Source organism: Diadema antillarum, unplaced genomic scaffold, assembly GCF_040938485.1.
Source record: "Diadema antillarum isolate AM-2024a unplaced genomic scaffold, OU_Dant_1.0 seq00001494_RagTag, whole genome shotgun sequence".
Classification (NCBI taxonomy): Eukaryota; Metazoa; Echinodermata; class Echinoidea; order Diadematoida; family Diadematidae; genus Diadema; species Diadema antillarum.
This window is the reverse complement of record NW_027272231.1, coordinates 1-56,565: the sequence shown is the minus strand read 5'-3', so window position 1 is coordinate 56,565 and position 56,565 is coordinate 1. Positions and strand designations below refer to the sequence as shown.

General features: G+C 39.1%; 3 protein-coding genes across 3 annotated transcripts; 2 read left to right on the top strand and 1 right to left on the bottom strand.

Annotated features, from left to right (window-relative positions):
- Positions 1-203: 203 nt before the first annotated feature.
- Positions 204-28,753, bottom strand: LOC139710021 (membrane-bound transcription factor site-1 protease-like). The gene is made up of 22 exons (XM_071621972.1): positions 28,285-28,753; positions 25,473-25,624; positions 22,297-22,465; positions 21,125-21,216; positions 18,921-19,038; positions 18,179-18,399; positions 17,590-17,706; positions 17,148-17,215; positions 15,903-16,005; positions 14,667-14,818; positions 10,808-10,972; positions 10,307-10,403; positions 9,551-9,643; positions 7,724-7,861; positions 6,059-6,231; positions 5,247-5,362; positions 4,607-4,763; positions 3,792-3,916; positions 3,013-3,231; positions 2,021-2,149; positions 1,067-1,193; positions 204-558 (listed from the first exon to the last, which is right to left on the bottom strand). The coding sequence occupies exons 1-22, from the start codon at positions 28,538-28,540 to the stop codon at positions 204-206; spliced, it is 3,342 nt and encodes a 1,113-aa protein (XP_071478073.1). The 5' UTR covers positions 28,541-28,753.
- A 7,791-nt stretch (positions 28,754-36,544) lies between these two features.
- LOC139710020 (ER membrane protein complex subunit 4-like) lies at positions 36,545-43,974 on the top strand. The gene is made up of 5 exons (XM_071621971.1): positions 36,545-36,785; positions 39,949-40,066; positions 40,641-40,794; positions 42,531-42,691; positions 43,524-43,974. The coding sequence occupies exons 1-5, from the start codon at positions 36,709-36,711 to the stop codon at positions 43,557-43,559; spliced, it is 546 nt and encodes a 181-aa protein (XP_071478072.1). The 5' UTR covers positions 36,545-36,708; the 3' UTR covers positions 43,560-43,974.
- Positions 43,975-48,970: 4,996 nt separating this feature from the next.
- Positions 48,971-55,326, top strand: LOC139710019 (protein arginine N-methyltransferase 7-like; the record flags this gene model as incomplete). Its single annotated transcript, XM_071621970.1, has 7 exons — positions 48,971-49,108; positions 50,184-50,333; positions 51,045-51,153; positions 52,018-52,130; positions 53,108-53,423; positions 54,702-54,817; positions 55,237-55,326. Coding segments are annotated over exons 1-7 (1,032 nt in total), but the record flags the coding sequence as incomplete, so codon positions are not given.
- Between the last annotated feature and the right edge of the window lie 1,239 nt (positions 55,327-56,565).

Here is a 56,565-nt window from a genome sequence, read left to right as displayed (position 1 = left end):
TGAGCACACTAATAGACTTTATTCCATTCCAGACTATTACACCTTGAAGATTAAAATCACTCTGAATAACAGAGAGCCTCAGTTTGCAAAACTGGAGGCCAGCTTCCGTCTCGGTTGGGGAGACACATCGAAGACATCCATTCATCCTTTCGCTGTCATGGATTTCAGAGAGTCTGTGGGGGCCGTGACCACATTCACCACGCTCACACGGCTGGCACCTTGCTGTGGAAGTGGGACGATAGCGTCGACGAGGCCGAGTGGTACGTCCTCTTTAAACGGTGGTGATGCTTCCGCCGCCGCGGTCTCGTCCTCCTCTGGTGAACCTGGTAGGCGAAGAAGGCGAGGACCAGCACCACGCCCAGGACGCCAAAGAGGGGGACAGTGCCGAGCTGGTCGAGGGCGGAGGCGGAGAGGGCCGGATTGACCCCTCCCGGCCCGGGGAGGGCGGCGTCTTCACGGATGTCCCGGGCCGCCGGTAGCCCGTTGGGGCGGTTTTGGACAACGGGAAGGAAGAGAGCTTCCGGTACTGACAGCAGCTTCTGATGCTTGTAGAGATTACTGCAGAGAACGATAAAAAACGGATGCTGTTAACATCATTGCAGACTTGGCAAAAATTCAGAAAAAAACACCCTTTTTTGTGTGTGTATCGAGAAAGAAACTATGTTTATTTCCATCCAATTTCAATTTCATTTTAGAGCAATGGAATTGAGTGTTTCACTTAATTCATTGCTCTCATCTGGTGGGAGGGGGGGGGGAGGGGTTATGACAGTGCTCAAAAGTATTCCTTGCTGAGGAAAGTTGAGAGTTGAGAGTTGAGATGGGTCTTCATAGAATTTCACTTGCCTTCATGAACAGTTTTCAGGACACATCAATCACATGCACACAGGATGACCTTTTTAGTACACAGGACTATCAACTACCCCATAAAATGTAAATTATAAATACGCCTGTACACTAAACAAACAGGTTCATCGTAAATAATGGATGTGAACATGATGGAAATGGGTACATCTGAATATCAATAACAGAGTGTATCCTTGTGATCAGCCACGACATGTTAACTTACCTCGGCGCAGAGAAGTTGAGTGATTCTCCAATGGCCCAGGCCAGCTGGGGGCAGGCGGGGAGTGGGCGGGGCTTTGGTTCCCCAAGATGGGCCTCCAGCACCTTGGAGTAGCGATGGAGGTGGTTGCCTGCAAAGCAAGACGAGACAGTAATGATTGACTTGTGCTCAAAGTACATCATAGGAAAAACTGCTCATGGTTTAATCATGTCTAATTTGTCCTTTCCTCACCAAGAATACAATGGTAAGGGACAAAGCGGGATGATACATTTAAAGAGTGGTACACTTTTAACTGCCGTCTCGGGGCAGTTCAGAACTGACTGTAGGATCTCTTTTCTTGTTCAACTGGTCCATTTTTTATTGGACCTCCTCCCCCCCCCCCCCCCCCCCCCCCCCCAAATCAGTTCTCTCCAAGATCAACATGTGTGATGTACAGTACAAAATATGTGATTGTTTCCTTTTCCTTGTGCAAATCTAAGAACAATGCTCAATTCTCTTTAGGAAAATTTGAGGATATGAGAATTAATAATGGCCTAAGTACTAACAGGACATGGAGATGTACCCTGGTACATGTAGGCATAGGAGAGTGGGGTGTATCGTACTGTGAAAGTCGTGTGACATGGTGGATGGCATGGAAAGAAATAAACCCTGTCTGAGATCACGGGAAAAATGAAAATAAATTCAGTTCAAAATAAATCTCTACATTAAGATCGGCACTTGAGTTAACACCATCGGTTTTTACTACAAAAAAAAAAAAAAAAATTGTGCAGTACCCCCTTTGAAAGCATTGACACAATGTGTATGTGGCTCTACTCAGCAGGATCTCACTGAAATCTATTTCAATCTAATGGCAAATCAATGACACAATTCTACATTAGGCAAACTGCACAAATAATATGTCTACTGAATAGCCACTAGGAACAGGCGTATGTGGAAATATCTGCCGCCAATGCTTACCTTCCATTCGCGTTGGCAAGGAATCCACCGGTGGAAGTGAGGTAGCTATGCTTTCATGTTCAGAGAACATGGGGGAGAGGTTGCTGTAGGCGGTGTACTGAAGGAGTGTTTCCAGCAACCAGTAACAGTCTGGGGATGGGAATGGAAGTGTGTCACAAAGAAGAGAATTTCAAGTGAGACAGGAATCACGATGGAAAACTAACAACTTCAGCTGCACACCTCTTTTCTTCCATTTCTGGGAGCCATGCACAATCTCTTCTTGCAGCGCACTGTCCAGTTTCAATACAGAAACTGTGGTGACGCTGACTCTGGAATTGGACAAAGTGGCTGACACAGTCACGATCATGTACATTAATTGAAGCCAATCAAATCATCCAGAAATTTGCTCCAGATTGCACATTCTGACACCAACAGGACACAAACTAAAAGTATGTGGGAGTATTTACTTGCATTTGTGTTTTTGAAAAGTATTCACGGCAGCTTTTTGACTGTGAATGTTTTGTCCAGCATTTCTTGTCTAAACACTGCTATCATGGGTGGTTTACAATGCTCTCTATCATGTTTGCAGCAGAATAATAAAAGCGGGTCTGACCATCCTTTTTTAAGGCAGTTTCTCGAAGTTACTCATAGACTTCAATGCAACCTAATCATTGCCATTTGCAACAAAAATTGTTTCATTTTACATCAGAGCACTACTATTTTGACATTCACATGATGTCTTTTTACTGAATCAGGCTACTGTGAAAAGACTTGAGATTGAGTCTCAGCCCATGCACTTTGAAAATTAACCATGCATCAAGAACGCAAATGCTGAGAACAAAGGCCTCAAACACATCTCACTTCAGCATCTGCACGACATTCTCAATGTACATGAAGCATACTCTTAAATGATGGAATTGTAGAAATTGCTACAGAAGTGTCTATTGAAGACGTCCCTCTTGGTTGCTAAGCAACACATCCATTCACTAGGCATGGTAGTGGAATCAACTGACCTGTCTGCATGTGGCTGGTGTCCAGGCAGTTGGAGTCGCCAAAGAGGACGATGCGCCCCGCACTCTTGCTGTGCTGGAACATGCCCAGGATGGGGACGTCGGAGGCGGTCTTGGTCTCCCCCTTGAGCACCTCGTAGCCCTGGTCCTTCAGCGAGGCCTGGATCAGGAGCCCGCCCTCGGTGGGGAACTTGACGATACTGCTACCTGACGTGTACTGACCTGCAGCGTTCACGATTAACCAAAAGGAATGAATTTACATCCACAATTTTGCCTTTTCACTACTATACAATGGACCACACAGGAACACTGATGTTGTGGCTGATGTAATGTTAAATTGTGACTGTGTTCATTTGTGTGTGCTTGTTAGGACATGGCAGCAAGCTGTAGGTGTAGTATATATTTCACTCCAAATTGTCAACTGTTTTGCAACTAAGCACTGTAAAGCTGTTTTACTGATAATCACATCAATTTCATGGAATCTCTGCTGTGAATGTTACACAAGACAAAGAATTTGTCAGGACATGCTCTATTCTATTTAATGGCCTAACTGATTACCAATAAAGACATCTATGTGACTGTGGAAACCATACATTCTGAGAAGCAGCCAAGAAAAGAACACTTGGTACTACAGTTGTATGTACAGCTTATGAATACTTGGTGCTTTAGAGAGAACAGAAGTATTCTGTAAGTATAGAATTTATTATATGGTTCCATGGTTGCCTCAACATAGTTCTATATGTTGAATTTCAATAGGTCTTAACCTGAGCTTGCACACTTACTCTTTCTTCCTCCGATTGAGAACTCTCCTTCATACACCCCATCACCAAATGCCATCCCCCATGGGGCGAGGACTTCATTGAGGGCTGGTATGTTGCTGCCTCCTGTGTCTGGCATCCACCATTGTCTGAATAGGGGAGGGCAAGGTATTGGATGTCATGCTAAAAGATGGGCAAGAGCTTACACCTCATCTTCCTTAAGGCCACTACACACTACACAACTTTGCCACAATTTATCCGTTGTACGACCTTAACCCGATGAGGATGGTTTGATTTTGCTACAACACGCATTTCCCATAGATGCTTGCCTGAGTATACTCGGGACTCATCCTCAACAGGTGAAGACTGGAAGTGTCATATCACCAGCCTTGCCAGGTTTTAGTCATGTGTCTGGGTCTTAATGCCAGTCGCAGAGACTTGACATGTTGAATTTTCATGACTGGTCGTGGGCTTCAGCCAATCATGGTACAGTATAATGCACTGCGGCCAGAAGGGTTGTAAGCCTACAATATGTAGCTGTAGAGTCTGATCATATCATGTGTGATGTCGAGTCATGCAACTTGTCGTATGACCCTGCTCACCTCTCTAAGCAAGTGACTGGTCTGATCATGTAATGTGCGGTGGGCAGAATCACAAAAGCATTTTCCTCCATGACCGTACGACCACAAGTGAGTTATTATTTTTTTTTTTCATAAGACCTTTTGAAGTTTGTTAACCTTGTGAGCACTTTGTCACACGACAAATATCTATAGGAGTACAAACTCACATGACCAGGCTCGAGCGCTGCGCAGCAGGAATGCAAATTGCCCCAAACTTACCTTGTGTTCTCATCGTAGAACTTGACTTTCTTCATGACAGTGGTGTTGTACCAGTCGGCAAAGATCATGACCGAGAGGCCGTTGTCGATGTCCCGCTTCAACTTGCTGATCTCCTCGGGGAAGAATTCCTCCTCTGGGTCCACCACCAGAAGGGTTCCTGGAAGATATAAGATTTTTTTTTCTTTAAGCACACATTTCTAGAACTGCAAAAATGAATATATTCACACATTTTGCCCACATGTAACTATGTACAAAAACAGACATGCCCAAATTTGTTGCTTTTTGTATGCAATATTACTTTTGTGCATCTTTGTTTTCAAGGCAGGGACACTGTTATTTGAAGTTTTCTTCACATTTGTTAGTCCTGTAGAATGTATGTATGCGCATTTGTAATGCGGACCAGTTACTGCCAAAGCCGTTTTACTGCCATGGCAGCGGTGAGCTGATTGAGGAGCTCGCTCAATTGTTGTTACAGTCCGTGAAATAAAAAACATGTAAAATCAAAAATATAACATAAATTAATGTGAAAATGTTGCCCTAGCATGTTAGTGATTTTAATTGTGAGGTAAACTCTATTTCTCACATTCACATCCTTTAGGATTACATCACAATTTGGGATCTAGTGTCTACATAGGCTTACCATATTGCTTCGCATCAAAACATGTGAATGGAGCACCAAGAACTTCAACGTAGAAACCAGCTGCCCTCAGACGTTCATACATGTCCTTGAAGTTAGTGTGGATGTGGTCACCATTCCTATGGGGGGAGATATTAACAAGTTAACTATAAAGAGACTTAGCAAGAAGGGTATGCTAAAACCTAGAAATATCAGAGAAGAAAAAAAGATGAGAAATATGATTTCTCTAAAGTTTCTCTGATTCACTCAATATCCTTTGTCTTGAAGGTTATGTAACATAGCATCACAGACATCTGTTTAGCAGACGGAAGATGTGAAGATGTGGTTCAAAAAATTAGATTTCTTGCTAACCATTTGGCAGTATCATACATGTGATATCAAGATCACATGACCAAGATAACTTTCTGATATTTGACATTATGATTATTTCTGTATTATTTGTAACATGTGGTTATAAATTTCACCAATTTGTCATATTCTTGTTGGAGCAGTCAATGATATGAGATGATTTGATGATACATATGAATTGTCCTAACTTACATAGCATAGTTAGAAATAAAAACTGTTTGCAAATTTCGTTGCAAAAGTCAAAATTAATGAAAAAAAAAATTTCTCCATGAAATATATTCATCTATAAAGGTAGGAAATTACCATTTTACATTCACCTCCTCACACAAAAGGAGAAAAAAGTGGTAAAGAAACCAAATGAAAGAATCTTTATGAAGTCTATGTAGGACAAGGACAAGTGTGTTACAGCAGCACCAACACAAAGTCATTAGTTCCTCATGTATGAATGCTGCAGATGGGACCCTCACCAGTCCAAAGGGTCATTCTTCATCCTGAGGTTGTCCCTGGGGAAGTAACCTGGTGGGTAGCGCAGGTTGTGGTACTGGTCCCACAGGATGCGCTGGCTGCGGGCTGGGGTGGGAATGACCTTGACTCGGATGGGGAGCTTCAGTGTGCTCTGCCTTGGAGACTCTTCTCCATTCTGCAAGGATACAAAATATGTAAAACATGAGCAAAACAAACTCCTATATTTACAATTACATCGGTATTATAAGGCCTTTCACTTCACAACCCTGAACTTGCATAGATAGAGGAAGGCGCAGAAACATACAAGGAAAAGTACAAATTACGCGATGCGTAATATATGTCCCCACCGGAAGTAGCATTTAGTAGCAAAATGTACAATATAGGTCAAAAATCAAGGTCAAAGGTCAAAGAAGTCAAAGGTCAAAATTCTGTGTCGAAGTTTTGAAGCCCTCACCTAGTGCCATCACATACAGCAAACAGAATCGAAATCGGGTTAGAAATGGCTAAGGAGTAGCATTTTGTAGCCAATGTACCATATCGGTCAAAAATCAAGGTCAAAGGTCAAAGAAGTCAAAGGTCAAAATTCTGTGAAGAAGTTTTGAAGCCCTCACCTAGTGCCATCACATAAAGCAAACGGAATCAAAATCGGGTTAGAAATGGCGAAGGAGTAGCATTTTGTAGCCAATGTACAATATAGGTAAAAAATCAAGGTCAAAGGTCAAAGGTCAAAGGTCAAAGGTCAAACTTCTGTGTAGAAGTTTTGAAGCCCTCACCTAGTGCCATCACATAAAGCAAACGGAATCAAAATCGGGTTAGAAATGACGAAGGAGTAGCATTTTGAAGTAAAATGTACAATATAGGTCAAAGGTCAAGGTCAAAGGTCACAACTGAAATTCTGTGTAGAAGTTTCAAAGCTCCCATGTAGTGCTATCATATAGAGCAAACAGAATCAAAATTGGCTTATAAATGACAGAGAAGTAGCAAATTGAACATTTTGATCACACACGGACGCACAGACAGACGGACGGACGGACGAACACACACACGTACGGAGCCCGTTTCATAGTCCCCTGCTCGAACTCGATCGGAGGGGACAAAAAATCAGACTTGGGTGCATACACACTTGCGATAAACCAGAAGGTGAGGCAATATTCCTTACATGATTCAAATTTTGAGAATGAACATGTCAGACTAGTATTGTGTTGTAATAGTTCAGCACATTATAATCTACTTGAAGGGACAGCAGCTGATTCAATGAAATATATTCCCTTGGTGTTGTAAATCACAGCAGAAGCTTCTAGCTGAATTTGCTGGGCAGATTTAGCTCCTAAACTGAACATACATATGTATGGGGAAATGTGTGTGTATTTTGGATTAATTCAACGTAGCTATTAGGAAGCACTTTTATGTTTGTGTGTAAGCAATCACATGATCAACTTCTTCAAGTCCCCTCCGATGGATTAGACCATGAGGATAAAATGCATTGCCTAGGGGCAAAAACTGCTGCTGCCAGGGGACTTGAACCAGGGACATGATGATGTGAGATTCTATGGTCTCATTCATAGAGTCACAATGGCTCTGGAAGGGTTATGGAAAAGTTTCAATTCAGTAGGAAAAGTTTTAATCAAAGATGAAAATGGACAGGTGAACACTGTCAATGCACTGACCTCTGGTGGCGACTCGACGGTCAAGATGATTTGACCTTGCGCGATGCCTTCCCATGATGCAGCAGACGGAGCGGCAGTGATGGACACTGCCATGTAGCCGGACCATGGCCAGAGGACAGAGGAGTAGGAAATGGCGACCTGGACGTGAGGACATGAAGCGGTGACAAGTGAAACACGTGAGATGCATGGATTGTATTAGACAGAGTGAGGCTTCTAAACCTGGAATAAAAGATTTGTGTTTTGCACACATTCATGCTGGGGTAGGGAGGGTGGGGAAAAGAGAGTAAAGTCATCTTAAATTACGCAATAACAACAAAAGTCTTTATTCTGTCACACATACAACCTGCATACTTACACTGATACATTCTTTAGGTATTTTACCTGATGTCACTTATTTGATAGATAATACAGTGGAAACTGTGGAAACTCGATATAACGAGATGGTCGGGACCGAGTCATTTTCCTCGTTATAGCCGATATCTCGTTATATCAGTAGGCATAAAAGAAGGCATAACATAAAGACATTAATTTGCACATGTGGGACTACCCATCATATTTCAATCAATACTAATAACTAGATATTGTGTGTGAGGGAATTACTCACCTTTATGGGTAAGAAGATGTTTTTCGTCAAGGAAATCCAATATCATGAATGTGTTTCTTATTAATTGTAGATGTTTGAATTTGTAAATTTATATAGCTTGCGATTGTATCAAGATCGTCTGTGGATTGGTATGTGGTTATCGTATGGGTGTGTGTTGTGTGGAAAGCTTGAATATGGTCTGTACAATGCTGTGTGTGTATGTGACACATTCTGTATGTACATTATGACTGCGTGTGTGTGAAGATGGGGAATTCCCTACGTAGAAGGCCAATCACAGCATCAGATTGCCTCACACCTGCTAAACGTCATGATGATGTCATGTATACATAAGGCAATCCCACCACATTTTCTGCATGTATCAGTGTGCGCGCACACACACACTTACACGTTCAACATGCAGTGCTAGCTGGAGTGCCCTGAAGAAAATGATTATGACTGTGTGTACAAGACAGTTTTGGGCGCATCAAGCTTTACAATCTCGGAAGATGATAGCACAGGCGAAGTAAAGCTTTACGGAAGGCATTTTGCTTTACCTCGCTATAGCAGGTTTGATTGACTATGTTTTTCTTTGTTTGGAAGTCACAAAATTTATCTCGTTATAGCAGTTATTTCGTTATAGCCGATTTCGCTATAAGAGTAGCATTTTACATAGACTTGTGTGGAAGGAAAATTGGGACCGGGAAAATTTCCTCGCTACAACCGATATCTCGTTATAGCAGTGTTCGTTATACCGAGTTTCCCCTGTACTGTATATGCCCTATATTTTGCGAGTCTCATTTTTCACTAATCGGGAATTCCAAACATTTTTCCCGAGTGGTTAAATTTGCAATCTTGGAGTAGATCTACAGTTATGAATGCAGAAATGTTAGCATGCAGGCCACATTCATGTTGGGATCAGGGTTGATATTTTCATGTTTTTGAATTTACAAATAGCATCCAACATGCGAAATTTACATAAAACAAAACATTGCAAAATATACGGTGAAAAAATATCTTAATCAGTAAATGTATTGCTGCTTTTGTTTAGCATGACCAGTGGCCACTTTGATTGATCTGCAGAAACAATCTATAATTGCAATCTTTCGCTTCTGCATCACACTGTAAGACACTTCCTAGAATCCATTTCTCACAAGTACTGATAGACTTATAGAAAGAAAGACTGGTCTCAAAACTTGTCAGAGTTTAACATTAAGACAGTCATCACAGTGGACTTGATTTCTCACCTCAATTTGGGCGCCGTGCTGGGGCGCAAAAGGCTGCCACACTGGTTTCTCGGCGATCTTTCCCGTCACTCCCATACCATTCAGTATGGTCACCTTGATAGAATCAAACACATAAAATTACAATACAAGGTTCTCAGAAGTATCAAAGCAACACTGAGGTTAAAGACGAGCACAAATTCACATAAAACTGAGCCATAAACTCTTTAGAGTTGATCCCCACATGCTGTTATATGGTGGCTTGGTTACATCATTATTACTAAAGACAAAAGAAATATTTTTCCCTTTGTTTAACAAATAAGGGAACAGATTGGGCAAGTAGGTTTGAGCTTAGTTATCAAATCTATCCAAATTTATGATGTTAAATGTGGACACATGCATGTTTGTATTTATCCCACAATTAAGGATATGTGTCCATTTCTATTCTTCTACCTCTCTGTTTGTGTGTGTGTGTGTGTGTGTGTGTGTGTGTGTGTGTGTGTGTGTGTGTGTGTGTGTGTGTGTGTGTGTTGTTTTTTTTTGTGGCATAAAGAACAAAAAATATGACAAGGAAAACATCATTCATTATAATTTGTTCTATGATAACTCACATATTGGGAAATGACCCCCCCCCAACGAAAACAAACAAACAAACAAACAAACAAACAAACAACCAACCATTTCCATGACATTTTCTATGACCTTTTCTATGAATTCTGACAACATAACAGGAGTTTGCAATGCTTAACAATAATGTTATTGAACTGTCAACAAACTCACATTAACTATTACAGGTATGCCTCCGTGGTAGATTGGCTGTGTGCAGTAAGGCCAGAAATATGGACACTCCGTCAGATCCACATAGCTGGGACTAAAACTGCAATTAAAAAATAAAGAAGAAAATATCACAAAATGAATAAGAAACATACATTCTCCGCTCATTGTGCAGAGAAGCTGATTGGAGAACAGCAAAAGATTATTCTAATTGGCATGGACACTCAATATACACACCCTACATATAAGTGCATTGTACTTTTTATGTGGTAAACTTACCGTTTGCAAATGAAAATGGGTACTATGGCTATTTGTAGAACAACAGTTACTCATCCTTACATACATATTTGTACTCAATTTTATTTCAACGACAATAAGACAAAGATAAAGTACCAGTAAGATTTTTTTTTTTTTTTGCAACGGACAAAACTATGTTAACAATATCTACACAGGAACATTAAGCGTTCCATTTTTTTACCAGTGTATAGGCTATAAGCTATAACTAACCTGGCTTGTGGTTTGTAGGTGCTGAGAATCTGGTAGGCCTTGATCAGATCCAGTTTGCCATGTCCCTGCTCAAACATGTTGGCAGCCGGAAGTCTGCGGGCTGAAGCCATCAGGGCCTGCTTCATGCTGGCCGGATTCAACACCCACTGGCGTTCCTGGACAGAACTGGGGTGAACAGTTTCTCGCAATTCATACCTTTTTCCATTTAATACACTGTGCTTTGACACGCAAAGTTAGGAAAAGAGGGGTTGTGAACCTCTTTTCTACTCTTGACAATAACTTTACATACTAAACTTTGTTATTTTCCACAGTATCATTGACATCTTCTACAAGACAAGTTTTACCAAGCTTCTAAAAAAGTGGTTTTACATTAACTGTGAATCACTGGACATTCAGCAAAGGAGGAGACTGCATGCAAAACATAGTAACAATTCTGTCAAAATTTGAAGTTAATCTAAATCAGCTGCAATGTGAACAAAATGCTTCTGCGTCAAGGCCGATGAAAGTTGATTTCATGGTTCTCGTCAGGCATAATTCAGATTTTGATGAGGATTTTAGATCAACTTTCATCTTTCATCTGACAATGATTTTATGTTCTCACGTGGCATATTTGGAATTTTAATGAGGGATTTTTTCAACATTCATCTTTCACATACAAACCAAACAGGTATTGTTTTCCGACTAGTATCACAAGAAAAATGTTTCTTATTGGTTCAAATCACATCGCTAAAAACTATATTCTGTCCTTGTTTGTAATATTTTCTGGTAACCTGGATTATCTCATGAATAAAACACTATGAAAAAAATGAGAGACATGAGAGACTTATGCAAAATACACTGTGTGTATTGTTGTAATATTTTATCATTGCCACGTAGAAACATGTAACAGTATTTTTAAAGTAAGAGTCTGAGTTATTCTTTACTGGCATTGATTTTCTCAATGAATGTATAACTCTATGATTAACCCTATTTCTGTCACATACGCTGTAGCCAGACTGCTCAAACATTTTGCAGTGCGCAGACACAAGATTGTTGATGGCCATTTCTGATTATTATTATTGACATTAATGTGTCATGTTATACATCATTTAAAAGCTTATGGTCTAAACTTTCATATTATATAATAAACTGAGTGAGGGCGCCCTTAAATTCTAAGTAGGACGCCCTCTTATGTCACATAATTATCATTGCAGACTTACTTCTACATGTTACCACCTCATTTTTTCACACAACATGCTCTTGCATCACAAAAAGGTCTCACAGATGTTGTAGAGAATTTATGCAGCTTTCAGATGATATGATTTTTTTCATCAATAGCATCAGTACTTTTCATTTTATAAACAAAAGTCTGTGGCGACTATAACCTAGATTTCACACATTTTGTGTAATTTCTGATTTTGTGAATGATGTTGGCCTGAAAGTAGATAAAGCGTGTTTGTATCTTGTCAAGCTGAAAATGCAAATTGAATTGTGCTTTTTATTTTAAATTTAGATTAATCTTGTCCAATGATATTGCCATAATGATGAGATAATCTAAGGCTAAAAATTGTAATTGAAAATATTCAGACTTTGGAGTGTCCATTCCAGTTGATCATATGCTAGTCTACGACTTTCTGCACTCTCCTCATTGAAACAGAATTGAACTATCACAGCAGTCAATTTCTTTATGATAAACCTGCATTGAACGGAATTTTCGCATAGTGATGGTTTCCTATGTAAGAATGATAAACAGTCAAACATACCCCAACATCAAGACTGTTCAGTTCAGTTCTGTACAGCTTCAGGCGGCCAGCAGGAGGCTCCTGCAACCCTATTGCTCCTTACACCTGCCCCGCTGGCCCCGGCTAACTAGAGACCCATTTATATTGCACTGCTGTTAGTGCTGAGTAAACAGTAACAACTGCTGCACTGAATGTGCAGTGTTCATCTATTCTACAGATCATTTATGAGGCCGATATTACTGCAACTATACCCCTTCACAGAATTTAAAGATGTTAAAATCCCTATCCTGAATGTTTTCACTTCATATTTTACTATTTTGACTCAGATAAAATAGATGAAAATTGACCCATGTGTACGGTCTTTTCATCACACACGGCAATCTCTATCACAGTCCCACATATGCAGATTCATGTAAGTTCTCTACACAAGAAACCTATGGCAAAACTGCACACAATACATCGCAGTCTGAAAAAGTGTTTTTTTTTTATGCGGGTTTTTCGAATGGGGGAAATTTGATGCAGGGATTTCGTCAGTGTTGAGTGTTTAACTTTTTTTGGGCGGGCGTAAAATTTGATGCGGGCGGTGACGGGAACCATGACATCAACTTTCATCAGCCCAAGTGATGAAGAATCAAATTATCAGCAAAACAAACTACAATATCATAATCACAATTTTCTTATGACCTGGGATTATCAACCACAAAGCATGATAAATTGTGAAAATGACATGGAAGTTGGTGCAATGGTGAAATGGTTTGCACTCTATGCTTTTAGTGTGAAAGCCCCAGGATCATGTCCTGAAAAGTCACTTGCATCCCCTTGGGAAAATCAACATCATTGCTCAAACCATTAAACATGACTGCAGTTGAATTCAGTTACCTTTGAACTGGAAAGTGCCAACTTGGCTGCAGAAGTTGAGTATGCGCATGGTAGGTGTGAGTTTGATTCAACTGATGGGGGGGGGGGGGGGGGAGTAATAATCTGCTGTATAGATGTTTGTGTATCTCGAATGTACCCAAAATGCTTAACACAGAGCAAGACTGTCATTGTTGACACATCATCACTAATTAAAAACTAGGAGTTAGTGAACTAGATATATCGCTACGGCTACTGATATGCCTCCGCCATAATGCATGGTTCTCCTAATAGGTCTATAGTACAATGTCTTGACAATGTGTCATGACAGTTTCACACAATTGGCAAAATATTAAAATGACAGGTTTGACACAAATGTGCTGAATGTTCACTTTCCTAGAACTAGGTTCAATTGGATGAATGATTAAAATGTCAGAGTGCAGGTATTTGGGGAACTGATGATTTTTACTTGACTTTTGACCCTTTTATAAGTTTATGCATTGAGTAATTTTCAAGGTATTGAGAAAAAGTATAATTTCAGTATCAAATGGGAAAATAGCATTATCTAAACCTGGCCTTTGACCTTTGACCTCACAGTCCCAAAGAGAATCACTGTTAGGTTGAACATGCATAAATATGTAAGTTTCATGATGATACCTTGAGTTACTTTCGAAATATGGAGGAAAAAGTGCAATTTAGCACTTTCACTAGACCTTTTACCTTTTGTCCTTTGACCTTTTGGCAAGAAACTTCCCCAAAAATATATATTGGGTAATACATGCCATACATCAAGTTTAAAAAAAAAAAACCTTCAGGCATATTGCATTTTAAGGAAAGTAGTGATATTTTGAGGAGTTGACCTTGACCTTTGACCCCCCTGACCTTTGACCCATGACCCCCAACTTCCCTAGATAATCACTGCCCATCGGTACAAGCATATATACGAAGTTCCATGAAGATACCTTGAACCATTTGCGAGATATGGAGAAAAACATGAAATTTCATTTTTTTTTTCACAAAATAATCTGTGACCTTTGACCTTTGACCCGAAAATCCACACAAAGTATCATACCCCAAGGATATACCCTCATACCAAGTTTGATGTAAAACCACCACACGGTTCTTGAGATATCGACAAAAACAAAACGGGACGGACGGACGTACGTACGGACGTACAGATGGACGACCCAAAAACATAATGCCTCCGGCCACTTCGTTGGGGAGGCATAAAAATACAAGACAATCAATTGACCCCCACAGCCTACAGCTTGGAACCAACTCACCTTGCTAGCAACGTGACTGCCCCAGCAACTACAGGAGAAGCTACCGAGGTGCCAGACAGGGTGCGGCAGCCGTTCTTGAGACCCGACCCCCTCACGGCTGACCCGTAGGTCACAATGTCTGGCTTTAGCCTCCCATAGCCTCCTGGCAATTCCTGAATAATGAAATAATATATAAATAAACATTTTTTTAAAAGGAATTTTAAGTTGACAATCATAGGCAAGAATTCAACTGCACACACCTGACACAATGTGAGCTGATATGAAATGAAAGAGGCAAAGCTATGTTTGTCCGCATGCACAGCTCCAACTAGTTGAGCTGCCAACCCTCAACCATAAGAAGCAAATTTTGCACACACACACACACACACACACACACACACACCAAAAAGAGAAAAAAAAAACATCCGCAAAACAGGAAATTTCATCAAGCTCACATGATGCATTATGAACAAATGTTCACTCCACAGGAACTTGGGGGGGGGGGGGGAATCTATTTTTGTCCTTTCCTGCAAAAAAAAAATATAGAATCAATTTTATCTTAAAAGTAACAGTCAATAGGTAGGAATTACTGATAGTAACCTGGTGATCTCAGCAAACTGCAAAGTGGCAAAATGATGTATCCTGAAATGCTTGATGTTTTAAAAGAAATGTGTCCTGAAACTATACACAAAGAAATAGATATGATTTGCGCACATCACAGGGAGTGTTTGCTGTTCACATCTTGGAAAAGAAATACCTACAATTTTTGTACATGAAAGAACTGGGTCCCACCAACAGTGTTACAAATAGCATTCAAGGGCGGATCTAGCTTTTGCTAAGGGGGGGGGGGGGGGGGGGGGGGTGACCTAATAATGATGAAAAGCAAAAGAAATTGAAAAAAAAATACTTCTATGCTACTTCTCTCCCCAAACCCCCCTTACCCCCTCCCCAAAGATCCACCACTGAAAGATGGGCAAATGGTGCTCTTCCAACATTATGCTTACCAAGGGCAACACTGCAAATCACATTAAGAAGGAACATCTTCAAAGTAATACATAAAATATATTGCCTTAGTACTTGCAGAAAATTTTCACTTCAATTGAAAAGAAGTATAAAGCGCATACGTTATGCCAAACTGATTCGCATGGAGCTCCAATATGAAAGGCAGATGATGAAAAAAAAAAAAAAGAGAGAGAGAGATAACCAGTCATGAATGTTGAAATAGACCAAACTTTAATCGCATGTTTGCATACGTACCCAGGTTGTCATTCCTCTGGATGAGAACTTGGCGATGGAGTCCTCAAAGTTGATGCCACCCACTCCAATGACATCCATCTGATCTGCTGGATTATTCAGGGTTCTGCAACAGATGAGATGCACACAGAAAGTCTTCATATCATTCACCTTTCTCATTTGAAGAGCATGCCTACCTTACATGCCTAAGCAAAAATGTCAAAGTAACATTGTTACCGACCATGCCTCTCATACATGGTATTTAAGCCATACAATTTTATCCACATTGAGGCAAACACAATGATCAACGTTGACTACACAGAATCTATTAACTTATAATATAGCATTTACTTGATGCTGCAAGAGCCATATTTGCCCAAGTCTAATAAATGAATTACCCATGCACCATATTCATTACTACATGTATGTACGAGTAGTCAGACTCTGCATCAACAAGTATGGAAATGTCATTGACTTTGAAACTTTACCCATTTGATTCTCATCACATGCTTACTGCTGCTTAGATTTATCAAGACTTGTAGAAAGCTACTAAAATGCCCTACCATGCTGTAGCCATAGATCATGAATGCTGCACGAATTTTAATAAAAATCCTGACATGCTATCTTTCACATGGTTTGATGCAACAATTCTCCTTCAGGACTGTGTATAAATATTGAAATTTAAGAATCCATTTTTTGTAAGTCCCATACTGTGAGCATTGCAGAAGGTTACAGAATCTCAACAAACTGCAAGAAAAAGATTGAAAAATCTGTTTTAGAGATGCCAAACTTATTCTCAGGGTTGAAAAGACACATTGTTAGTGGAAAAACAGTATTCTTAACTTTCCTACACAAGACATGTGCAGTGGCACAATTTGGGGAAAAACAGTATAGCCATAAATCATGCCAGATTTTTGGCAAATAATAGTATAAAATACTGCACAAAAAGTAATACTGTAAAACAAGGAATGTTCGCCTGCATTTTAATTTTGCGAATTTCGCGCGTGCCAACATTCGCGAAATTAAAATGCATGCGAAAGTTCTTGTCTACACAATATGCATTGGACGCCAGTGGTAATTCGCGAAAATTTCATGCCGCAAGAAAGGTCATCGGTTCCAATTCGCGAAACTTTCATGCCGCAAATATATCGTGTTTTACAGTAGTTGGTATCTCTCTTAATTCTCTAGCAGTAGATAACAATCCTCAGATAAATGCATGCACAGAAAAGAAGTATGGGTAGAAGAGGAACAACATCAAACTCTGCTCACCCATACAATGGCCCATCATTGCCAATGGCAGAAACCATGATGACCTTGTTGGCGGTCAGTTCCCAGACCTGTGATTTAAAGCAAAAACAGAATGATCACTGTCAGGTGATGGATGGAAACAGGCCCAAGGCAGGAATCGTTACAATAGATACACAATAAAGTAAGGACAAACCTAACTTAATGGCCACCTGTCTATCGCATATCATACCTGGTGTATGATTTTTAAAAAAAGAATCAGTTGCAATTCAAACTCCCTCAAAATCTTCATCCAAATACAATCACTTATGATTCTTTTACAACAAGTAACTTCTTGAAGCATCTTCAACATGGTGTGTACATGAAAATGTTAATGTTTCAATAATTTGTGAAAGTAAAATTTCAGACACACATACTGTGAGATGTCTACCTACAGGTTTGTCATGAGAAATGACCCAACACTCACCTTATCAACAAATGGATGGTCCATGAAGTCAGGTCCACCGATGCTCAGGTTCAGAACATTGATTTTCTTCAAAATTGCGTAGTTGAATGCATCCAAGAACCAGGATGTATATGAAACCTGAATAAAAAGTTGAAGAACACGGCAAAAAGAAAGAAAAAAATAAATGAGGCAATTTCCATCTCAACTTCTTCTTTTACATGTCTACATGAGCACAGAGTGGTTGAGTGGCTTCATTAAGCTTTCGGATATTTCACAAACTTTCCTCAAAGACATTAAACCTGACAGTAAGCTCTCACTAACAAACTGTCAAGTCAGCCTTCGCAATATGCTGTTCCAGTCAAAGCAAGTCCACCTTCTGATATTGTCTTCTGGTCTTTCCTTTGTCTGCCTCTCCATCCCCCGCCCCTCCTTGAACAGTTCCCTCACTGGAACGGCATACTGAGAAAAGCTGGGGACCACGGGGAGTGGAGGAAACTGGCTGTAAAATCTACAGTTGTGCCGCCCCAACACACACACACACACACACACACACAAACACCAATAGTCAGCCAGACTAAGAGATAGGTGACAGGTGATAAGTCAGTCTTACCTGGTTGTTGGTGAACACTCTGAAGATGTAGAGGTCGGCGTCGGGGGCAAAGCCAAGGCACTCCTTGTGGCTGGCGATGACCCCCGCCACGAACGTCCCATGACCCAGGCCATCGTCCAGCGTCTTCTCGTTGGTCCAGTTTGTCCGCTCTTTGATCTTCTTGAAGTGCGGGTGATTTTCGCTCAGTCCCGTATCAAATACGGCCACCTTCACTTCAGCACCTGAAGGGGCAGAAAAATATGTTGACTGCCAGTTGCACGACATACACAAATATGTTGCCTGCCCATTGCACGACATATACAAATATCTTGACTATACATTACCTTTCTCAACATAAAAAGGCCCAGTATCTCTTTAATACAGTGTAGCTCATTTAACCCATTAGTAACTGAACCGTCCGTCTTATTACTCCTGAAACCATCAAAACCACCAATCCCTTTTTTAATAGTTTTATGTTTTTTCATTTTTTTGTTTATTGTTCATATAGAATATATAATTATGTAATTTGAAGGCGGTTAAGGTCAACAAAAATGTATCAGAATTATTTCTGTGATACACCATTCTCTTGGTAAAGTCATAATAGGCTTTCAAATAAGCCTAACTTATAATAGACACAAATAAACATGCAGTGAGTGAAAATTGTCAAAATGAGAGCAATAATGCTGTCCCTTCGAGGGAACCATAGGCCATTATGTACAGAATCTTCAGTTGCTAAAGGGTTAAGTAGAAGTCACAGCCTTACCATAGAAGCCCATATCCCACAAGAGGTCAGCTTCCAAGGCGCTGGTGATCTGCCTTGGTACGGCCCTGAGAAGACGTCGACTTGTGTGGCGACCAGTTGAGTGCCAAAAGTTTCCATTCTGCAGGGTAAAAAACATGGATGCACATTTCCTAATACATCTTGTGGCTTGTTTTGAACCCAGCCTGTGTGGTAGAGACACCTTGTCACACAATATCTTTATGGCATTATTTGGTACTTTTGGTGCAAAGGAACTTTAGTTATCCTGGGTGCTGATTAAAAACTGTGAAGAAAAAATGCCAAAAAATTAACATTTTGCATGATGGAAATGTACACATATCAGTACTACAGGGTCTTCTGTCAGTTAACTCTAACCAATGTGATACAAATACTTTTTCTCCCATAACCGCATTCACATAATGAATCACATCAAGGGAGTGAGTTAGGGATACCATAGCATGTTACCCTGCCCAGGTACTCATTCAATATTTCAAAAAGAGAAAACATACAAACAAAGAAACCAACCAAAAAAGCAAGTAGGAATGCCAAGGGAGAAATATACTGTTAGTGTTGACATAGCAAAGAGATAGAAAAATGCATTTCTTTTTTTTTTTGACAAGGAAGTGTGGATTTGATGTATCAAGAGTACCCTGACATAGTGAAAAGGGGCAATGACAAACAATGTTGTTATTACTATAGTATGACTATCATTGTGATACACACAGAAGACTATTGTGTGTATCACATGGAATTCTAGAAGAGAGAGTTAGATTTTCACATCTAGAATTAAATGTGTATCACACAATACTTGTCAGAGTGTATAAAAAAACCCAATTAACTACATTCTATGCTCAAGCTTAGATGTTGCTGCTTGATATTTTAATCATTCTTTTTATCAACCCTTCACATAATGACTTGCTAATGACAATGTACACAGCTGCTCAGGGGCACATCAACCAGGCACAGCCTGTGGATACTGCAAAATGCCATACTTGCAAAGAGTTCACAAATAGCACCATTCAGACTGGCAGAGTGATTATGAGTCAGAGTGTTGTGGTAATCAGCTAAAGCCGACAGCAACTGACTGCACACCAGCACTGCGCCAGGACTGAGCACTACGAGCACTACATGTGGCACTGTGCGACTGAATACCATGTGACTAAGTACTGTGATTAACAGACACCTTGAGATCATCGGCATAGTGTGTCTTGTGTACAATCATTCACCTTCATGTTACATAAAAACAAGATCAACTTTTGAAAAAGAAATATGTCACAAGCAATAAGTAACTTTGTGTTTTGGCAGCCAAAACAAACAACTGGGGCAAAATCTTCACTAGTTAAAAGCTCTTATTTCAGTGCTTTGATTAAAATTACTGATTTTTATGTCAAATCTTGCTTTTTTTTTAACCCTAACCAGGCCGGGCTTTTTTGGGTGTTCTGTGGCCGGGAGGGGTTGATTCAAACCCCCCCTCCCGAGATCTCGGCCGTCGATCGCGCAAATGCCATGAAATTTGGCACATGCATTACCTGTGGCGTAATCTACCAAGCTATACAAACAGAAATGGAAATTTTCATCATCATATTTGATTATGCTAATATATGCATAAAATCATACATTTTGCTCTAAATCAGAAATTAAAGCTCCTAGAATCCTAATTTTTGGTGAAAACATTCTTTGTAGCATTCCTAACAATGTACTTGAAAAAAAAAATTGGTATCAAAATCAATTTCTTATGTATTTTATTGTTTTATGAATTTCTTATGTATTTCGTTGTTTTTTCGACATTTTGTTTCATCCTTTTTTTTCCGCAAAATTTATGACAGAACCTATTTCAAGCATAATTATGCTAAAATTAATTAGTTTCAGCCTATGAAAATGAAAATAATCATATCTTTATGAATAAGAAGAGAAAACTCAATTTGCATAGACTTTATACACAAAATCACGTTTTTGAGCAATTTTCTGTCTGACAGGCATGTATAAAACGTTATGCAGCGTCGTAACGGTATGTGCGATTTTTTGCGAAAATGGTGTCAAAAGATGCGCGAGACTTGAAAGTTAAAAGTTAGCGAACGGCGCGGTCAAAAAATTTCGCGTGGCGGAGTAGTCGCAAAAAATGTCGAGGGGGGGGGGGTTGATTCAAACACCCCCCCCCACTGGCCTTTTTAGGGTTAAATTGCTGCACTTCTGGAAATCAGACTCACCACTCCCAAGCTGGTTCTAGATATTTTTCTCGATGACGTCCAGTTACGGCTGACATAAACATCATTATTCTCATTGGGATTTACTTCCACCTCTGCATTGTGTGTGTCACCAGTTTCATCACCTGGTTCTGTGGGATCACAATGTCATGCACAAAGATATATTACCAGCATGGAATTCAGTGACTTCAACTGCAACTTTCTTTTACCTTTTCATTCCTTCTTTCCTTCCTTCATTCATACATACATTCCTACATACATACATACATACATACATACATACATACATACATACATTCATTCATTCATTCATTCAATCATTCACCTTCTTACACTCAATCTGCTTGCCTTGAATGACCAAGTCCATCTCACTGTTCTGTCCCCTTCTCATATTACCGGTACTCAAGTCAATCATCTATCTTATCTGTTCATCTCCATACTGATTGTCAGACGAACAATAGCCACATTCCCACACACCACAAATTAACATTTTTGGACAATCAATTTTGCAAATGCGACGCAAAAAAAACCATTAACTCTTGTGTGTCAACACAAAATGACAATTTGATAAATGGCCTCGTTATTCAGTGACTGAAATAACTGGCAACAACACCAATGTGCGGGTTTATGGTGTAATAGCGACACTCATTACGTGGCTTATACTGTGGGTACAATGTGTGTGCATGTACAGTGTATGTCGTACGCAAATGGCCTAATGGCACCACTATGACTTAACATGTTTGCAAAGACTGTAACTGTTAAAGGGAAAATTTACCCAAAATATGTGTGTTCATTGAATGCAAAACTATGAATGGTACACATCAGTGAACTTCAATAAAATCAGACAATCCCTGCACAGTTATGAATTTTTAAAGCTTTGTTTTAAAGAATGCCTAAGCCCTCATGACCGGACAGAAGACTAGAACAATTTTCATGTTACACTGCTTGGGCAACGTCATGAAGACAGTATTAAAAAATTCCATAACATTTCATTTTTTAATAAGAATCGCCAATCCTACCATCAGTGACTTACAGTAAAAGTTTTGTTACTAACAGTATGCGGAGGAAATCAAATTCCACTACTGGTAATAGTGCAAACATACTGTACAAGTACAGTAACTGCTTCTAATGTTTTGGCAAGCCTGGGGCTACTGGACCAGACAGAGAGTGGGCACTTTTGTTATCCTGGTGTGGTTGGTTGTTTGGGTTTTTTTTTCTTTTCTTCAAAGGGCACATACCTTGCACCTGCTTGATGGAGCGAGTGACCCGCCTTTGTGGGGTGACCTGCTTCACAGCTGGATGGTCAGACAGGGCAGCGAGATCAGCCTTCTTTGCTCCAGATATCTGGAAGGTTTGGGTGGAGAAAGCAGTCGGAAACTAAAGGAACCAAAATTTGACGAAGTAAAAACACAATTTGCACAATAAACAAGCAAGCTAATACACTGTAATAATGCAACTGAAAGAAAAAAAAAAATGCCGATCCAAAAGCACACATGCATCCATGACAAGCACACACAAAAATATATCACAACCATGCCCAACACACTAACAGGACTAAACTATATACAAAAATTACAATTGAACACGATGTAAACAAGCACATTCACACACTACATACCACTGGTATGATTCAAAACCTAGCACAATATTGTACATGTATGCATGCTGCACAATCTCACTCAAAGAGCACACAAATATTCCCTGCATGACCCAAATGTTTGTGACACAATACTTCCTTAACATCACAATCATATGATCACTTTTTCTTTCTCCCTCTCTCCTACTATGATCACTTCTAACAGAGTGTGTAAAATCTAAACTGTGGTATTCATTAAAGGACAAGTTCACCTTCATACACATGTGGATTGAGTGAATGCAGCATTATAAGTAGAACATATCAGTGAACGTTTTGGAGAGAAATCGGACAATCCGTTGAAAAGTTAGGAATTTTTGAAGTGTCTGCTCAGTCACTGCTGGATGAGAAGACTACAGTTGATGATGTCACATGCGTACATCAGTATAAGGAAAATATAAAGGGAATTTCACAAAATGTTACTTTTTGAAAAAAGTGCACATTTCCTCGACTTGTCAGTGACGTATGTTAAGGGTACTATCATTCTCCCTGCCTTCTGAAAGAGGGAAGTCAAGCATTCTCTTATTATGCGAGAAAAGTGAAAATATGTTGAATTTTCTTTATATTTTTTTTATATCGTTGTACTCATGTGACATCATCAGCTGTAGTAGTCTTCTCATCCAGCAGTGACTGAGCAGAAACTTCAAAAATTCATAACTTTTCAACAGATTGTCCGATTTTCCTCAAACTCTAACTGATGTGTCCTACTAATATTGCTGCATTCACTCAAACCACATGTCTAGGAAGGTGATCTTGTCCTTTAAAGTATGGATGTTACTCAGTTGACTAGCTACATGTAGATACAACAAAGTGAATAAACAGAACAATGCACTATACAAGTACATTATGCTAAGTTATGGGATTTGTTTTTTGTTTGTTTTTTAAAACTTGCAGTTTACTAAATAACTGCAGGAGTGTTGTGATGTGATGACATCATAATCCTAGCTCATTCGTGTGAATGTTTTGTGACCTACATGACTGTGAAAACACTGAAATATTTCATTTTCTTTCATGTTACAACAATATGTGAAATTTCAATAAAAGTTCTTCAAATCCGTTTGACAGGATTTCACTTCATTCGTCTAAGTCAATTTGGAGATACAGTACATTGTACTGTGACACTACACATTATGTGATTGATACTTAGCCCTTTAGACTAGAATGCTCTATTTACATTTGCTTCACTGTATGTTATGTTGTTATGCAAAAGAAATGTAAGTGAAGAGTTCTAATACTTGTATGTACTTCATATGACACATCGTTTTCGCAATGTTTTTGCTGAGTACAGGTACAATATAGACAAACATGTACTGGTCAGCACATGGCTTCAACTGATGCTGACATCTAGTACCAAGCAAAGCCTTTTGAGTGCACAATTTCACTTATGTACTTGATTGGGTTGTGCCTGTTATTTGCCTGACAATATCTTCAAAAGTCACACACAGACAGGTCAGTGAAACAGCAAACTGGAAAAAAAACAAAAAAACAACCTGACACCAAAGTTGCCAATTTAGAGAGTGGCACAATAAAAATCAGATTTAAAGCAGTAAATGGCTTACTTCAGAAAAAAGAAAGACAAAATAATGTTAATGCCTAAAATAACTATTTTCTCTTCATGGTAGTTTAGATCAGTTGAGGAATCTTTTTGCTGCATTCCAGTGATGAGAGATCCAAATTTTCATCTGCTTCAGGTAACACACAGAAGTAGGACAGGAAATTGAGGATTTGGGGCACATGTGCTATTCATATGAAAGATTCACACACTATCAGCATACATTTTGCTTCATCCTTCCTGGTACAATCTATGGTACAATCTTGTACATTGTCTTTGAGGTACGATACTGTGTACAGAAACCATAACATTCACAAATCACCATCAACTTATTGTGCTAGTTATGATTACATTTCTCAATGTTAAAATGCCTAACAATAATAATGATAATGACAAGACGACAATGACAGGGATACCATTACAATTATCATTCTTACCATTGCTGTTGTTGTTGTTGTTGTTTGTTATTATTATTATCATTGCCTTTATTATTATCATTATTAGTATTATTATCATTATTATCATTAGTATTATTATCATTATTATTATTATTATTATTAGCATCATTACTATTATCATTTTCATTATTATTATTATCATTATTATTATTATTATTATTATTATTATTATTATTATTATTATTATTATTATCATCATCATTTGGCCATATAACTGTCACTAACATACATAAAAGACGTGTACACTCCTGCTTACATTACAAATGATTTTGCTACCAACTATAATCACACTGACAATTCTAACGATAATCATAATCATCATCATCACTATAAATTTTGTCTAATATTATGATTACTACAACCACTACTATCAGTGTCATTAGTATCATTATCGTCATTATCATCACTGCGATCATGAGTAGCAGCATAATCAATATTATCATTTCATGATCATCATCATTATAGCAACATAGAAGACCACCACTACTAATGTACAAGTAAATGTACAGCTTTGTACATGTATCACTGTCATTAGTATCAAATTATTATCATCAAGCATCATCAGACATCATCATTGCTATCATGAGCCGCATCATCATCAATACTATAATATCTATGATCATCATCATTACAGCAACATAGCAGAAGAATGAAGCATCAAGTACATGTATAGTAATACTTATATAAATCATGCACACAGCTTCTCACCTTGACAACATCAAAGTCACTGGGATAGTGAGCTGCGGGGTTGTCTCGCGAGACAATCTGCCAGGAGCTGGCATTGCTGCTTTTCATCGCTGCACAGAGGTATTTATGCCGCGCCTTGGCCGTATAGTATTTGTTGAATACAATGATGAACTCTGCCAGATGAAGGAAGAGAAATCGAGAGGGTACAATATTGTACTAAGATGAACGGAAAGCACTTTCAGTTTCAAGAAATGCCACGTCATGTGATGTGAGGTTACTTCAATCTCTCCCGCTTCCTATTTTCACTTCTCTGTTTCTGTATTCATCACTCTCTTTCTCTTAAAGGGACTGTACAGTACTGGCTGAGGTAGGGATTCATGTTTTGAACATTCCTAAGTGAGATAATGAAAAGCCGCCTATGAAATATGAAAGAGCATGTAATTTTAAGAAGGATTCAACGTTTATTTGATGAAAATTGGTTTTCAAATGGCCGTGATATCCAAAAAAATGCTAATAATAAAAGGCGACATGCTTTATTAGGATATCCTTGTTTCACCTTGTTTTTGGATATCTCAGCCATTTCAAAACCGATTTTCATCGAATAAACTTTTGATACCCCTTAGAACTGCATGCTCTTTGACATCTCATAAGAGTAATTTCTGAATGTCTCGCAAAATGTTAAAAGCTAAATCTTCACCTCGACAAGAACTGTACACACCCTTTAAACTGCATATTGTAGCCCACTGAATATCCTCCCTGAAAGCTGTACATGCAAGGTGCTACGCACTTGCTCCTGATTGCCCATGGCAAGTGAAAATCAAAGTTGGGCAAATGTTTTGGAACAATGAGAATAAAATGCTTGCCTGAATTGGTAAAGGAAAAAGTTTCGAAGCCACCTTTTTTTCACTTTTCCCTCCTTCAAACTTAACCATGCAGAAACCCAAAGATAATGACTGTTTAGTGATACAATGCACTTTAATTTCATTTCAGCTACTTTCCAACACCTACATGTATGTCAGGAAGCCCTACTGAAATGCAAGTCAACACTCCATCGAACCAAGTTTGTTACTCCAATGTGTTTAAGCGTGTGAATCAACATGTGCTATTAAATTCAAATGATTGTGTTTCATCGAGCCCTTAAAGGGATCGTATAGTTTTGGTTGAGACCTAATTTCAGGTTTCTAACATTTTTTGGTGAGATAATGAGAAACCTCTAATGAAACATGAAAGAGCATGTACATGTAATTCTATGAGGAATTCAACATTTATTTGATGAAAATTGGTTTTGAAATGCCTGAGATATCCCAAAAAGAGCGATTCTAATAAAGTGTGGGACCTACACTTTATTGCGATCGCTTTGTTTTACTTTGTTTTGGGATGTTTCAGTCATTCCAAACCCGATTTTCATCAAATAAACTTTGAATTCCTCTTAAAATGGTATGCTCTGTACTATATCATAAGTGGTTTCTTGGTATCTCGCAAAAAGTTAAAAGCCCAATTCTCATCTCCACCAATACTGTACCATCCCTATAACTTTATCTATATAATTTTCTTATATTTTTGGACTGTTTTTCTTTTATTAAAGGCAAGTAAAATACATGTTTGGGCAAGTGCTCTGCGACAATTGTAAAATCTGCTTAGTAGTAAATAAAGAAAAAGAAGAAGTTATGTACAGTGTAGCACCCTCATACTACTAATCAATAACTTTTTAAAAGAGCACATCTTCAAACATGGGCCTTCAAATGTTCTCTGCTCATTCGTGGAGGAATATTCAGCAACTCCTTGACCTTTGCATTCATAAATTGATATTCTAGTACACTTGTATGACACAATATTTGAGGTCTACAAATGTCAGGTTTGATAAGATAGTGCCCCTATGCCGTATGTACATCAAACATGCAAATACTTCAACTCTGCAAAGGTACACAATCTGACTCACTCCAAGTATGTGAAGCTCAAAGATTTATTTGATGTAACTTTGAGACTTTGATCCTCATGTAAAACAAAACAAAAAACAAACCAAAAAGAGAAGCTCCAAATCTTGTAATTATTTCGAATGGTAGTTACAGTGTAAATCTCCAGCTGTAGTATTCTCTTACAGTATGACAGCAGATCACCTACTCGACTCGAATCATATATTTCCACAGAGTTACAAAAACTCTGCAGTGTGTAGATATTTGAGCTTTTTTATGGAGCAATTTTTCCACTTTTTTTTAAATCAAATATGCGCTACATTGTATTCATGAGACGCCAGGTACAGACACAAACATACAAAATTGATGCAGTTTTGTACATTACCCTGTAGTAAGCAGAAAGGAGGGTCACATCAATGACACAAATGCAGCCATAAACAAAATATTATTACATGCCTTCCTATGCCACAGAGCTTGGTGTGTGTGTGTGTGTGTGTGTGGGTGTCAGGGGGGGGGGGGGGTGGGAGGCAGTGGTCAAACACATAGAAATCTATCCTGCAGGCAAAAGCAGGATGCAACGCAACTCTCGAAATATTAATTTTCAAGTACTGTGACCTTTACTCTGCATTTGTGTTATTTTTAGTTGAAGACACATAAACACATATTTCTCATTGCAAAGGAATCATCATGGAATGGATCAAACCAAAGTCCAGATGTATATTATGGCTATGTGCTGCTTTCTAGTGACTAACTATTCAGTATCAAGTAGAAACTGTGCAAATTTTTGTTCTGATTCAAGTATACAATGGAGAATATAATGCTGTGCAAAGCAATAAATGTGATATACTCATCTTGCACACACACCAAACGATATGGAAAGGACTGTATATGTTAAGAATTAAACAGAAATGCTGTCTTACCATCTTGGACTCGTTCTGTGGTGTAATGAGTATAAACTTTTAAGTTCCTTGAGGCATGTGGCGGTTCTCCTGGACATGTGGCCGAGGACAAGTGTAGACTGGAGTCCAGACTGAAGGGCGAATATTGCACGGATCTATCGAGCTGAAAGCTGACTTCGACAAGAGCTGTCAGTAAAAACACCACGTAGAAGAGTCTCCGACAGTTAGCGTCCATCCCGGTCCCCCGTGATGAGGAACCATGGCGACGAGGGTGCATGGTGAACTCTCGGAGCAGCTGCGGAAGAGTCCTGCGTCACAAAAAATGTCTGCTCACGGAAGTTCTTCCACACGTGCAATGGCTGGAAAGTGCGATGCTCCACAGTAGATGATGGCTATGCACCATGTTGCGAGTTATCATCTCAGCAGCCTTCCATGGTTCTTTGAGGTCAGTTGGGGAGAACTTTTCACTGTTGCATGCACAAAGCAGCTCTTTCAGTGAGCCTGAAACTAAAGAATACACAACAGCATTACCAGTAAATAAGTTTCATCTCATAAACATCACAAACAGTCAAATGCAACTACAAACTGTACTACGTACCATAAACCGCAAAGGTAACATCTACTGTCACACATTCCATTTTTTTTTTTTTTCTCACAGGATACTAATAGGACATATAGACCTAAACACATCTACAGCTGTAAATATAAATGTATTCACATTCCTTTTATGACACTGTCACAGAGAGAGAAAAAAAAAAGTTCTTTCGGTCAAGTAATACTTTAGGCCAAGTAAAAAAAGAAAGTAGTTTCTCGTCCAGGTTTTTTGAGCAAGGCGATGAGGGAGGTCCTTACTATTTGATATCTTACTATTTTTTCAAGGATTGTCAAAATGAAAGTAACATGTGTTTCTCGTCCGGTAATTCTGAGAAAGGTAACGAGAGAGGGCTTTACTATTTTCTATATCCAATTTATGAAATGAAATATCACTCAGGTATGCGGTAGCTGTGTTATGAGAGACCAGGTCCCAAGTGTATGTCTTGCCAGCACTCTGTGCATTTTCAAACAAATAGATATAGATATGTACCATACTGGAAATGAAACTTCATGCATGCAGTTCTGAATACATTTGCTTTTCCTTTCCACTACAGATGTCAAGGGAAAATGACCATCTTAATACTGGTATTTAGTGTTGTAATGGCATTTCTGATACCAGTGTACTTGCAATTCTGATGTATTGTGCTATTAATTGAAACAGGTATAAAACACTCTATCAACAAATGTACGACTGAAATAAATTCCATGATATTCAAAACACTGCTTTATTTATCATTGGTGTTTGTGACTTTTTGTGTCCACACATGCTGCGCTGTAGGCCTATCTGCATCTCTTCACAGTACAATTGTAGCACATTCAACTGGAAACTGGCCGGTACATGGATGTCAAAATGATACTGATATGGCATTATAGCATTAAACATTTAAAGATGTTTCTTCATGTTCTAAAAAGACATTTGATAATCACTCATCATTTGGATGATGAATGATTCAATCACACTACAGGTGATACGACTCACGGCCGTGCATGAATTTACATCGTAAAGAAAAGTATCCCGCAGAAATACGAGACAAACCAGAATCCGTGGAAAAGTTATTCATTTGTAGATACACCCATTTAATAATTCTACATTTGCTGGAAAAGCGCATTCATATTCTCTTCAAAATAGAATACAAACTAGTATATCGCCGTCAGATGCAACGTTTGTACAGAGCAGAGTGTATGGGCCTCTACACATTCGAATGTGTTCATGCGTGTGTGCAGACAGCTGATAGACCAGGGGGATGGGGACCCTGACAGCTACAGACACGCATATGCGGCCGGCACAGCCACTGCACTGGCACCGTACCTTCCCACACTGCACACACATGCACATAGTCACAATGACATGAAAATGTATACGTACAAACTCGATACAATCCTCACAAGCATTTGCACAGTACAATTCATCTGCTTAAGATATGAGAAACGGGGAAAAATACGAACAATGCGCGAAATATGCGTGGAATATCAGCGATTGTTCGAAAAAAAAGTTGCCGCTATCGCATTCACGACGTACCGAGTGCGCTGTACATACATCACACAGCCCAGGCCCGCCGCGCGCCCATCCAACTACAGTTCGACTGCTTTGTGGGTCATTCCTTCTTGCCGAGCTCGCAGTGTGAAATGCATGCGTTATATTAATTACATACGCACTACAGAAGCTACAGCTGTACTAAGTAGAGGACGCAAGGCATATTTTAATAGCAATGAGAAATCACGATTGGCGGCCGAAAAAATAGTAAATATCAAAAAAAGTCGATGCGGCAACTGAAATTCGATGCGGGCGGGGAGCGGGCTGGGACGAGAATTATGAATTTCTTGGTATTTTCAGCGCCACTTTGAAAATAGTAAATAGTAAAAAAATCGATGCGGCGGCCAAAATCGATGCGCGCGAGGACGAGAAACTGGTTTCTTTTTTTACTTGGCCTTATGCTTACTGTACATTCTATCTAGACTAGAAACCTTCTCAGACTTGGCAATTTCATCATTGAGGCCTACTTAAAATTAGTATAATACAAATGTATCTAAAAAAGTATCATGCGGCTGACATCTGATACACACAGAATGTACAGTGTACAGTACAGTAGTGGATGGGGGGAGGGGGGTGGGGTTTAACCCCCACCCCAAGCAAAACCCTAGATCTGCCCCTGCAATACATAGTGTGTGTACAAGTAAAGATCATTATTCAGTCTTAATGATTATCCTGGTTTAATATTGTGTCAACAAATACACTTTCACATGCTTCATTTATATAATGTTGTTGAGACCTCTTTGGGCGATTTGGCACTACAGTATAGGGGGCAGTGTGGGTACTATGACTACAAATAAGATGTAGTATGCATGTACAATTTGTATGAGCCCATGAGGGCATGAGACTGAGGACAATTGTTGAATTTATGCCCCACTTACAACCAATCAGAATCAAGGATTCATCAAATGAGGCAGACATCTGCACAAGTAATAAAAGAAAGTAGTATTCTCGGCACTAACGTACATGTGCCTTTGTATCCATGTACTGATGTACTGTACATGTTGGATAACTCAAATTCCACTCAACCAAATTGCACTGAAGTCACAAGTTATGCTTATTTCCAATCACTCATGTAAATTTGAATTAAACTGGTCTTCAGAAAGTGTGGATATCGACTTTGACTGTCGTGCCATCGCTCAAAACATTTCGCCTTTCATGAGCGATTGCGGCTTGTGCTGCCTACTTACACAATATGAAACTGAAGTTAGTCTAATCTTATGCTGAATATTATAATAATAATAATGATAGTCAGTTACTATGCGACAATCTTTCAAGTAACCTCAAGCAACAAAAAAAAAATAGAAAAAAAATCATTATTATTGTATACATGGTACATGATTGACAGTGCATGGTAAGTTGAAGAAGCGGGATGAGTAAATATAGTTCCTACACATATCACATATTATAAAGACCATGCACATATTGTATACAGACAGACAGAGACACACATACATAGACATGCACACTTATTTGACTCAGTCATCGTCAACTTGCTACATGTACAATCACTGCACACTATTTTTTAGCTCCGCGTCAAGTCACCGTTCATAAAATGTTACAAATTAGCGATTTCAGTTTCGTATTGTGCAGGCACGATCACTCGCGAAGACTTACTGTAAGAAGAGCGAGTTGTTGTGAGTGACAATGTGAAAGTCAACGTTAATATTGACACTCCTCGATGATTGATTTGGTTCAAATTCATGTGAATCAGTAATTGGAAAAAAACTAATAGCTTTATCCTGTGATTTTGGTGCAATATGGTTGGGTGGAATTTTGAGATATCTACATGGATATCAAGTGCACATTTAGTACTGTGCTCTCTTAACAAGACTTTACTTGAGTCTCTGTTTCTGCTAGAAAATCTGTCACTGTTACCCGAGTTACCCAAGTGCCAGTTTTAAAACAACTTCAAAAGATCTCGAGGTCATCAAGCAGTTCGCATTCTTGGGGGGGGGGGGGGGGGGGGGGGTGGTGCTGCAAACTGGACCCCCCTACCACAATAAACCGGGTCCTCTTGCAGTCTTGGTGGTTGCAAATTTTCTGCATAAAATTGTTTAGGGGGCCTATTTACATGTACATGTACGTGTGACAAGGGTAATTGTCCATCATACAAAATTGTGATGCAGTGTTAAGAGGCCTTTGGTACTTCTTCCAATTAAAAAAAAAACAAATAAATAAATAATAATAATTTCTGTTGCCTGTTTTACCAAAATACTACTAAATACCCTTGAAAAGGCCTCAATTAACCTGCCGCAAACTGGGTCCGCTACTCTACATCGTTACAACGCAAACGTTGTCGTTATCCTCTCCATTTCAAAGCCAGCATATCCATAACCCCGTCGCGGGGCGCTGTAACGGTACGTATTTGGTCCTTATTGGGATCGCTGCTGCGGTTAGCACATCCACAGACAAGGTACAGTTGTACATTGTAATACATGTAATGATTTGACTCGTTTTGAATAAGATTTCACAACAAAGTAAAAAAACTGCCTGGACCGACTGTTGACCATGGTTGACATCATACATACATACCTGGTTAACATACCTGGTTGTGGGCATTAAAGTTATACAGAACTTATTTGCCCCTCTGCTGCTCCATTGTCTGGGTACGGTAACTAGCAAACTTTTGTTTTCTGTGCTGTGCGGTTTTAGTGAGAACATGGGCATGAGAATTGTTGTTCGGGGTTGTATTTGTCCTTTTTTGACTTCCATGCTTTCTCCAAGCTGGATTTGAAAGAGTTGAGTGATGTACTGTTTACCACATAATCCGGGAGATTATTCCATTCCGTGACGATACGCTGTGAGAAGACATTTGACCGTTTTTTAGTTATGCATCTGTTCTTCGTTACCTTGAACTTGTGCCCTCTAGTCCTGTTGTCAGTTCTCAAGTTGAAAAACTTGCTTAGTCTAAGGCCAAGTAAAAAAAGATAGTAGTTTCTCGTCCGGGTTTTTTGAGCAAGGCGATGAGGGAGGTCCTTACTATTTGATATCTTACTATTATTTCGAGGATTGTCAAAATGAAAGTAATATGTGTTTCTCATCCGGTAATTCTGAGAAAGGTAACGAGAGAGGGCTTTACTATTTTCTTATATCCAATTTATGAAATGAAATATCACTCTGGTAGCTGTGTTATGAGGGACCAGGTCCCAAGTGTACAGTATGTCTTGCCTGCACTCTGTGCATTTTCAAACAAATAGATTATGTACCATACTTGAAATGAAACTTCATGCATGCAGAAATACATTTGCTTTTTCTTTCCACTACAGATGTCAAGGGAAAATGACCATCTTAATACTGGTAGTATTAGTGTTGTAATGGCATTTCTCAGGGGCGGATCCAGGAATTCTGTGAAGAGGAGGCGTGACTAATATTTCTCCTGGTGCCACTTCCGGGTTTCATTTCATATTTTTTCTTTTTATTTTCTTTGTTTTTAACGAAAATTAAAGGGGGGCGTGCGCCGGTTGCGCCCCTCTCTGGATCCGCCACTGTTTCTGATACCAGTGTTATACTTGCAATTCTGATGTATTGTGCTACTCAGAAACAGGTACAAAACATGTCTTTCAACAAAGAATGTACGACTGAAATAAATTCTATGATATTCAAAACACTGCTTTATTCATCATTGGTGTTTGTGACTTTTTGTGTCCACACAGCTGGTATGTATCTGCATTTCTTCACAGTACAATTGTAGCACATTTAACTGGAAACTGTTGTACAATTGCGGATGGATGTCAAAATGATACTGATATGGCATTATAGCATTAAACGTTTAAAGATGTTTCTTCATGTTCTAAAAAGACATTTGAAAATCACTCATCATTTGGATGATGAATGATTGTATACCACACTACAGATGATACGACTCACGGCCGTGTCCGTGAATTTACATCGTAAAGAAAAGTATCCCGCAGAAATACGAGACAAACCAGAATCCGTGGAAAAGTTATTTATTTTGCAGATACACCCATTTGATAATTCTACATTTGCTGGAAAAGCGCATTCACTTTCTCTTCAAAATAGAACAATAAATCGCCGTCAGCGATGCAACGTTACAGAGCAGAGTGTACGGGCTTCTACACATTCGAATGTGTTCATGCGTGCGTGCAGACAGCTGACAGACAAGTCCCGTTGCATAAAACTTTTTTAGCAACCTTAAAAAATTCAGGTTGGGATTTGCCCAACCTGAATTTTTTAAGGTTGTTAATCTAAGTACGTAAAATCCGTTGCATAAAAACTCTGGTTGGGAGCTTCCTACCGGAATTTTGTGATTTCAACCGGAAAAAAATCCAGTTGGAGTTTTATGCAACAGGCCCCTGGGGATGGTACCGGTGACCGACCCTGGACAGCTACATGCATATGTTAAATACAGACACGCACACTTTGCCAATACGGTGCGGCACGGCCACTGCACCGGCACCGTACCTTCCGACACTGCACACACATGCACATACAATTGTAGTCACAATGACATGAAAATGTATACAAACTCGATACAATCCTCACAAGCATTTGTACAGTACAATTCATCCGCTTGAAATATGAGAAACGGGGAAAAATACGAACAATGCGCGAAATATGCGTGGAATATCAGCGATTGATCGCAAAAAAAATGTTGCCGCTATCGCGTTCACGACGTACCGAGTGCGCTGTTCATCAGAGCTAGCCCAGGCCGGCGCCGCCCGCGCCCGCGCCCATCCAACTACAGTTCGACTGCTTTGTGGGTCATTCCTTCTTGCCGAGCTCGTAGTGTGAAATGCATGCGTTACAGTTACGCGTTATACATACACACTACAGAAGCTACAGCTGTACTACAGCTAAGTAGAGGACGCAAGGCGTAATTAGAAATGACATCACGATTGGTAGGTGACAGTATTGTCGATCTTTTTTTCGGCGGCCGAAAAAATAGTAAATATCAAAAAAATTGATGAGGCAACTGAAAATCGAGGCGGGCGGGCAGCGGGCCGGGACGAGAATTATGAATTTCTTGGTATTTTCAGCGCCATTTTGAAAATAGTAAATAGTAAAAAAATTGATGCGGCGGCCAAAATCGATGCGCGCGAGGACGAGAAACTGGTTTCTTTTTTTACTTGGCCTAATGTCTTCCAGCCCATTCATAATCTTGAACGTTTGGATAAGATCTGTTCTATGTCTGCGGTAACTTAATGATGGTAATTTCAGTTCTGCTAGTCTCTCCGGATATGTGAGATTTCTGAGTTTGGGTATTGACTTGGTTGCTCGTCTTTGGACTTTCTCTAACTTCTGAGTATCCCTTTTCAAGCAAGGGTGCCATATAGATTTATTAATATATGGCACCCATAATATAAATATATTAATTTTAAAAAAAATCACATGGAAAACATAGCACCATCCATTTAGTCATTACTTTTCTGTCTTTTTATCGTCGAAAATGGCCCAAGCATAATAATTCATGGAGTCAAATGTATGAGGATGACACTAAACTATTAACAGCAATAGTAGATCTATGCACACAGCACTGCAAATCCGCACAGGTACCAGGTGCAAGTTGCAGTTGAAACAAGTTGAAGTTGCTAGTTGAGGTTCGATTCCATCCACACACACTCTCACAAACGCCCATTCGTATACATGTACATGTATGTGTAGTACACTTGCCCACACTTGTACGTTTGTACATTGTATGTTCATGTACAAAATGGATGGTCTAGAGTAATTCATCACGATGCGCATGATACTGTACACATTCAGGCACCTTGGATATATTATTTCACAGGTATGATCAGAAAATCATGAGAGTTTGCTATATCTGAAACTAAAGGCAAAGCTATAAATGTATCTCAAGGCATCCATATGTAAATATTTTCCATAAATGCGATTAATGTGGCCATACTACTCTCACCTGTTGTCAACAAAAGACCGTCCTTATCTCGCTTCTTCGTGCTCTCGACGGCTCAGATGGCTCATACCAGTGTGTGTACCCGTGTAATACACACGCACACTTCACAAGACACGCAGTGGCAGCGCAGACCACAACACTGTACACACACCGGAAATCGTAATGGGCATAGCGCCATCTAGTGGTGATCCATATTACACGTACGAGAACGAACAGCTACAGGCAGCTACTAGCATGCCTTTTATGCATGCAGCAGATTGCATGCTAGTCTAGTCCCATCATATTGTAATTGCTGTGAGTGTGCGGCAGTCACAAAAAAATCTGTGACTTTGATGGAAAGTTTCACATCTTTTGCGTGATCATCCCAACCGCCACTGATCTAAAATTCAATTTGAAACCGTTGTTGAGTCAACAAGTGGAATCCATCCTGATTTATATCCTGGAGATGGCAAATCAACAGAATATCATGTTAAATCGTGGAGTAGGGAGGCGACACAAATGGGCCATCGACTTCACAGCAAGGTAAATCCAGGCATGACCCGTATTAGCAACGATCAGATGTGTTGTATGAAACTGAACTTGTAATGTATTCACTGTGAGCTATGGCAAGGATCATTTGCAGGATTATGTTTTTAGTGAAATGAGTATATAAAGGTAACCGTAGTCACAAATGCTAGTATCATCCATATCACCAAGTTAAGACTGCAAGAGACGTACATGTACCGGTATGGACATGATGGAGGTGTATCCTATAGTATTACCGAACGATTTTTATTTAATTTCTCCAGACGGGCAACATTATGCTTCAATTTAGCTAAAGATCTCCCAGAAGATAATTAAAATTCTGATAAATTTAGCTGTATCAGTATTATTTGAAAACTAAGCCACGCACTTAACACAATCTGTATTTCAAATAACCCTTCCACAAAAACCGTGTCTTTTTACCAACGCAAATCGTATTGTATTTACCGAACATTCCCCCTCTGAATGGGGAAATTTAGGCATTGCATTTTCGGTCAATGTTATAAACGCAGAATAACAAACATAAACTTTTCAGCGATTATTACTAAAATTTTCTGTTTTTTGCTGCAGTTTAGCAATTTTCTGCGCCGGCCTCCCTTGTGAGATAACAGCGCGTGCGTAGTGCAATGGATGCGCGCGTATTCGAGTTGTTTTAATGGGCTTCCATTGAAAATGTACGCGTTCGGTAATAGGATACTGTTCGGTAATAGGATACCTGCCTATACATGTAGCTAGACCCTATTTCTGATTTGAACCGAGTAGAGTAAATTACCAATCAAATAAAATACCAATAATAATAGATCTAGTTTTAGATACCGACTGGTATGGTATAGGTAATTTACCATACCTGGCAATATTAATAGTGGCAATGGCACCAGCGCTGATACCAGTCCAATCACTTCTGGGCCCTGCTCTGCTTTTAGTTTTTCTAATTTCTAGTTTCCACAGTTAGTTTCCACCAATGCCCCAATGCAATGAATGGCATTGCCTTTTGTTTGTGTTTTGAATTTCACTTCTTGTACGTATGTACCAAGGAAGTTATAGGGGAGAGATGGAGTTCCAACTTCAAACTGCCACTGCCGCTGGCTGATTTATTCAAACAGTTTTCAGTTTTCAATGGATGTAAACTTTATAAAAGAATTCCACACAGCAGTTGTGAATTGTGGTAGTAGTACCAGGTCCTGTACATACATTGTATGTGCATGCATGCGCCTTGATGATCAGGGTTTGATGCACTCATCTTTGTTTAATAATGTTAGCAATTTGAAGATTCATTTTGAATGCCAACACCACAGACAGTGTTGGCTGTGTTTTATTTTTTGCTTGTACATACTGTAGAGTACGGTAACATGCCCAAGCCAAGTTTGGCACACTTAAGGGTTTTCACTTTTCAGGCGCGTGCTATCGTTCCAAATTTATTAGATGAAGTCCTGAGCATATTATATTTTGGAACATTGTGTGTCAAATGACATTCTAAATGCATATTTAAGATATAAAATTGATACATGAAATTTTGCAAAAAGATCGTTTTTTATGCACGTTACCTTCTTTGGGGCCATGTTTGGTACAGTGCGTCCTTGATTGGTACGTACACACATGATTTGTACGCGCTGTAATACAACTTCATTCATTTGCATGCTTTAACATTATCACCCATAAGAATCGTGCAGCTGTACCAATCATGGCACAGGGCTGTCTGGAGGCAAAGCTGATAGTATAATGTATCTCTGTGAGCTCACTAGTCATTTGTAATCTTGCTGCTGTTGACTGAACATCACCACCAACTTCACTTTAAGTACAAACGATGACTATTCACCATTCAGTGCGCGAAAAATGGTAAATAGCGGTCCAAAATGAGGACCGCATCTTAACTCGCCTGCTAATTTCCAGCTTGAAATCTAGTGTGGCAAGAGGTTATGAAAAGCAAAAACTTTTTATGAAACTTTATAATTGGTCTTTGCTGCCCTGTTTACTGTTAATTTGAAGATTTAACAGGCTACATCTTTCAAACATGATTTTTATACAAGGCTATGAATTATTAATAGCTTCAGCATGTCAAAGAATACTAGGCTGTACAGTGTACCAATCATGGTGCTGTACCAGTCATGGGCTAGTTACTCTAACTTATTTACTTATTAAAGCAAGCACAAGCTGCCCATGATTTCAGCTAAAATGCTGTCCCAAATTCTACCACCAACTGCTTTGTGATCTACAATGCATATTTTAGACACCCATTTCCTTTTGCGCTCGGTCAAATTTGGTCACTAGAGGTCGAAGCTACATGTACAACGTAGGTCAGTAGGTGAGGGTTTTTTGAATGAAGTGATATTGTACTAATGATAAAGCAAATAAAATTAAAGTAAATCTCATTCACAAATATAGGTACCGGTATGTGCAAAAAAAGCTGTATACTGTGACAGTACAATGTATTTGAAACTATCCTCACTGGAAAGCCAATTTTGTCATTTTTCTTATCACTTCTGACAAACAAAACTCATATTGTGTATTAAATGATAGTAGATTTTACAGTTCTTTATTCATTTGTTGTTAGGGTAGTGTGAAAACATGTAAAGCTGACTAAACTTCATTTCTATTTGCTCATCATGGACAATTCAGCGCCATGTTCTTGAATGCATTCAGAAATCACAGTTCTTTTATGGAAAGAAATGTCAGCACAAGACAGCTTCATGAGTCACATTAAAACAACCTTTTGAAATTCCTGTAGTTTAACTTTAGTTGGATTGTGTTCCATTAAATGCCATCACTATTGAAAAATGTTCACAACAGAGAAAATGATTGGCAACTTTGTTTGTCGCCAACATTGCAATAGAATGTAGTGTTTACCTGAACGGGCATATCACTTCCAGTCAACTTTCTAGAAACAAGACCTAGACAGAATTTGTATTTGATTCAAGTGATTGATACAATGTTCTCTTCAAAATGAATTTCAAAATTTGTTTTTTGGTTTTGCTCAGGTGGTTAATTTGAAAGCCTAGATGTATACAGTGAGATTGGTTTCATTCAAGAAGTATTTGCAGGCAGCTTGTCTGTTTACCGAATCAGATGTCAGTACCACATGACTTTCATCGTTTTGTTTCGTGTTTTGTTTTCTCTGTTGCAATCATTTTCATCATGAATGCCACTTCTAATGTTTGTCATGCAGGCCAAGAAGTGAAAGGCAGTTACCCGCCATTGCTGACCTTCCTGCACCAGTAGGGTACTTTGAGCGTTCTGTGCCTGATAGTGCACAACATGACAGGGACTCAAGTTTGGTAGTCAAGGTGAGGTACAGTAGTCCCATGGCATCACATGACATTCAAATCCAGATTGTAACAAGCATGTTATAAAGATATGCCCACAACCAAACCACCTGTAATTTCAAGCTCTCCATGGTTTTCTTTCTTTCTTTCTTTCATTTTAAGTTCAGAATCAAAATGGCAGTACAAGTTGTACATGAGGTTCTACATACTACAGTATGGATGCAAAAGTTAAACTATGTTACTTGCTTCTTTCACATTTCCCATTTTAAAACAGCGCATGTATGTGATAACAGGGGCGGATTCAGGAATTCCGTAAAGGGATGGCACAAAGCAAGGGAGTGAATTTCAAGTTTTATTAGCTGACAAGCACAAAAAACAAAACAAAACAAAACTTCTTGTGACGTGACATTAGCAAATGTACTGTATTGTCTTGTACTGAGTCAAATTTGCTTGTGGGTGTTATTTACTTGCATGCAGGTGTGTATGTGTGTGTGTCAAATGGAGTTACTGTATAAGAGTTTGAATTTTATTTTCTCTGAACTGGCAATTCCTAATGGTGTTGTTGTCTTTTTTGTGGTCCTCCTGTCTTCAATAGAAATGCTGGGACATAGCTCTGGCTCCATTAAAGCAGCTACCGATGAATCTTTTCCTGATGTACATGGCGGGTAGCTCCATCTCCATCTTTCCCATCATGATGGTGGGCATGATGCTGTGGCGACCCATCCAGGCTCTGATGTCCCTCAAAGCAAGTGGGTTCAATGAGTGCACACCAAGGTCCGAATTCACAAAGGTAGTACAAATGAAACCATGGTTTAAACCATAGACAAAAACCATGGAGCCCCAAGTGTCGCACGGAATATTTCATTATGAAATTGGTCATTTCGTCGACGAAAAAATGACCGTTTCATTTACAAATTTATCATGTTGTGGATGAAATGTTTATTTTAGTTACAAAATGTTGACATTTCATTACAAAATAATCATTTCATTGACAAAATGACTGTATTCGCAACAAAATATTCCGTGCGACATTTAGCGCTCCATGGTTTTTGTCCAAACTATGGTTTCATTTGAACCACCTTCGTGAATTTGGGCCCAAGAGTTTGGCTTTGCTTCATGTCTCATGTAGATTGGCATGTTCTCACTCTTTCTTATATTTCCTTCTCTCTTATGAATATGTGGGACATTATAAGCATAATTTACCATTCACAGATGAAACAAATAGCCAGCTTTGGTGCTTCATAATAGTTCTAAGATGTGAGTTAGTGATAGAAACAACCAATGTAAAAATTTGAATTAGTATAATTAATGTTAAGTATTGCCAAATGTACAAAATGTGAACAATGATTATAATAAAAATGTCTCTAGACTTAAACATCAACAATTACGGTTCAATGAGAAAAATAGTGATATCTCCTTATATTTCAGGCTTTATTGCAAAATTTTTATTTGGTAGGAGGTTTTGTGATACCACTGATCTACACATATGCATGAAATGTGATATCTCAAACATTTTTTAAATCACTGTGCTCCCAATATTAAACTGTACCTGTAAAGACTCGGTTGCAGTAGCATGGGGATACAACAGAGTGGGAAACCTGGCCTGACTGGGATAAACAGTCAACCTTGCCTAAGTGAAATCTTTTCAGACTGAAGAAATAGCTTCGACTTGGAGAAAATTCAACTTATGAGAGATTAAAATCGATAGAATGTAAAGAGAAGAGGACTTGAAAAGACCTTTGACTTAGGCAATTATTCAATTTATGTTAGGTCAACTTTTGAAAGTAAGGTTGACTGTACTTGAGAATCCCCGTAATCAATTGTGTACAACGTAATCACTGATCTCTATGTATGATATTAAGTACACACACAGCTGACAAATTTCGCCTGGAAAACATGCGCTTCAATGCTTGGCACTATTCTTGGCTATTCTTGTTTTTTTAGTATACCCCAGTAGGCAGCGTATAAAGATCAATGCACTCAAACCACCTACGTTTTTTCAGCCTCCTGGGTCTTTCTTGAAAAGCTGCTGCTGTGTCACATATCGTTGCTGGGGTGACAAGACCTCGTATCTGAAATTTTGGTGAAAATGACTTCTTTGGATTAATGGTCAGATAATCAATTAAGTGATGTCCTGTCCAAATCCTAGATGTCTTATGTCCAAAATGAAGCCAACCTGGCATGTCAAAGGAAAGGCTTTCCCATTTGATGCAGTGCTTTGGCTGCCATGTTTTTTTTTTTTTGCTCTCCTGAACATTTGATATTTTGCAGATAAGAGGTCTTGTCGTCCCAGCAATGATATATATATTGCATCTTTATACCATTATATGTAATATTATCTGTCCCATAAACTTTTGCTGCAGAAGTGGATAATGTTCTTTCTGTGACAGAATTGGCAGAAGCACTTGGTTTCACACAGACATTGTTTTTTTATCCCTCCCTCCCCCCCCCCCCCCCCCACCCCACCCCACCATGCTGAATTTAGCATACAAGATGCTGGAAGGTAGTCCTCAAGCTCTCATTCAGAAGATAGTTTACTTCATAGCCAACCTGCTCGGTATAGCCCTGGCCCTCTACAAGTGTTCATCCATGGGGCTGCTACCTACGCACTCATCAGACTGGCTGTCGTTTCTGGAGCCACAACAGGTGAGTTTGTTCAGCTTTGACCTATTCATTGGAATGTATTTGGGAAGTGAGTTTCAGTAGATGCAGTAATGGATTTAGTATACAGGCTTAACACCCATGTAATGACAATTTTGCATTCATTTTGTAGTTTAATTTATCAGAAGTAAACTTTTTAACTTATAAGGACTCTCTCTCTCCTTCCCTGCCCCAATGTTTCCTGCTTTCTTTTCAAGCAATGATCATTTATTCTGTCTATGTGTAGTTGACTAAACTCCTGCTTGTGCATATTTATTTGCATCCTATTTTGATTACTTGCCTGAGTGATTAGGTAACAGATTTGAACCATACAAACTGGTTGAGTTGAGGTTGTCTTCTCTTTAAAAGGTGATACAAAGTACTTATTTGAATTTGAAGACTTTTTAAAACATTTTTTTTAAAATCCATCATCAGATGGAGCAAAATAGAACCTTTCCACTGATACCACCCTTGATTCATTACAAGGAATATTAGGGAAGTTATGATAAGAATATCTCATATCTTCTTGATATTTCTTGGTTATTTTGATAGCAGCTTTAATCACAAATGTCTCAAATTAACAAGAATTGAGATCCTGAATCATTCTCATCACCATTATCCCTGTCATTATATTTCTGAACATAATTTTGGTTTGCAAGCGGTGATTGATTTCCAGCAGATGTCCCAATGTCTCGAAACAATTCAAACCCTTCAAAAAACTTTTTGATTTCAAGCTTTGTAATTTCCTTTATCATCTGTTAAATAATTACCCTTCAGGTCATACTCAGTATATTGCTTGTATGTTCTCTATTGGCCTTTCTGTTTTTCTCACCTACAGAGAGTGGAGTATTCAGGAGGTGGAATGGTTCTGTGATGGGAAAGGAGAGTGAAAGCTTGGAGCCAGAAAATGAACACAAATATTATAGACCCTGCTGTGCAATCAATGGAGAGTTTGAGGAGAAAGTATACTACATACTGTTGCCAATGTGAATCCTACTTGTGGGCAGGAATGGTACTGAAACACACGTGCAACCTGAGATAGGCTGTGTTACAACTGTCAAGGGATAATCAACTACACTTTGCTGCTGTTTGGACGGTCCATCCCCAGCCACTAGACCACTTTGGGGGATACCGTGTACTTTGAGTGTGATCTCTCAGTGGAAAGGTTATGAGTAACAAATTCTTTTATTCTTGATTAAAAGCAGGCATGGGATCCTCCAAAATTGAAACAGGATCTTTCCTATATTTTCACATCAACTGAATTTTTCTGTGATGTCATACAAAAAACATGCCAGGGAAATCATAAGTCCCATAATCATTCCATTGGTTATTTCCAATGTAAATTGTCTAATTACATAACAATTTTTATTTCTTTATTCCATTTTTCCCCTGCTAGCAAAATCTGACACCTATCTCATAATGTGATATTTCATCACACCTTTTATCAATTATTTGTTTTATAATTATGTGTCTTTTACAGTATAATTATGATGCACAAGTGCTTTGATAAAGCAATTCACTTAGTCTCATTGTGCTTGCAACAATGGGAGTTCTCTGTTTATTTCGTGATAGATTGACTGACAGTGGCGGAAATTACATAATGCATTGACATGTAGCGGAAATAGAAGGTAGTTCTGCTTGTTGAAGAGAGAAAATCTCCACAGATGTTATAGTGTGTCAAGCAGCTGCTCTTGAAAGAAGGATACTGTAGAAAGGATGCACTATAGCACAGCAGTCAGTGTCTACAGTGAAACAGAATTAGTGATACTCAGATGAGCTGTTTATGGTGGAAGGTGCTTAGTCCGGGCAGTCTTCTCTTTATGCAACATTTCATATTGATGCTTGATGTGCTACTGTGTGTATATATCTTGCCATGCAGGGCAAGTTTGTATCATAAATGGCCAGTCAGGTGTTGCATGGTACTGAGGTGATTAGCAAAGTGAGGTTTGGAGGTAGATAAAACAGTGTATGACCTTCCTCTATGGATATTTATTCAGCCATATACACTGAACTCATATCACTAAAAATACCAGTTTCTTGTTGAGAATTTCTAGAAGTGTTGAGCGTGCGTACTCTCACTACTTTTGCATCATAAACAGTGCAAGTGTTATACTAAAATCCATATGATAAGTAAATTCCAGCTGTGGATTATTTGATAGAAATATTCTGAAATCTAACTTCTGCACTAAGCGGTTATGGCCATATGCTATACAACAGTGTGGTAATTCACTTTTGAAAGTGGCTATTGTGTTTTCAGTATTGTCTTGATTTACATGAAAGTTTTGCATGGATTTTTTTCTGTTTGTGTCGTTACTGCGGGTCCTGATTTGTATTTGTTAAATCAATGTGTTAGTGTATGTACAGGTATACACCATTTATGATAAGCACAATATCAGTTAGGAAGTCAAACATCATTTTGGACATCATTGGTAGAGGATAATGCTGTGTATAAGAGACGAAAATACTAGGGAGTGGATGAACGAGCATGTAAATGTGCAAGTGATGCTGGAATGATACTCTGGGCAATGGTAAACCTGCATGTCAGAAAGTGTCTGCATTCATTGGTAAAGATAGTGAAAAGTACACTGGGATCTTAGTGCTAAAATATACATTTTGTACTGAAATGAACAAAGAAACAAGCAATCAAAAAATATTTTGTTCAATACTGTCTAATCAACTCACAGCTGAGTAAAATCAAATATTCTTGAAATCCCAGCCCTGTCTGTGATCATTACTCCACGAATACCCATGGTACAGTGTATGAAGTAAAATAATTCTATATAATTCTGGGGTGAAATCTTTCTTTAATACCAATCAGTATTGGCATAATATGCAATGTTACACTGTACTTCTGGCACAAGCTGCTCTGCCCAAGAACTAAGATTGACAAAATTTAATGTGCATTTAACACTTTCGGTGACAGTAATTTTAGAACCTGGACGAATGTAGTATTTCACTCTTCGAATAAAGTCTGTACGGTAATTGTATCAAAGGCACAAACCTGCAACTGAATCCGAGTCATATATGTGTGATATTTGTGCATGCTGTTCAACCATTAGCGTTGTATGTACACATATGAAATAATACACTTCAACCAAAGAGCTATATTGCTCTTTGCTTCAACAGTCTCTGGTTAATCGTGTGTGAATCCTTCTGGTGATGGTGTTGGGTGCATGTCATTCCCAGGCAGCAGCAATTATATAAAATTAGAACAGATTACCTAATATGTAGTCGTAATGAACATACATATGCTCATAAAAAGTGGGGTTTTTTTTAATGCACACAAACACATGTACATATACACAGCACAAAGCCCACACTCGGACATTTTTGTACATTGACACGTACCACTGCACACACACAGCCCTGCTTGTGCATGCACACTCTCAGTCTACTTGGGGTCAACCTGAATTGGAAAAAAACAAAACAAAGCAAAACGAGGACAGACACGGTGTGTGGACACATAGCTCTCCATCCACACGTTGACTTATTTTTCATCAAAATCAGATAAAAGATAAGAATTTCATCAATCTGAGACAAGTATAATTGCATTCACATGTAATATGCACATAAGATGAGGTGACATCTTTACCAAGTACATGTATCTTTCACATAGAATACAACTTTATAAACTACAACTGATTTCTTAAAAAAAAAAAAAAACAGGTAGCAGATAAAACTGACTGAGCTGTTCAAGAAAAGCAATTCCACATATATATTCAAGTTGGTTTTCATACACTCCAATTAAACAAGAGTACTTAATCAAAGTCAGACCTAAAAAAAGTGTGTGGAATTTTGAATTTTCACATGTTTTCAAATAACATATTTTTAACAGTGTAATGCAACTGAGATGAGGTGATGATGTCATGGCCTCGAAGTCTTCATTACTGCACCCATTTTTTTTTTTTTTTTTTTTTACGACACAACATAAAAAAAAACACACACAAAATCGTAGCATTCACATCATTTATTTTTGTAGTTTTGTTGCAATAGCCTAGCAATGGTGACTTTATGGGAGACAGTTGCAGCTGCTGGATCATCAATGAAAAAACTCTTTTGTTCCAACTGATTTTTTCTCTCTCTCTCGCTCTCAAACTGGTGCAAGAATATGGAGTTTTTAGTGATACATTGTATAATTCACTTTTCAATGCATCAGCTGTTAATTTGCATCGGTTGCGACAGCACTACAGGTACTTGGTGAGTATATCAAGGCTTTAAAAGTCAATTATTTTCCTTTTCAGATCCGTTAGTACATTTGTTCCATCTTACACTACGGTATGAAATTGTACTTGGAACAGTGAATGCAACACGTACTCCACAAATTAAATGTCTTTTTCCATCATTACATTATGTTTCGACAGAAAGTCAGCCAGGATCGCCTCTCCTTATACGCATATATGTGACCAATACAAGTGCATGTTGCAGTATTGGCACAGTACTAGTTTGTCCTGGAACAATACCACCCCTCTGAGGGGGTTGCTGTGCTCTGGCAGACAAGTGTTTCATTTTTGTCGCTACCGAGCATGTTGTTGTTGTTGATGTAGCTGCACGTGGGATTTGTTAGTCTTTTATCCAGTCGTCTGGCATCCCTGTCGCACTCGGACATCGAGGCTTCTCGTGTGCGTGTGAGCAAAAATAAGAGAAAACGAATGGCGGCAACGGGCGCGGCGGCACATCATGCACTTAGAGCTGAGAGGGACACACTGCACTTGCTGTACTTCTTGTTGAACTTTCGGTAAGTATAGCGTGAATTATAAACAAATGATATATATTGTGCATGAATAGCTGTATTTTAGGACTGCGTGTACGTGAATGTGTGATCAGAGTCAGTGAATATTGGTCGAGGAGCGCAACGACGCACGTGTGCTCAGATCTGTTGTGACTAGCCCCACGTGTTCAATTGTGTGTATTGTCATCCTGGTCATCGGTATAGGTTACAAGTATAATAATCACGATAATGTGGAATTGGAAGCGAGTGCGAAATTGGGGTAAATTTACCTGCTCTAGTCTAGACCAAGGCACTAGAGCTAGTAATATTGCCAATGCAAATGGGAACCACTTCATTCACTTCCCTCAAATAATTGTCGCCTCATAATTAGACATAATGCCTGAGTAGAACTACAATTGTATCTGTAAAATGTGGCTGTGTGCACGTGTGGATGTGATTGATAGAGTCTTACCATTCTTATTTTAGCATGAGCACTAAATTAAATTCAAATGACATGGCAAGTCAGTAAATTTAGATCTGCTTTCGTATCGATGTATTAATGGGTATGTATCAACTATCACTATCATATCCTTGTCGATGCCTTAAATTCCACAAACCCAATTTTAACCAAAATTTGACAAAAATTACGGAAAGAGATTTCCAATCTGCAAACAGTGCAATCACTCATAACAAGCTCACTTAGTCTTAGATTCAAATCAAGTGGTTATCGGCCACAGGAAGTGCTGTCTGCTGATATCGACGCCAACTTTCATGTCATCGCTCAATTCAATAGGGGCCTATAACTTGCTCTGCTTCACAAGCCTCTAATTTGTAATCATGGCGTGGCATATAACACCTGCACAAATCACAATCTGAATCTATAAATTTACTTTAGCCATCTAATAACTATGCATGCAACATATCTTCATACATGTGCTGTATTGTGTGTAACCAGGAGCTAAAAATCAATGTGATGATTCTTGCAAATTTAATGAGGTCAGTTGAGAAATGTAGTTCCAAGACTGCACACATGAACACACACAGACAGACATAGCTAGGCAGACACACGCGTGCGCATTTCCCAACCGACTTTTAAGAAGATTTCTATCATTGCATTGTTCATTGATTTTAGCACCTGGTTACTTGAAAGATTGATCACATATGGCTAACGTCAGTTTTGGATTGTGCTAGCAGCATACACCACAGCACAAGAACCCACTGTCCTATTCCATCTCAATACAACATCAAGAGAGCACAATTTCCTTTTTTCCCCTTTTTGTTAAGGACCCCACGACCAGCTCTTGCTATCAAATGTGCTAACGCTGAGTGTAACAGATTATTTTTACCAAATGTTTTAGTATCAACATATTCTATTGAAATGTGTAAACTCAATGTGATATTTCATTGACAGCCTGCCAAGTTCACTCATATGGCTTGAGCAATTAAGCCAGTAAATGTTGAGAGGAATTTTGTGTATCTGCCTGAGGATCGCAAGACTTGCACGTGTGCACGCAGTGGCGGACATTACACGCCATCTCCGTACGCAGCAGAGACCGCTGGCATCTTCGTCCTCCAAGATGGTGCTGCCTCCCATGTCCTCCCACGTCAACCCGACAACGGGAGCCGCCGAGTGGGTGGTGGAGGATGAGAGTTATGACTTCCATCAGGAGATCGCGAGGTCCACGTACACAGACATGCTGCATGACGATGAGAGAGTAAGTTCGAGTTCTGTTCTCCCGAATTTTCAAAGCATTAGTGGAATCCCAGTCAGAATTATCAGTACACATGGAGATTACTCTTGCGTGTGACTTGGTTGCACCGGAATGATAGAGCCATGCAACTCAAAGTCTTATTGTCGTTGCAAGCGGAAGAATGTGTCATTATGTTGAGTAGACTGGAAGATGCCATATATCCCAGTAGCAGGGCTCGACACTAACTTTTTTGTTTGGTGGCCCGATGGGGCCACCAAAATCGTCAATTTCAAATTTTTGGTGGCCCGAGAGAAAAATTTGGTGGCCCGAGAGAAAAATTTGGTGGCCCGAAAAAAACAATAAAACACATTAAAAGTCCTGTTTTTGAATGAGTCAAATATTTAAGTTTTATCATAGTAAGAATTGGAAGTTGCAAATATCTACTTATAAATAGACCTCAACAAACTCGCAACACTCACTCTTAGGCACTCATTCAGTCCTTTCTATCCATCCTTTAAAGAAATTTAACTGCTAATTTCCGGCGCAAAAAGTTACAAATTTATTGACATACTTTTCAAAAAATTTTGGTGGCCCTGGTGGCCCGAGGCGGGCCACCAAATTTGCCCTTTTTCGAAATTTGGTGGCCCGACTTTCATTTTTGGTGGCCCCGGGCCACCGGGCCACCGTTAGTGTCGAGCCCTGCCAGTAGAATCAAAGGACTATGCAAACAAAAAACAAACAAACAAACAAACGAAGAGACCACCACCACCCACACCACCACCACCACCACCACCACCAACAACAACAAAAACAACAGCAACAACATCTGGTAGAATGATTAAATATCCCAGAAAAGAGAATAAAAGCAACTGTCTTCCCATCATTTCTGTTGCTGGTTCTATCTGCCCAGGTCCATTTTATTTGCATGGCACAAGGGCAACATTGTTGCAAATGTGTGTTGCATATGATTGTAACCATTGATTGTTAATAGTATACAAAAGCTCTGAAGATGGCCACCAACATGGCAGTAGCTTTGTAACTGCATGTGGGTTAAGGCTTGTTTTAAGTAATTCTGTTATGTTCATGGTGTCTGTGACAGAACAAGAAGTACTATGAAGGGATCAAACGTGCCGTGGCCATCATCAGGGAGCGGGGCCAAGAGGTTCGGGTGCTTGACATTGGGACGGGAACTGGCCTACTGGCCATGATGGCGGCGTCCTGTGGTGCAGACTCGGTCCATGCCTGTGAGGTACCTTATAAACACTACCTTGGTGATTTCTGACTAAAGGATAACTAGGAGCAATTCTGAAAGGATATGTCTCTTCCTTCCTGTGCTATCACTATCATGTTTGGCCAACAGGACTTGGAATAAGGTAGCATCAGATAGATCAGTTTAAATTTCAGATGTCAGATTTATTTCACATTTTTATGCCTCCGCCAACAAAGTGGCCGGAGCATTATTTAAAAGCTACAACAACAACAAAATGCAACGTACACCATGTATATCAATATATAGATATGAAAGAAATACAAAATGTGTTATAACTAATATCATGTATCATGGTATAATCATAACTAGTACACAATTCAAAATATGACTTAGATAGAGACAAGGCCAGATGACATTTTATCTGAAACAAGAAAGTGTAGCAATTTTGGAAGATTAGCAAAAGCAGGTGTCATATCCCCTGTTTTACCACTCTTGATACAATTGTGACAGACACAAACAGAACAAAACAAAACCAAATATATGCATGGTGTTTTTGTTTGCTTGTTTGATTTTTTTTCTTTTTTTTTTTAATTTGGACTTACTATGAGGATAAGAGAAGAAGAAATTGTCCTTGAAAGTAGATCTACTACAGTAGAATATACCCACTAGTTGTTAATCTCTGAGAAATGAACTTTGTATCCATGCATCATTCTCTCACATATTTCAATGTGCCTGGGTTTTGTTTGACAGGCATTCACACCAATTGCTGAAGCAGCAAAGAAGATTATTGCAAAGAATGGATTTAGGGACAAGATCACAGTGATACCTAAACGGTCCACAGAAGTCACAGTTGGTCAAGGTGAGATTTGAGCAGTCGTACGTAGCCAAATGATGTGGCATTTGGTATTCTGGGGTACCCTGGGGTACCGAATAAGAATCTACCAATTAGTAGAATACATATTGCTTGAAGTTGAATGTTGTTTTTAGCCCTGTACTCTGGGCCACCATAAACTGACTGATTGTGATTTTTTATGCCTAATGCCAGAAAGATTTGATGTGTTAGTGATCGTAATAAAACAATAAATAAATTCTAATACATATAAGTCCAGTGATTTAATTACTTATTTTTCCCTTTCTGATTCTGCTACCAAACAGTACCTGTATAAAACAAAGGCCCTGCCACTGTTTTTATCAGTCTTCAGGCAAAAATGATCAATCACAGGCTTAGTTTTTGGATTGAACTAAATTCTTTCTGATTAACTGTCCAAAATTTGAATGATATTTTTTGAAGAAAACAAAAAGAATTATGCAAAATACATTATCATAATTACTATTGATATTCAGTTATGGTTACTGCAGACATGTCATAACAGGGATTAATTGACATTGCGCTCATTGAAGCTGATCTCTAAAATCTGGCTGGAATGATAGCAGTGTGTATCACTCAGTAAATCCTAAGAACATGAGATGGTGCTATGCAACGCAGTAACCCATGATATGATGGTACCCAGGATTACTGTGCATGCCATATCAAATGTTGATTTACTGGTCTGTGATATATTGTGAAAATCCCAACATATTCTTAGGTCGACTAACCAGTGACACTTGTGTACCCTTTGTGTGATACTGACTCTTTATTGAGAACTGCCAGAAATTAGAATAGGATGAGTTAAGGGGATGCATAATATTAACATTTACTGGCATTTTTTTTTTCCGTTATCAGATGGCGACATGCCTGCCAGGGCAAACATCTTGGCAGCGGAGGTCTTTGACACTGAGCTCATCGGCGAGGGGGCTGTTCCTACCTACCTCCATGCTCACCGACATCTTTTGACGGTAAGAATTGAATGGAGCAATTTGTACACCATGTGCGATTGTGTTCAAATTATAGATATAACTTCCATCATAGTAACTCTCATATGTTGGTGCATGGGTGCCAGAGGTGCATCTTTTCCATCTCCAGATATAGAAGTCCAAATCAGAAAATTGTGATGATTACGGGATACTGTGCCTTATATTTTGTGTGCAAGATGATTAGCAAATTAGGATATTTAAGACAATTTCGAATAGCAAAGTGATGGATTGAGAGATGCAGTATTTTCTTGTTTTCAAGAATCAAATTTAACAAAAGTTACATTAAATTTATGGTGATTCATGCATACAGTGCAAAAATTTATTGAAAGAAATTTGCCATTGCATGGCCATGCACAAAGTTGTCAAAAGAATTTTCCAGAAGAAATTGTATGAATGCATAGCTCAGTGATACCAGACACAGGATGGAACAAACTATAATGTGCCATTTAATGTAAATATTGAGTTCATAGTAGTATCGCTCTTACATGCCACTCAGCCAATCAGATTGTAGAGATTATGAGACCCATTTATACCTCCGCCAAGGAAGGAGAAAATTAAGTGATCATCAGCGTTAATTTGTCTGTTTGCAAAATAACTCAATTGCAGGAAAAGTCAATAATGACACAAGGAGCAGATAATTAAATTTTGGTAGTGATCTGTTAATTTTTATAGATTTTTGAAGGATTTTTAAAATCTTGTGGCATATAGGATCAATGAACTTGGAAGTTCAAGCTGCGCATACTGAAGGGTTACATACGCACATTAAAGCGCTTGCTCTGCTAAGGAGATGCAATGCAGCTGGAAGCTGATGATGTAAACAAAAGGCTTGTATATTGGAAAGTTGCTTGTATGGGTGGAAATGAGTTGCTGGCATGGCGGAGGTCTGTACTCTCCGAATACTTTTCTAGTTTGAATTATACCTATCCATCTCCCTCCATTTCTTTCTCTCGTTCATGCAGGATGACTGCATCTGTGTCCCACATTCAGCAACTGTCTTTGCCCAAGTTGTCCAGTCGGATATCGTGTGGCGGTGGCACAAGCTGCAGCCAATCAAGATCCCTGGCCGCGGCGACATCATCCCCCACCCAGAGATGGACTCGTGCGCAGGAGCGGCCTCGGTGCACGACCTGCAGCTCAGCCAGCTGTCGCCCGATCAGTTTTGTCCAATCACAGATCCTCATCCCATGATTGGCTTCAACTTCACCAAGGGGGATTTCTCCGAGCACAGGGCTAATAGCGTCACCAGCAGAAGTCTTTTGACTGGAGAATGCCAAGGTAACACTTTCTGGATGTTCCTTGTGTGATCACATACACCTTAAAACACATCGATCTGTTGATAGACCAAAAAGTTGTAAATATAATCCTAATGCACACTCTTCTTTCAGAGTAACCCATTACAGTCAACCTTCCCTAGGTAGGCCTACCTGCACTCTTAGACAACTATAGCAATTTTTTTTTTACCTAGTTCAAGGAAAGTGAACATTCAAGATATTTCTGACAAACCTGTCATTTCAATGCTTTGCCAGTTATGTGAAACTGTCATCACACATTGTGAAGACGTTTAATTGCACTATACACCTATTGGGCGAATCGTGCATTATGGCGGAGGCATCAGTCGCCATAGCGACATTTTTAGTTTTTCTTTTTTTTTTTTATTTGATTTATCATCTAAAGAGTGCAGTATTTAATTATTACCTACACGCGTGACTATAACGTATGAAAATTGTAAACTGTTGTAAAAAAAGTGAATGTAGAACCTGAAAATTAAGCACGACCTGGGGGGCGTTTCATAAGGGAACTTGTCGGATAAAGTGTCCGACAAGTCAATTATATCCGAAAAGTTCAGAGAAATCAGCCAATCAGACTAAAGAATTTCTCAAAACTTGTCGGATAGAAGAGACTTGTCAGACATTTTATCCGACAAGTTCCTTCATGAAATGGTCCCCAGGTTCACTGCATATTACATGTACTGCAATGATTTTTTATAGCAACGCTTGCCATAGACGAATTGGCATGCTTATGGTTTTTATGGGACGCGCGCTGTGCATGCGTGAAAAGAGTTGATGCCGCGGTACAATGTGGTGCCAATGCATTGATGCATGCTCGGCGGCACTAGCACTCAATTGACGCCTTATCAATGGGGCACGCTACTACTAACTAGCAACAGAAAAATCCGTCTGTCCGGAGCAGTTTATTTTTTTGACTTTTACGACTCTCCTCTGTGGTAGACATAGGAGGTCGACATAGGAGAAAATTCCGTGAAGCCAGACGCAGACTCCATGGAACATTATCCCCAACAACAAGATACAGGCAGACCGATCTATTCGGCCAATGCCAATGGTGCATGGTGCTCGCCCTTGCAAAGGGCCTACTGCTTACTGCGTAGCTACCCGAACCTCCCCGGTTGATCCTGCTGACAGTTTCGCATCTAACTATCACAACCAGCAGAGAGCAGCAATACCCCACTTCACCGGTGTCTCCACGTGCTGCGCGCCGTACCCGTTTAACGTTAGACTGTTCAGTTTGTTATTAAATGTGTTCACAACAAACTAGTCATGAGTTCCAAAGACGATCAAAGAATACTATCTAAATTGAAGTATTTGCGGCAAGAAGACAAGGCCCTGCAAGATATTGAGACCAAGCTTAAAGCTCAGCTGAACCGCTTGAAGGTAATTTAATACATTCTGAACTGTGAGAGTGAGACTAGACTAGACCTAGTTTGAGTAGGAATGTGTTCATTGTTTTCAAAAGAAGATAGCATACAATCAATCGAATCTTGACCACTTTCAAAAAAGCATGTAACACAACCTGTGTAACACTGGAGAAATATTTTGCCAGATATAATAATAACTGCATGAGTTCATTCATTGTGGGATTATGTTTTACCTTATAGGTCATGTGTTTTGAAGGATAACAGGTAGACAGTGGTAGAGTTTCTACTCTACAAAAATCGAAAATGTAGTATGTACCAGGTAGTTCTTTTTCTTGTGATGTACATGGATATATCAAGTACGACAATACTCTTATCAGAGGGATGTACTCATCGGAAGAAGAAGAATATATCGTAAATATATTGTCCTTTCTGCAGCAAGAAGAACGCGTGCTCCGTCAGCAGATGAGGCAGTCAAGTGGAGAGGCCTATGCTGAAGCCGCGGCAGCAAGAGCAAGGATAGAGGAGGTAATTAAGGGGATAAATTTAGTCAAATTAAATCTAGACCTTACATTCTACCTTGTGAAGTGCACATAGTGGGGGGGGGGGGGGGGGGGGGCAAGCCCCATAGTATACAGGAGTCCTGGGTGGTATTCTGAAAATCTTCCTAAATTTCTTCCAAAGTTTCTTCGTAAGTCAGAAAGCTAGGAAGTGCCTAAGTAGGAAAGACAGAATTGGTATTCTGAAATTTCTTCCTCGGAACTTCTTAATGCAAATTAGGCCATCCTTATAAGCCTGCCCATGTCCTTTCATAAGCCAATATGAAATGCTGTATCATAACGAACCAACCAATGACAATTGCATATTATTATGACGTAGGGTTAAATACACGTGTCACGGCATGTCCCCTTTCTCATGCATGCCCATTTTGCGCATCAAAGTACATGTTGCGCGCAGTGAATGACAAGCTCCTGTCACAATGTTTTGCAGCTTGCTATATCTTAACAAAGTACCTTAGGACAGGGGTGGGGCTTTCCTAAATATATCCTCCTAAAATTCTTTCCTAAGTGCATTCTAGAATACATGTACCAACTTCTTCCTAAGTCAGAAATTTGCATTAAATTGCATATTTATATCCTCATTTTCAAATCTTCCTAGGCTAAGTTTCTCCCTAAGTTTAGGAAAAAAGTTAAGAAGAAACTTAGAAAGATTTTCAGAATACCACTTAGGAAAAAATCCTTCAGAAGGATACCTCTTGGGATTAAAGTTCTTGTGTCCAGAAAATTAGATTCTTTTCATAAGTTGATATATCAAATATTGACCTTTCCTTAGAATAATAAAACTGCAGAAACATCTTTATGATGTAGGGGGAATCAATATTACAGATTTTCAATGAATTTATTTGGACCCCATAACAATGGGGAGTGTATTCTCAAGTGACATGGGGTTAATTTTTCATTCCTTTTTGTGAAAGCTCTGAGGTGTGTTACTAGTCATGGCGTTGGGAGAAATTTTCTTATTTTTCAATCATGCACAAAGTGTTATATGTTTGCAAAAGTGATGTAGATGAACTTAAAGCTGCACGCATGCTCTTTTAGTAGAGGGATGCAACATCTAGAATGAGCAGTAGATTGATGACATCAAAATATATTTCTTTTTTTTTTTTACTGCTGTTGACAAAACTGCTGTTTTGACAATTGGTCAAACTTTGTGTGATTGAAAAAAAAAATGCAATTGTCTTCAGTTCTTCATCTCCAGTCAGCATTG

Bases quoted from the DNA above. Each gene is read 5' to 3' on its own strand.
- LOC139710020 (XM_071621971.1), top strand. From the start codon at position 36,709: ATGGCAAATCAACAGAATATCATGTTAAATCGTGGAGTAGGGAGGCGA. The intron at 36,786-39,948 runs GTAAATCCAGGC...TTTGTCATGCAG, and splicing joins GCCATCGACTTCACAGCAAG to GCCAAGAAGTGAAAGGCAGT. The intron at 40,795-42,530 runs GTGGGTTCAATG...TGCTGAATTTAG, and splicing joins TCTGATGTCCCTCAAAGCAA to CATACAAGATGCTGGAAGGT.
- LOC139710021 (XM_071621972.1), bottom strand. From the start codon at position 28,540: ATGCACCCTCGTCGCCATGGTTCCTCATCACGGGGGACCGGGATGGAC. The intron at 14,819-15,902 runs GTACGTATGCAA...TTCATTATTCAG, and splicing joins CCAGAGGAATGACAACCTGG to GAATTGCCAGGAGGCTATGG. The intron at 1,194-2,020 runs GTAAGCATTGGC...CTTGCTTTGCAG, and splicing joins CTTGCCAACGCGAATGGAAG to GCAACCACCTCCATCGCTAC.